Source organism: Mytilus galloprovincialis, chromosome 11, assembly GCF_965363235.1.
Source record: "Mytilus galloprovincialis chromosome 11, xbMytGall1.hap1.1, whole genome shotgun sequence".
NCBI lineage: Eukaryota > Metazoa > Mollusca > Bivalvia > Mytilida > Mytilidae > Mytilus > Mytilus galloprovincialis.
Window position 1 is genome coordinate 44,338,992 of NC_134848.1, and position 72,089 is coordinate 44,411,080.

The following is a 72,089-nucleotide window of genomic DNA, read 5'->3' on the forward strand; positions in this document are numbered from 1 at the left end:
TAGAATTTTACATCTTACATAGTTATTTCCGTGAACTGCAATGTTATAATAATCTAATACAATTGTGCTGTATATTTAACGTATTTCATTTTTAACTATACTATTAACTTTTTTCCGTCATAAATGAATGCGAGAACTATATTCCGAATGTTTTAAAGTGCACGACAAACTTTTATAGTCTTTTCTATTGTGTTCAATGACATGTTATCATAAACTTTTTATAATTAATAACCAATCTTTGTATTATTCATACTTTAAATGTTGTAATTGGACATATCATGCTTGTTTCAAATCATTATCTCTGCATTAATGTACTGTAGACCTTTTTTTATTAAACATTTGTATAATGTTCACCATGTTTACCTTTCGAATATATCCTTGCATTCACAGTTGTGCAATTTGGAATATAACTGGATGATCGAGATATTTGATAGGGACACCAATATAGGCTCCATATTGTCAACAACGGACCTCATACATAACAAAAACAATTAAGGTTATTTAACATGCAGTGGGCGTGTCATTCTTTGTACACGAGGCAACACATTTAACGATCCCATACGAACAAGGCATTGACCGGTTGGGAGAAGCTAAAAAATGAACACAATTCTATTTCCTTGCGTTTTATCAAATTATGAAAAATGCAATGTTCGTAGTGTTTAGGAAGTTTTTTTAAGGGCAAAACAAGTGTAAAGATATTGCGACAAACATAAGACATGTGTTATCCATTTGTTTGATGGGTTTGAGCTTTTGATATCGCTATTTTCCAATGGTCTTTTCGTTTAGAATTTTCCTCAGAGTACGGCATTTTTTTTATCTTTATTTTACTTTTTTCATACTTGAAAAGTACTCATGAAAAGAACTATTGTCAGTTTAAATCTAATAAGGTTACATGGATGAAAACACACAGGGGTTGTCGTTATGGAACTCTACAGTACGTCACCGCATCTACACAATGGCATATCACTTAAACATAAACGATTTTTAAAGAAAACCAGAAGACAAAGAAGACAAAACAAAGGACTTCACCAAATGGAAAAATGAGCTGAATACAGGATGTCGTAGAAACTAGCTTGGATGGAGTAAATATGATAGCTGTAAATTCTAAATTGGATAAATGTAGTAAACAATTTAAGCTTGTCCTATTTAATATCCTTATTTTTCCAGTTGCGGTCCAAATTGCATAGACTTTCATTGCAGACTATAAACATGTGTGCAATATTTGTAAATCGACAATCGATTAAAGGAAATAGGACAAGGTTTACTATCTTTTTCTTAATTTGAGATAGCTATCATTATTTAACCTATCGTACAAATATGTTTGTTTATTTACATTTTGCCTCGGTTCGCAGCCATACACCTAAAAAGACATGTAAGCAAATTGTTGGTATTCGCAAATCATTGTATAATAAATGTGTTTGATTAATCAGTATATTTTGAAGTGACTAATCACTCTTCTTTCGTTCAATTGACAAAAGAAAATTAATACGAATCTATATTTCTCGTAAAACATGTCAATTGATTCATACATATTAATCGAATCTTAAAACGTTTCTAAGACATATTTTTAAACCAATCTTCTACAAAGACCTTAAATTACACTATGGTCAACCTGACATGTCAACACGCAATTAGTTTTAGAGAAATAATCACATTGAAAATTCAATATTAATTGCTTGTATTCGAATATTAAAGATATTTCTCTTGTTTTTTAACAATTTATTCATGGTCAAGGTTCTTTCAAAGGAATATTTATATCTCATGCATGATTCTGCTTTTACATTACTTTTTTTACGCAGTTCTCACTCAAAAATTGTCGGTGCAACACCAAAACAATTAAACGAAAATAAGAAAAATGAGATTTATACAAGTGTTAGTCTTATTGTTGCTTACTGTTCCTGTGAACCCAGTGCAACGAAATTCATATTTGATAGATATCCAGTTGTCAAAGATAAGTATCTACTGTCGATAGAAGTTTGTAAAGATAGGAAGTATTGCACGATCTCCTGTACAGTGTGCAAATTAATGTCTATCTCTTTTTACTACTTATTGCAAAGCATTAATATGGAATGAAACATGTTTGATTATAGACGAAACAGTTCGAATAGAAGTTGCTGATAGTGTTTATGTTCCGGTTCAATCAGAATTGGATATTTATGCTACTTACAAAGATGGTAAGTATCATTCTGAAACATTATTTTAAAATTACCTTTCTTTTTTTTTTCTTTTTGCTGTTTTCCCATTTTTCGATTAAAGTGAGAAAAATAATATTCACCCCTAGATAGAACCTTCCGATTGTGAAGTCAGGAATAGGGCGACCATACCTGATGGCATTACATATATAGAACACAACTGTCTGCAAATGTGTAAAAAGGACAAAAAACTTAATCATCAGATATCAAACATGTGTCTTATATAAATTCATTAGAGAAACAGATTCCAACACCATATCGTGAAGTAGGATCTTTATCCACTCTCAACAGTTTCATGGTAATTTTAAAGAAAACGGAAATCCTCGAGTTGAAAATGTAACGGTCCCGTGAAGAGAAATAGTGTAAATACAGGTAACAGTGGTGTACCACTGTTAAAAACTCGTAAATCTAAGAACAAAAAACAAAATCGGGGTAACAAGCTAAAACTGATGGAAACACATTAACTATAAGAGGAGAACAACGACACAACATTAAAATGTAAAACATACCGAAACGGACTAAGTATTAGACAAAATCCGATGAGAATAACAAATATAACATCAAAAATATAACAGATTTAGTAGACAATGACAATTATTCATGTGAAACATTATGCTATTATTACAATAAGTGAAAAAAATTCAAGGTGCAACATGTAACACTCTGAGTGACGGGAACTTAGTCGCGGTAAAACCGAAGGTACATTCAAATTAATTATTCGAAAATAAATTTGACGACACGGCTAAAAAAGCAATCAAGACAGACAAACAACAGAACACAAACCAACATAAAATAACAAAGAATGAATAACTAGATACCCTTAAAAAAACTACAGGCTTTCAAGTGCCTGTGTCGCTCACCTGACTCTACATGGGTTTTTGAAATCATATAGAAAAAGATAAATATCATAACAGATACTTAAATTTTGAGCCAGGCCTAATTTGGTTTAGTATTGCATTCCATTCTGTGATTCTTTAAAAGAAGACATTTGTATGTATTTCCATTATAGTCCAATGTTAAACTAAATCCCCCACTGGCAGCCATCTTGATGATGAATCGGCTACAAAGTAGCAAGACTTGGTCAGTATCTCATAAGAGACATTCAAGCTATGTTTTGTTTCTTTCCATTCAGTGGTTCTCTAAAAGAAGACATTTGCATGTGTGTCTAGTAGGGTTCCATGTTAAACTAAATCCCCCATTGGCATTCATTTTGGGTGACAGATTGGCTACAAAGTCACAACACGTGGTCAGCACCTCACAAGGAACATGCAAGCTATGTTTGGTTTCATTCCATACATTGGTTCTCTCTAATATATACGCTATCACTGTACTAAAAATTGACCAGACCTATATTTTAGCATCGCATGCTTTCTCGGACTGTCAATGATGTCTTCATACTAATTCTGTGTGATGTGTACTGATAGGTTTTTTAGCCTAGGAAACGTGATTTTGTAATAAGTGATCTCATATTTGTATTTAGGGTCTTTTTTATTCTGCTTTGTACCGATCTGATCAGTTAAACCTTTTTCTGAGTTTGATTGTTTAGTCTTCAGTTTCATTGCTGTTACAGGTTAAGGGAGGATTGAGTGCTTTCAAATACGTTAAACCCAGCCACATGCTGTATGTGCATGTCCAAATTTAGGAGCTTGTAGTTTAGTGGTTGTCGTTGGTTCATGTCTGTGATATCGTTTTTCGTTAATCCTTTGTATTAATTTGGCTTTTATTTTTTCCGTGTCGTTATATTGTAAGAACTTTCATCGTACGTTCACACTAAATTTGAGGCGCTTCATACACAATTTGATAAGATCAACGTATTTACAGCCAAAAAAAAATAAATTTAGTATTTTATTTATATAATTAAAACTTGCTTAGCGCCTGTATGTCTGTTAAGTTCACGCATCATTGTAAATATAACGGAATTTGTTATTACATTGTGAATTCAGGTTGCACAAATAAAGACTATTACTACGACCTTCACTCAAATACATGTCTAAAAATGTTTGTGGACAGCGACGGGAAAACATGGAAGGATGCAATGAACCACTGTCAAGGGGATGTCGGAGTTTTGATTAGCATCCACTCTTGCCAACTTTGTCACGAATTTACTCGTTGTAAGTTAACCTCTGTATATATTGTATAGTTGGAATGTTAAGGTAAAACCCAACAAACAGTGTTTTACGTTGTATACACCAAAAGGGGTAGTAGGTGGGATTTTTTTTTTAATTTTGTTCCAATCGATCTCATCATGAAATTTGTAAACCATTCACTACTCGACGAAAAAAAACAACTGTCCATACCAGTAACAGTCTTTGTACGGCTGTATTAGTCTCTGAAAGACTGGTGATGACTGTCAAATCTGTCATATTTCGTTGCAACAGTTTATTTATGTCTGTCCCAACTTTTTAAGGGTTGTGAAAGTACAGAAAGGCTACCAACAGTCTTTAAAAATCTGTCACAGTGGTTTACGGTTTTATTACAGTCTGTCTAATAGTTGTGGCAGTTGCATAATGTGTTAATTAACCCCTATCCATTTATACTAGTGCCATGGAAAGCTTGTTATTTTGAAACTGAATAGCGAACTTCCTTAATGGGTAGTAATCAATTTCTCTCGCAAAACATATCTTATTTATAGATCTATTGATCAGCGTACATGGTTTCATTTTAAATTAGTTTGCGGCTGATTGAATCTTTACAAAATTTCCTCATACAGAGCATCTATAATTCAGACACTTAGTGCAAAATGACAACGTTTAATTATACGGTATATTTTATAATTGATTTTGTAAATAAAATGCAAAACGTTTATCTACGTCAATCATATCTCTTTTTAATAGCGACAACTGCAGAATTAGCAACTATAGTCTCTACGATGTTACATTATGTTTCAAATATGTATAACTTACATTGTAATTGAATCTGTTCCTAATGTGTAATACGATGCAATCAGACTAACCATGTGTTCAACAGATTAGAAACTAGTTACAGCTAAAATGAAACTTTAAGAAAAAAGATGATGATTGCAAAATTGAAAGAAAAAAACATGCTGATTAAAATTTACCTCAGATCACCAGGTAATAAAAAGTTGCTTTTGAACCTTTTAAACAGTCACAGGTTGAATGTTCGGTCATAATTTGGATGTGGTTCATAAATGTTTCTCGTTTTTTATATAGATTAGACCGTTGGTTTAACCGTTTGGATGGTTTTCGCAAGTACTTTTGGGGCCCTTTATAGCTTGCTGTTTGGTGTGAGTCATGCTCTGTGTTGAACACCGTACTTTGGTCTTTAATGGTTTAACTTTATAAATTTTAAATTGGTAGGAGAGTTGTCTCATTGACACTCATACCACATCTTCTTATATCTGTAATAAATAAACAGACAGTAGAGGTTAGCTTATATTCATATCCCGAAAGTATGAATTGAATCATATATAAGCCCTGTAGTCTTGGACAAATAAAAAGTTGGGTAAAGCACAAAAACTTAATTGGTTAAGTTTTGAAAATTTCTAGCTTGTATTAAACATACTATTCTTTTAGAAAGCTTTGACCATCCTAACTTTTTTTTATTTAATTAGTATTTGAAACAATAATTTAAGTATTTCCAATTTACAGGCGAAACAGTAACTTAATCCAGATGACAAAAATGTTCACAATATACTCTTGATATACGTACAAGAGAGGGACAAAAGATACCAGAGGGATAGTCAAACTCATAGGTTGAAAATTAACTGACAACGCCAAGGCTAACAAAGAAAAAACAACAAGCATACAAATAATACATGTAGTACACAAGACACTCCAAAGAAAATTAAAGACTAATCTGCTATTCAACAGCTAGTATTATTTAGGAATAGGTTTACTTGAAATTTGGAAAAGTTTCATGCTGAGAACTTTGAAATATTGGAAAAACGAAGAATTGATAGACATTTGGAAAACAGCACAATGAAATTGTGATTGCATCATCATATGAATAATACATATGTATTTGGTGAGTTTCCGCAACATTAAACTAAAAACATCATTACCTTCTATTTCGTTCATGAATTTTAAAATAGAAATACATTCAACTTTAAAAGGTTTTATTATATTTAAAATTAAATCGAACAATTTAATAATAATTCCGTAATCAATTGTAATTAATATTTTCACTCAGCAGTTAATTAACCAAAAGTCGAAAAATATTCTGATTGAAAATGAGTTATTATTTGAACAAATCAAAATCCGGGCAATTAAAAGCATTTATGAAACTCTTTTTAAAAAAGAAAAACAAGTTTTATGTAATGAAATTGTTCTCGTGAACACACGCAAAACTTTTCTGGAAAAAAAGACACGTTAATTCTTTCATGGTTTTCCAATTGGAACAAAATGTTTCGTTTGACCTTTTCGATAACTTTCATTTTTATGGGGACATTATGTGAAATAGTCGTTATAGAAAAACAGAAAGATCAGATTTACAGTGGACATGTGCTATTTGAGGTACCAATGCCAATGTGGTCAATATGTGCTCAGTACTGCTCTAGAGTAAAAATATGCAAATCTATAAACTTTATAGCAGCGAATAAAACTTGCCAAATAAATGATGCTGAACCCGGGGAAAGTGATTGTGCACTTGTTGAGAGTATCGGGAATAGTTTTATTGCTGCTTCAACTTTTCCAGAGGTAATTACAATATACCGTATAGCGGGTTATTTTTTCGGGTGTAAAATTTCGCGATTTTTACTGAATAAAGTATATGCAATATTTTGGTGGTTATAATTTTGGCGGATTCAAACTTTTTATCCATACCTTTGCATGAACACTTTTAATTTGTCGGAATTTTTTTTGGCGATTTTGTTCTCTCAGCGGAAATGTTCACACCGCGAAAATAACCCCCGCTATACGGTTATATGTGTAAAAATATGGTAAACATATTCACCAACCCTTGAGGACGACGATATGTATATATACTAGTCAACAAAAATAATACGATACATGGCAATGTTCTCTACATATAAATGAAATTGGATACAGTGTACCAAGGTAAATACTTGCCAAATTGGTCTGAGTTTTACAGAGACAAAATCGTGATTTGTTTTTAAATTTTGTTATTTTTTTACCATAAAAATTATAAATCTATACTAGAACTTTAAACGTAAACATGTTCTACCTAAAATTTTGAATGACTTTGCAGATATTTGAATCCCTAGTTTTCATCATCGAAATTTAGTGCCGACTTTTGTCATCATTTTTTGCAAAGTAAATTTGAATCCCTGTGGTCAATAACTCGGTATTTTCAAATTTTCAAATTTGGTCAGATCATTTTAATCATATGCATTTGCTTTGTTAACAATGTTTTTGCATTATATAATTTAACAGTTTTTTTCTATATATTATGTTTTATGATAAATTGGAGGTCACATTGTGTGTGGTTCCCTGTTTTGACTAGTATATATATACACGTATACAACTCGTCTAAACATCAAAACAACAATGTTAGATCTGTAAATTCATTTTTGAAATTTGCTTTCGCAAAATTTGTGTTCTTCCCTCGCCGGGATTCGAACCCATGCTACTGAGATATCGTGACACCACATCGCCTGCACTGTAGCCGTCCTGCTAGACCTTTCCACGTCAGTTGTAATCTAGCGTCGTACTACAGTACATGATACATAAGACGTGGAGATGTTATTTTTACAGAGCAGCAAAATTATCTATAGTAAAGGATCCTACAAATTAATGTAAGATACAATCAGGAAATATATAGGTCGTAAGACATTGAAATCATCTATTTTTTTTTAATCTGCCATAGAATCCCGAAGAAATAGATTCAATTCTGAATGTTGAACAGTGATTAGGTGCTGTGTGTTTTACGCAGATTAAATATTCTGGTTAATATTTCCGTCATGATCAAGGCCAAATTATTTTCAAATAATCACTTTAAAAATGATATGACCTATGAACGAACGATGACTATATGATCAGAAGTTGGAAATGTAGATATAAACAAGAAAAAAAAAAGTTTTTTTACAAAATTGATATTTCTATATAATTTAATTTCGAATGTAACGCGTCTTCTGAATGGCTGTCAGCATTTTGTTTATCAGCTCATATACATAGTTTTGTCGTGTGATCGTAACGCTACAATTTAAATGGAATTGATAATTAAATTATAAGGAATGACTGTAATGTTGTGTCTATCTATTCTAATTACATCAAAAATGTTGTGCACACTTTAAAATAACCCGCTATGCTGGTTATTCAGTGTGCACAACATTTTTTATGTTTTTTTCTTCATAGACAGAAAAGAATATTACAGTCATTCCTTGAATAAAACATAAGACTTATAATTGTGAATGTCAAAAGCGCGTTTCACCTACAAAATATTTATCAGTGACACTCGAATTTAACAAGTTAATGCGGCCAAATAAAGAACTTAGTTGAATAGCAATGAGAAAAAAGCAATCTAAAAGGTTTAACCAATTAGAGCTGAGATTAATTTATCCTGCGGTAGAAAATCGTAAGTATTTCTAAAAATTAGTTTTATAAACAGCTAGTTTATTAAAATTACAATGTAAATGATAAATCAACAGAGAAATGCTCACTACTGAAGGAGGGAATCTCTATTAGCAGTGGTATCGACCCAGTGTTTGTAAAAAAACTCATCAAATATACTATGTTAAAAATTATGTAAAACGCTCAAATGTCAGCCTAACAAATACACAAACGCCTACGTTATGAGGTCTTTCCACCTTTGTGGAAAGACCTATCGTATCTCTTCTGAATTTTTTTTCTACCGCCTAATTTTGTTCTTAACACATTGTTAACACAAGTAACACATGAATTTTGGTTGAAAGGGTACATTGACCGTAAAATGGAGTATTCTCCCTTTTTATATTTAGAATTACATGTATGGTTGTATAACTCATTTACCAAGTATAATACAGATCTAGGGTAATTTAATTAAAGGTCTGTGATATTTGACCTTGAAATTGACCTCAAGGTCAAAGTTAAATTATATGTTCTTGATTTTGACCTTTGATTTAACTTTATGTTTCAACATGATAAAGCCATAGGACTTTGCTCATTAGGTTGCAATTTACATGACATTAAAAAACCAACCGGAAATGACTTTTTGTAAACCGGAAATAGCCTTGTTTTGTACTTACTTGATGTTAAAGTATATAGGATCATATATTTTCGGAATCCAATAAACTATCAAATAAACCCGGAAATGACATATTTCAAACCGGAAGTAAAACACTTCTCCCTTATTTAGAAAAGTATGTAAAGAAACCATATATTTTTTAAATCAGTGCAATAAGATATCATTTGACCCTGGATATGAAATTTCAAACTGAATTTCCAGAGCTGTATATCAAAATTGATCTTTAGAGGTGGAATTTTTTTTTTTTTTTTTTTTTTGCTGCCTAATTTTGTTTCGCAATATGTCGCTTAGATATTTCTCATATTGTATCGTTTAGTTCATTAGGACTTTTAAATTTTACCCTGCTTAGGCTTACACTTTTCTTTGTAACAATTATCTAACCGAACACTGTTTTCCTTCTGACTACATCTTCTCCATAACCGTAAAAGAAAGCAACAAATTTATTTTATAAAATTGCTCTTTATATCATTGATTTGTCCTATTTTGACAGAAGCGATATGAACACTCCATATAAGAGTTATATCCCCTCATGCATGTAATCTAAGAAATATGATTATGATATTTTGTAAACCATAAGTGATAGAGACCTAGGATCTTTTGATTTGAGGTTTTTGATGCAAAACTGAGAAAATTAGGTCAAGGTCAGAGGTCGAGGTCATATTTTAAATTTTGATTTTGGCTTATTTGTAATTCTTTTCATAAACAGTATAAGACAGCATATTTTTACTAAATTGTAAGTGGCGACATGTTGTAACACATAAATTTTGGTTGAAAGGGAGTTGGAGTTTTCTCCCTTCTTATATAAAAAATTCGGCATATGGTGACAGAACTCATTAACCATATCCTTGAAATTACACTCATGGTCATAGGTAAATTTGACGTTATAGATTTTGACCTTCGCCTTTACCTCATATGTAAACATGATAAAGTTATGGAACTCCTTGCATTTCGTTGCAAAATACTTCACCATTGAAAAGCCAACTGGAAGTGACCTTGTGTTAAACGGAAGTAGCTATGTTTGTACTTGTTTAATGTAAAAGTATACTGAACAATATATTTTTGGAATCAGTATCAAGAAAACTATCAAATAAAATCGGATGTATTGATATTAAAGATATGTTGACTTGGCGTTTACATTTTTTAACTAAACTCTCAATCTTGTTGCTTGAAACAATGTTGACTTAAGTGTCTCTTACACAATTAAATAGGTACAAACTAAAAAGGTTATATCAAAGAAATGTGTCATGACCACTTGAATCTGTATTTTTTATGTTGATCTCAGATTTACCTTCAGAGGGTATTAATCTTATATAAACGTGATTCACATAGATTGATGGTAATAATGTAAACAATAGTTTTAGATGCAATGTTCAGTTTATTCTTGTCCGAACGATAAGACTGATGTGAAAGTTTTGATTGTCCAAATTAAATAAAAAAAATTAAACTGTTGTAACATTTGGAATTTCTGTTCAATCCGAATAATCTGAAAATGCCTTTCTAATGCAAACAAATTTTTATCAGCTTTGAAAGTATTGTCTCTTTAGGAGAAAGTCGCATACAGGATTAACAATTTCAATGTACAGTAACTAAATGACTGCTTCACGTTTAGGAACTAGCCGGTCAATGCAAAGGAAATGACTGTAAGCTCAATGAAGCATGCATGCCACGGGGACCGGACTTCTATTGTATTCCATTACCTATAAAGTTATCCGAAATCAGCACACGTAAGTTTTATATATCTTGGAAAATGCATTTACAGAAAGAACTCAGATGATAAAATGTGTTTTTATTTAGGACTTAAATGTATGTACTCTTTAGATTTATTGTCGGAAAGAAAAAAGTAGAATAACAAAAATACTGAACTCAGAGGAAGTACAAATCGAAAAGTCCATAATCACATGGCAAAATCAAATGACAAAACACATAAAAAAAAACGCATGGACAAGAACTGTCGTATCCCTGACTTGGTACCGGCATTTTCAAATTTAGAAACTGGTGGATTAAACCTGGTTTTATAGTGCTAAACCTCTCAGTTTGTTAACAGTTTCATCATATTCCGTTACATAAAAACTGCATGTTTTTTTCTGTGTCTTTAGAGCAGCTTATCGGCAGCTTTTAAAGAATGTAGTTTCATGTCTACCGGTTACTTTCAAACACCATTGGCATACTCAAAGCTTTATAAAATATTTGTTCTCGCACCATTGATGTTCCATATGATTGTAAATTACAATAGAAATATCATAACGGAAGTACATTATGCTGCAAAAATTAATGTAAACCAACTTGTTTTCGAGAACGATTTATTTTCGCGAGCGATTGAATCATAAGGAACATATATCACTTGGATTTCTTTGAATGATACATAGAGATTAATATATGGCCTTTTTCATATCGGCCTGGGTATCATCCCGAGACGGAGAGAGGGAAGATACCCAGGCCGATATGGAAAAGGCCATGTATTACTCGCTTTATCATATACTTCCGACAATGCAATAACTAAAACAATTAAAAAATTTATAAAGAAGTTAAATTATGAATCGAATAAATACACTTTAATTGTCCAACGACAATAACATCACTACCTCCATACATATAATTATTTATGTTACTATTTCATATAGAAGCATTTTTAAACATTTAAAATGAGTTTTATGATCATTATTAAAATGTACTCAATGTGTGTTGTACTATAAAATGACTCATAATTGTCAAAGGCATTTGTTAGCTAGTACTAAACTATCTCCACAAAAGTTCCCGTAAATGTTGACGTCGTCATAGAAATATCTGACGTCACAATGGAAAAGTAAACAACCAATACCGGAAATACCGGAAGTAACTTGCACGAGAGGCACTATTATTGGTTTTGTGCACGAGATGCCCATGATATGGGTTATCAGCCCGGGTGGGAAATTATGACTTGTGTACCTCCGCTCATTACACATATGTAAAAGCTATCATATCATTGCTAAGTATATGATAAATAAGGAAAATAAGAAAGACCCGCGAAAATAAGTTTGTTTCCACAATGAGAAGAACAGTTTTGCCAAATTTAATTAATAACGTCATGCCAACAACTGAACAAAAATGAAGCGAATAAAAGAAGAAATATACTTTACATCAAAGATGAGCATATAAACATGACAAAAGTGGGCACACAGTAAAAATCATATGCTCCTAAAGCAATTTAAAATATTTTCATCATGAAGTGTCGTCATTTATTTATTCGTCGTTCACTGTATGCATATACAGGCGGAAACCCGGTTGAAATAGAACAAAAGAATCGAAGCTCTTTGTTAGAGAAGGCGATAAATGCTAACTGACTGTTTACTATAGTAACAAAAAAAAAATAAAGTTAATAGAAACAAATAAAATGACAATTTTCTTCTTAATTACGAAGTGTTCTATCTTCAAAACGCCATTTGCATATGGTTTCAATTTATCTTTTACATAGTTAAGCAGAGCAATTAGATATCAAGTCGACAACATGGATATCTATCAAGTTGGATGTAGAAAATGCATAACCTCCGATTTTTTTTTTAAAATACCACGGACGGAGAACATATAAGTTCAGTAATTTTCGTATCTGCCCTTCCATTATATGACTCATGAAAATGGGTAACAATTGTATCGAAAAAGAGAAAATCGAGTGCATCTTTTTATGTTATGGCGTGTTTTGAGTTGAACATTTTGTCTTGAAAACGTACAAAGCAAGAATATTTGATACATCATCTCTCTTCAGATTTTATCATTTTTATGTATCGAAAGGTTGACTTTATAACCTAAAAATCACGGTACTAAAAGTTGAAATATATGGGTCAAGTGAAATACCTATCTAATGAATCATAAAAACAGAGTAGGTGTGTTAACGTAGCTATTTTTTTTACTAAAAGTACTTGACGACAGTCTTTCAAGTTGGATGATGAAAATGCATATCTTCGAAAATTGATATTTGTTTGTGTGTGATAACTAAGGTTTACAGACTTCAACCACTTAAAAAATCTAGTCTGCCCTTCCACGAAATATTTAATTAGATTTTTTTTAAATATTCATGAATTTTCAAAAATTCAACCTGGCCACCGATTAGACAATAATTCTAAGTTGAATCAATGCAGGCAAGATCATTAACTGATGCTCATTAGCTAGTAGAAACTTTTGTATTTTAAAATACAACTGACATATGGGGATCGTAATGGTGCTTTGGGGATACATTAATCGGTTTTCAAGAGCAAAATTGGCAGCGCGTCAGCCCTACAATGGCTTCCATTTCTACGATTGTGAAAATTAACTGGCGTAATGGGGAGATAATTTTGACAAAGTAGAATCCTGACTGTATATATATTATCTGATATATGAGTCATCCACTAATAAGAGTATTATGTATTTTTTTAGAACTTCGCCCACGTGACTGCAGTGATCTTCCACAAGGAAGTTGTTCGGGGGTATATACAATCTACCCGTCAAATCAAACGTTTGATGTTTACTGTGACATGGATACAGCAGGATTTGGATGGACTGTGAGTGTAGTGAAGATCTAGATTAAATGTTACTATTGTTATTATGTAATGGTATTTATAGAATAACTAATCGAAGAATTCAAATCGAGAAAATATTAAACGAGTGACCGTACAACACATTAATTCACGAATGCGCGTAACGCATTCGTTAATTATCAGTGTAATTATCAGTGTTGTTTGGTCACGAGTTGAATATTTTTCGATATTTGAATTCTTTAATTAGTTATTCTTTTTATAACATTGGCTAATGGCTTTTTTCAAACAAATTAATGTAAGGAACTATATGTTTTTTCTACGCACCAACATTTTTTTCTGATCCGCCGTTAACGACGTCTTGACATCGCCTATTGTTGTAGGACGTCAGAGAGTGAAATAACCACGTTTATTTCACAAAGTCATGTAAAATTATCGGTTTTTATTGAACTGGCAAATCAGTGTAATTTATTGCAACTAATGTAATATTTTTTTCCCTCAATACATTTTTAAATATGTAGTATATTCATTTGAAAACTTAAAATCAATCTGCAAAATAAGTGAAAATTAATCTTGACAATCGGTTATAGTTTTCAGACACGTAATGTAGTGTAACCTAAGGATATAGTTTGAAGTATTGGCGATAATGAAAAACGCCAACTGATGTTAATACTGTACATGCTACGTTGTGTCAGGTGAGCTAAAATTGATATAAAAAGAAAAACGTGAAGACAAAATTATATCTACATATAATTTCACTACAATTGAAAACGAAATTATCTCTGTAAAAAAAGAGAAATTGTTTAAATTTATTTCATTATTATTTTTCAAAAGGTTTTCCAAAGCAGAATGGACGGAACTGTTGATTTTTACAAAACATGGAAAGATTATGAGATTGGATTTGGAGAGTTAAAATCCGAGTTTTGGTTAGGTAATTTTATCTTTTAAAATCATTGAAAGCAAATACATCTAGTAACGCTATCTTTGATCAGTTTTTTCGTATCCTGTGTGAGTACACGTTGTCCTAGACTAATTGAAAACAGTTTAAAATTAATTTCGTTGTATACAACAATGATAACAATATTCGCGGAAACAAAAAAAATAAGCGAAAAATAGCAAAGGGAAGTCGAAAAAAAAACTGACAACGGAATGGCTAAGAAAAGAGAAAAAGACCAATAAACAACCCCTCCATTATAAACTCAAGACCGAGTAGAACAGCTCACTAAAAAAAGTGGAATGAGCTCAGGTGCCCGAAAGAGTACAAAAATCTTGCTCCACCTATGACATCCGTCATGTAGCTTATTTTAGTACAAATCATGAAGTAAGTCTAATTCGGTAGCTCAGCGCTTTTGAGAATTGTACGATTACAAATAAATAATAACATCGTCACGTGTTCGATTTTGCTTAAAGTTCTATCTTATACTTAGACGTCATTTTTTATATAATGGAAACGCCATCAATTTAATGACAAGCCGAATCATAGATTGTCAATTAAAGTTTGTTTTCCTTTGTTTTACAGGAACTAAATTCATTAATATTCTTACATCTTCTGACACCTACAATATGTACATCCATCTTGAAGATTTTGAAGGGAATTCGAGGTACGCAGAATATAGTGAGTTCCATATTGGTGATGCCACAACAAAGTATACTTTGACTGTTACTGGGTACAGCGGAACAGCAGGTATAGCTTATGGTTTTAAATTGTTGATGTAACGCGTCTTCTGATTGAATGACAGTGTTTTTTCTGTCAGCTCGAACACTTTATTTTGTCATATGACCGTGACGTCATCAATGCTTTTTTCATGATTAACTCCGTTTTTAAAATGGAATTTAAAATTTAATTATAAGGAATTACTATACTATATTTTCTGTCTGTTCGAAATAATAAATTTATACTTTAAAATAACACATAAATGAGGACTGTGTATAATAGTTCAATAACACACCAATTAAACAACACCAACAACTGTAAAATGGCATAGGAATATACCAGTTGTTACACATTTGTTTGATGTGTTTGAAATTTGAAATGCTTTTTTGGAGAATGATTAGGGATTTGCCTTTTTTAATTTTCCTCGCAGTTCAGCTTTTTTTGTGATTTTACTTTTTATTAAGTGCGGATTTGCACATAGTATAAAATGTAGTCTCCATTATAATTATTTAAACGATTCATTCCCAGTGAATTTGAACAACAATACAAATATATTTACATGTCTGCTATGTTAGGTTCAAAGTTCCTCTTTACGAATTTAATAAATATTTTTAATGATTGTTACTACATTTGCTATTGATTCAATACACGCAAATCTAGACTCAATTAATGTGTCACCTAATAGCATGACGGTACATCCGGTTTGTTTGTAAATTATGATGTCTGTTCCGATATTGTTCTATCTTAGACCGCGTCAAATTTTTCCTCATGTGAAAAGACCAAGTTATAGCAAAGGTCAACGAGTGAATAATAATAGAAATAAAGCTTGTGTTTTTATATCTATTGAAATGCAGCAGTGTATTCAATAAGAGCACGTTAAAGTTGCATTCTGTAGGATCCTTACGGTATACGATTTCATAAACTTGCTGGTTCTAAGTCTGTTATACTTATATCCCCTAAACATACAATTGTCCATTTTATGCATACTATTTTCAGCTTTATACAAAGAACAGACAAGGAACAATATTTGTTATCCATTCATTTCATGTGTTTGATTTTTCGATTTTGCAAGGGAGTTTTTACTTTCAATTTTCCTCGGAGGTCGGTATGTTTGCCATTTTACTTTTAAATCGTTTATCTAAATATGTTTAAATACGATGAACTTGTCCTCAACATAAACGTTTAAAATTCAAATGTTTCAAGGTTGGTTGGATGTGTTCAAACATCTTAAATGGAACATAATATAATCGGACCAAAATATCTGTATTAATTATAAAAAAGAAGATGTGGTATGATTGTCAATGAGACATAACTCCATAAGTCCCCAAATGACACAAACATTTACACTTATAGGTCAACATGCGGTCTTCAACAATGACCAAAGCTCACACCTCATAGTCAGTTATTAATAATCTATGTATTAAGGTCTGCATCCTCAAAATATAAACGAATGAGTCAACAAACCAAAGAGCACAGTTGATTCCCAAATGATTGTCTGTTAAAACTCACGATCTCATAGTTGACATAGATGTTATCAATTCTAAAAATGTAGGTGAATTTTTTTTCTGTTGTCTGAGGGTGTATGTGTTCTTTCATTAAGTATGGCTTTTTTTATCTTAGGTGCTCCGGAAGGGTAAAAAAATATGTTTTCCTTTGACTTTCTGTTTTATAAGAAAGGGTAGAATTATTTTTCATTTTTCTTTTTTGTGTATCTTCTAGAATGCTAGTAGTATGTTAGGGTGGACAAATCCTAGATCGGATATAGTATGACACACTGTAAATGCATTAAGGACTTAGACATAAGTGTGTTATGACAAGCATTGTATTTAAAGTAAATTTGTCAGAAACATTTTCAAATACATTAATAATAATACTTGATTTACTTGCACAGGAGATAGGCTAATGTATTCTGATAACAACCTCTATAATAAAAACGGCATGATGTTTTCCACTAAAGACAAGGATAATGACAGAAGTTCTCGCAACTGTGCAATGTGTTCTCCCATTATGAATGGCTTCTGATCCTTGAAGAAACTGTTTGATTTGTTTTCGTTTGACTTTCTGTTTTATAAGAAAGGGTATAATTATTCTTCAAATAATTTTTTGTTGTTGTGTATTTTCCAGAATGCTAGTCTTAAGAGGACAAATCGTAGATCGGCCATATTATGCCATACTGTGAATGCATTAAGAACTTAGACATTATTGTGTTGTGACACGTCTTTTTCTTTAAAGTAAAATTGTCTTCAACATATTCAAATATATTAATAATCATACTTTCTTTATATGAACAGGAGATAGCCTAACGCACAACCTCTATAATAAAAACGGTATGATGTTTTCTACTAAAGACCAAGATAATGACAGAAGTTCTCGCCACTGCGCAATAACATTTAAAGGGGCATGGTGGTACAATGATTGTCATTATTCTAACTTGAATGGGAAATATCTTGGTGGACAGCACTCGTCTAATGCCGATGGTATCAATTGGGGTACATGGAAAGGATTTCGATATTCACTAAAATCTACTAAAATGATGATTAAACGACAATAGGAACCCTTTTCAGAATGACTCACACTTCATTTAGGAAAGCACAAATCAAATTACATTATAAGAACATTGTTGAATGACGCAAGATAGAAAAAAAAACAGTTTGAAGATAGATAAACACAGAGTGTAAATTATATGCTTAATAGATAAATTTACTTTATTGTCTTATCATTTTCTCTTTGTTTACTTCCTATGAACGTTCTGTTTGGTGAAAGGTAAACTGTTCAAACCATGATGTTGCTTTCGGAACCGAGTAGTTGACAAATTGAAAAATAATTGACCAGTACTCGTGTTACTCCTTAACGTCCAAGAGCAGTAAATACACTGAAAGAAATAAAAAAAATCAATTGTTCAGATAACAATTGAAGGTCTTTCCATAAATTATTGATGTGAAGCTTCTTTTGGTTAAATAAAAATGACTATTTGAGTCCAATCATACTGATTCAAAAACATATTTTTTTTATAAATTGTTGCCTGAAAAAAGGGACCTAATTCTCAACTTCCGTAGATCAGTTATATGCAACCCATGTCTCAGATATCCAAAAACCTCAATAGAACAAATGTTATTCCAAACTAAATTGAGTGATTTCCTGTTTTATTTGATAGCAAATTTGACACTGGTTTAAAAAAAACATTGATCTATAGGAGTTTACATGAAGTATACACAACAATCACATCCGGTTTACATTAGGTCACTTCTAAAGCAAAAGACCCTAGGTCTGACATATTCATGGTTAATGGTTTCACTTTACGTACAATTCTTAATACAAGAGAGGCAAAAACTCCCGTTTAATGTCTAGGCACTGTTTCAACCAACATTTAATGAGTTATGACATGTCCCAAATGACAATTGCATATAAATGTTGTCGGTATCTTGTACAGTTTATAAAAAGAAATGAGAAAAAAACAAACTCAAAATAAATTTAGAAAAAAACTTGACCATTTTTTTTATATCAAGGACCTAAAATTAAGATACCACATGTCTTTATCAGTAACGCATTTAAAGATTCATTCATATACTACGTATGTCAAATACAAAAGAGGAGATAACTTGCATACGTAGACTCTGTATCGCTTCGCTTAAAATTGATTAATATAAACAAGAAGATGTGGTATGATTGCCAATGAGACAACTGTCCACAAGAGACCAAAATGATGCATACATTAACAACTATAGGTCCCCGTACGGCCTTCAACAATGAGCAAAGTCCATACCGCATAGTCAGCTATAAAAGGCCCCGATATGAGAATGTAAAACTATTCAAACGAGAGAACTAACGGTCGTAACGTTTAAAGTTTAAAGGGAAATAACTTTACAAAGAAAATTTAACAGGGTCAACATTAAAAGCATATAGAAGAAGGACGAAAGATACCAGAGGGACAATCAAATTTATAAATTGAAAATAAACTGACAACGCCATGACTAAAAATGAAAAGAACAAACAGACAAACAATAGTACGCATGACACAACAAAGAAAACTAAAGAATAAACAACACGAACCCCAGCAAAACCTAGGGTGATCTCAGGTGCTCCGTAAGGGTAAGCAGATCCTGCTCCACATGTTGTACCCATCGTATATAAACTGTACGATAAGACAATAACAATCAAAACCCAGGAGTAAACAAAGACTCACAAAACCAAAAGACATTTATATAAACAGTTATAAATAATTATCAAGAAACAACACGAACTCCACTATAAACCGGAGGTGACAGCAGGTGCTCCGTAAGGGTAAACATTTTCTACACCGTATACGGAAATATACCAAATATTTAAGTGACATGTTGCAAAATCAAGGTTACAAGCAAGAACAAACATTGGCAGCAAAAAAAAAATTGTCAGAACAGATGCAATACTTGTAGGTCTTTCCACAGAAAAATGGAAAGACTTTATAATCGGAACAAATACAGTTGTTAGGAATATACGTTGGTCATAACAGAGAAAAATGTGAAAAATAAAACAGGGAGAATAAAATTGAGAACATGAATAAACTATTTTATTTATGGGGGAATCGTAATTTAACTTTAATCGGAACAATTCTCATTATAAAAACATAAGTTTTACCACTTTTTTGGCAAGTGCCTGTACAGTTCCGGAGAAATTCAGACAAGAAATAGAAAGTAAACGTTATCAATGCATCTTCGATGGTAAACCAGATAAGGTTAAAAGAAATACCATGATAAAGTCAAACGAAGAAGGGGGGTTACAAATGATCGACATACAAAGTGATTGTATGTCTCTGAAAGCGTCTTAGGTAAGTAAACTCATAAGTAATGATATTTCAAACTGGAAGTTGATTCCATTAAAACATCTCAGCGTGGTTGGTATTAATTGATTAATTTTTAAGATGAATTTTGAAAAGAAGAAAATTCTACAAAATATCAAAAATATCCTTGAATTTTAAAGAGAAGTATTTAAATTTTTGGTAATATCAGACGGTGGACAAACAAAAAAAAAACTACTAACTTCACAGAAGTAAAAAAAACACAACAGGTAATTTGGGGAAACAAACAGACTCATTTTGAAATTAAAACTATTATATTTGAAAATTGGGTTAAGAGTATCTTGATTTTTGTCAATCAATTCAATAATATTATAGACAACACTGGTAATAAATCTCAACATTTTATTCTGGAAAAATTAGAATGCAAGAATAATTGGATTGCAAAAAATAAATATTTAAAAAAAGCAATTCCAAAAGACTGGCTTCAAATGTTACAGTCTGATAGTTCTATAAATAGTATTGTTAATATTCGTAGACAAAATCTAATTTGTAAGAGTAATTACATTGAAGCTTCAAGCTTCTCAACAAATATATTATATTAGTCAATTTGTAAAGATAAAACTGAACCATCAATTGGTGTTAGCAAATGGATGCGTATTTTACAAATTAATGAGAACCTTAGTATTAACCAACTATTTGTTTTCATGTTTCATTATTTAGAAGAAAATAAGTTAAAATATATAGATGAAACTTTTACAATTCATATTACCAACAAAACAGTCATTGTTTAAACGGAAACAGAAAAATGAGTCTATTTAATGTATGTAACGAAGAAGAAGATTATAACCACTTTTTTATTTCTTGTCGATTTCTAGAAAAATGTTGGAAAAGTATTTATGAATAATTGATAATCAAATTTAAATTTTAGAGCATCATTAAACCAATAAGTCTTGGATATAAAATGTTTGACTTAAAATTATTTTGGTCTGAATTATTTTCTAACAATCTTAGGTTTTTCCATATACAAATCATATTATGTGTATAATCAGAAATTGACAAGGGTAAATGTTTATCAAATATGTGTTCGAGCATACATAAAAGATACAACAAAAACAGTAAAAATGAAACTTAATCCATTCCTAAAGTCACTAAAAAGAAGTTTAGACGATTGATAGAATAACACATAATATATTAAAGTGTTGTACAATTGTATTTCAAGAAATTTATACATATTACTATAATATATACATATATATTAGTAGCATAATTTTCTAAATAACATTTTGCAGTTCATTTTTTTAATACAAAGCGACAGTTGTTTAAAGCTGTACAATCTTCACAATCTTATAGGGATATACAAGAATAAAATTTAAAAAAAAACTGAGCGAACCACCCAAAAAAAAACAGACCAGTTGCAACGACAGAGTAAGCTCCTGTTATCCATTTTTTAAGGCATGTATACATGAACAACGCAGGAAGTGGTAGACCAGGGTAACGGGATGTAACAAGTCAAGTGTCATCAATGTATTTAGGCATTTACCTGACAACAAACTTGAAATAAAGTATTTAACCAAAAATAGAATATACTTATGAAAATGTTTGACATAAAAGATTTGGTGATTTTAAAAAGAATTAACAATAATCTAGGTCTTCCTATCTAATATAGATGAAAGGTACTTAAACTTCTATTTATTTGGAGATCACGTTTTTCTTTTCCCGAAATAAATCACGAAATAATTTGCCCAAAAACCTGTTCCCATGTTCTCTATCTGAACAAGACCCTTCAACAACACATCGGTTTGTTTTTCTCTCAATTAAACCTGTATTTCACAAACATATGTCTTCTTTGGTCGAATATTGCAACCCTCGTCTTGCAAAACAGCAACTGGATTTGGATATTTAAATGCTACACACACAGGTTCAGGATCATTATTATAACGGGAGTCAAAATTATTAAACTGTACTGTAGCATTGAATATGTTTTGGAATACGTCATTTGTTACCCATCTTTTGTCTTTAAGGCCTATCCACACGTCCGAGACACCTGAAATATATAACGGTAATTAGGTTTTATTAAAGGTATTTGTATTTCAACATTGTAACGCCCATTCAGTTATAAATATCGCGTTGTACTAAAAAATAGTAAACACTTTTAGACATGTTTCTTATGTTTAAAACGTTCTACAGACATTCACACTATCATAAATCATGACTTGGTTATAGAAAAAATGTCATCCCTTGGTCTTCATCAGACTAAGAAAAACTTTTAAAAAACTGTGATATCTTTTTATGCAGTGTGCAAAGACGTTCGCCTGATATGCTGCTAGTCTATAACTAATCGGCAATAGTCTATAAATCGAAATGCTCTTTTGGAAAACAAAATCGTAATAATAAAATGACTAGGGATTTGTTTAAGCACCATTGCGCTATGTGAACAACAGTTTTGAAACCTTTATTGATAATAAACAAATGAACACTTATAACTACACGAACTAGTGTGATCGCAGTTTGATTGCAGTATGTACATGTATGAGGAACTCACCTTTAAATTTGATTGACAAACATTTACAGCTGGTTAACTTCGAAACAATGTCTATTAAATATTGTGATAATATCGATAGGACAATAATAAAAAACAAAAATCCTACCTATGTACACTTTTAGGTGTATGCAACATTAAACACTTCGTTGGGTTTTACCCTCAAATTCTTACTATACGATATATACAGAAGTAAACTTACAACTTGTAAAAATTGTGACAAAATTCCATTTGGCAAGAGTGGTTAAGCTGATTAAATCGCCGCCATTCCCTTGACAGTGGTTCCTTGCTGCCTTCCAGGTTTTTCCGTCGCTGTCCACAAACATTTTTAGACATGTGTTTGAGTTAAAGTCGTAGTAATATCCTTTATTTGTGCAACCTGAATTCAGAATGTATGGCGTTACACAAGGTTTGAATATAGAAATTAAGAACTGAATCTTGTTTTGGGGCTATACATACGTCGAGCTTATCAAATTGAGTATGAAACGCCTTAAGTAACTATTTACGTTCGATGAATATAGATTATAATATTGAATTTTTATATCAGACACCCTTATCAGCCCGAGAGCTTATAGCTCTCAAGTGATGATTAGGGCCATGGGCTGATGATGGGTTTGATATAAAAATGACATGTCATATTATTTTTATTGTATACGTCAGCAAAGGACATATAGACAAAAAACTATTTTGAAAAAAATGCATGTGTTGTATCATTTGTCCCCACTTTGTTATGGTTTACCCACAAAAAACGTACCGTTGCGGTATATTTTCTTAAATTTGCCAAATGCTTAATGCGATAACAACACGGAAAAGCATGCGATTATAACTGAAATTAGTTGATAAAAAACGGAAGCAGTTGATAAAAACACGAACCAGTTAATAATAAACGGAACCAGCTGATAATAAAAGTCATGTCATACGGCTTAAGCAATTCTTAAAATTCTTAAATTTAATGAATAAATATATGTACAACTTAGTTTTATCATGGGATACAATTATACCATTATTTTCTATAAGTTTATGAAAAATGGAGATTATATCAAATCGTTTTTCATATCAGACCCCTTATCAGCCAAAAACCTATCATAAATGACTTTGATTAATTTTAACATAAACATCGCTGTCACTATCTATTCCACGACAGCAGAATTTTTTCAAAACATCCATTTTGTATAGATAGTACAGCTACTAAACCACTCAACGTTCCCTCTTACACGGAACAATCACGGAACGAACACGCGAATGGAATGAAATGAGAACGAACGAGTTAAATCAGTCAGAATCGTGTATCTCCACTCATTTCGTTTATTAAAGTCAACTCGTGTTTTTCCACTCAAAGTCGTGTGTGAACGAAACGAACGAAACGATCAATATATTCCGTGTAAACAAACATTGTTTCGTTCAGAAACGATACTATTTCACCTGATTGGTTGTTTGGTGATTATGCTAGTTTTCAAATTTCCAAATGAAACGAATAAATATACCAAAGTTAATCGGTATATTGTACTACTCATTGTTTATTTATGAATAGAATTCATTACATTACTTCGACATTCACTGGGGTAAAGCTGATGACCGTAACTGCATTCACGGTCATCCCAAGATGTCGGATGAAAAATTAGGTCAGTATCTGTATTGTCTGTTAAAGTGTTTCTATATCATTTTCTTTACAAATCATACATTTCAACGATGTAAATTTATAAAAGATTCACTCGGAAATCACTAATTACTACCGAGAAATGTGCATGAAACAGGAATTTTGATTTGAAAAAATCGCTCAGATGACCGTAAATCATAATCGAGATGACCGTAACAGAATCAGCGATTCATAACAAGGCTGACCGTAATTGGTTTGAAGATGACCGCAATTTGTAAATGATGACCGTAACTTTTAAAGGATGACCGTCATTTCTAAGAAATATCCGTATTTATATAACTACCTTTTTGTATCAAATGAAGTTAATCGTGTTGGTATAAACGTATTAAGGTAGGTTGAGTGTCTAAATTATAACCCATAGAATTTTTTAATAATTTGCCAAAATGAAGTTTATAAGATGCTTTTTAAAAAAAAGCAATAAAAAGAATGGGTCACCGGGCTTATTTTCACGCTACACGGTGTTCAAAATTGACAAATTTTGTATAGATTATGCAGGGAAACCCCAATTTTTTGCAATAAAGCGTAATCTACACAATAGAATTTTGAGATAACATATGAGAAGATGGCTTTCATAGTACCTTAATCAGATAGGTATTTCACTTGACCCATATATTTCATCTTTTCGTACTGTCATCTTTTACGTTATAAAGTCAACCTGTAGCTTTGATATAGACTATAAAATCTGAAGCGAGATGCTATATCAAATACTCTTGCTTTGTACGTTTTAAAGACAAAATATATAATACCTCAAACACGCCCTAACATAAAAAGGTGCACTCGATTTTATTTTCGATACAATCGGTTACCTATTTTGGGGAATTTTTTCTTGATTCACATAATGGAAGGGCAGACACGAAAATTTCTGAACTAATAGATTGATATGTTCTCCGTCCATGTTAAAAAAATTCGGAGGTTCTGCATTTTCTACATCCAACTTATAGTACCCATGTCGTCGACTTGATATCTTATTGTTCTGCATTACTATGAAATAGATAAATTGAAAACTTATGCAAATGGTGTTTTTAAAATTAAACACTTCGTTATTGAGAAGAAAATTGTCGTTTTATATATTTGTTTCTAATAACTTTTAAAAATTTTGTTACTATAGTATACATTACAGTAAACATTTATCGCCTTCTCATACAAAGAACTACGATTCTTTTGTTCTATTTCAACTGGGTTTCCGCCTGCATATATCAAGACAAATTAAGATTTTTATCTGCTTCCTCTGGAACCATACACATGGGCTCGATTACCGAATATTCATATGTATTCTTAATGTTTTTTATGCTCCATTTATGAACATTATGCTTTTCTGGTCTGTGCCTGCGTTCGTCCGTTCGTCTGTTCGTTTGTCCGTTTGTACAGCTTCAGGTTAAATCAACTTGAAACTTAGTACACATTTTCCCTATGGTATGATCTTTTTAATTCTAATGCCAAATTACAGTTTTATCCCATTTTCACGGCCCACTAAACATAGAAAATGAGTGTAGATGAGGCATCCGTGTACTAGGGACACATTCATGTTTCTTCAAATTTTCGTCGTATCGCTGTCAATTTGTCTGAAAATTTGAACGTTATCAATAAATATTTCATTGTTTACGAGAAATATGCAATTTACTATCATTATCATGAACCCAAAATACGGCCAATAGTTTAAAAAAAGAAACTTATGAAATATATTTATATCCGCTAACCGAGCCCCTATTGAGATCGACAAACTCAACAAAAAGCTTTGAATACAAGTACGTATATTTCTTAGAATTGACGGTCGTCCTTTATAAATAACAGTCAGCCTTTACAAATTACGGTCATCCTTTACAAGTTACGGTCATCTTTTTACCAATCACGGTCATCCTTGTTATATGTTACGGTCATCTTGAAAATATTTTGATTTTGATTTACGGTCATCTTAACGATTTTTTCAAATCGAATTTCCCATTTCATGCACATTTCTCGGTAGTAATTTGTGATTCTTTTATAAATTTACGTCGTTTCAATGTATGATTTGTAAAGAAAATGATATAGAAACACTTTAACAGACAATACAGAAACTGACCTAATTTTTCATCCGACATCTTGGGATGACCGTGAATGCAGTTACGGTCATCAGCTTTACCCCAGTGGACATTGCATTTAAAATAAAAATGATAGCTCGGAAATGAATAGATAAATAGTAAAATAAAAAAAAATATTTAAATTATGAAAGGCAAACAAGATCAATTTAAATATCAAAATACCTTCTCTTCTTAAAAAAATAGGATGGAAACATTCTTTATTTTATTATTCATATTTATTATTAAAGTTGTCATTTTTTTCTACTTATTTTCATATAAGTTAGTGAGATGTACATCGTAAAAGACGTGAAAAATTTAAGGAGTATCTCAGAAACATAATTTAGTGGCAGTCGCTATCCCTGGTTAAAATAAATAAAATATATTATAGTATGCTTTCAAAACATGTGTGTGTGTCAATCTTTTTCGTTATCCACGTCAAACGATTTGCATAGTTTTCTTTATTAAAGAAATGAACGACCCTATTCGTGTTTGTAAATTATTTTAAAACTAACGCCCATTAAGTTTTTCCAAAAAAACAGATAAAAAATATTCTTATTTCGTTTCACGGAGGGAAAACATTTTTTTCGATGACTTTAGTGTAATCATTTCCCGTCTTTTACATTAGCGTATGATCCGTATATTTAACCTTTTTCAAAATAACCTAGTACTTCCAAAGTCAGTCAATTTATCTGTAAGTGCACGCATAGTCCGCTATCATATGCATGTACAGTGTATTTGTTTTTATTTTTTATTCAAGTGCAAACACTAGCTAGTAATGATTGGTTGTTCGTTTCTTGAAGTCCAGTGGCACATATATCATGAATGTTCAGGACGAATTACGCTCACAAATATACTTACATAATGTAGCAAGAATATTAAGTGAAGAAAATAATCGTTTATTATATTGTGTTTTCTGTTTACCTAAATGACTCAACACAATTAAACGGTTGATTTAATTAGAAAATATATCTAACGCACATAAAAAAGACGTTTATAAAATACAGAAAATTAACTAGAAATAAGAGAAGGGAATCATTCTAAAAGTTATTGAAAAAGAAATAAAACTGCCTTGAATATCTAAAATGAAATATATATAATTATATATGCAAATATTGGAAATGTCTTGAAAAATAGAATAAAGACCAAATATTAAAAACAATATATTCTTAAGAAATATTTAAAACATATTTGTTTTTATGTTAAATGTGAGTAAGTGACCATTGGCTTGGAAATAGAAATATGTTAAAATAAACTTTTTGAACTTTTACATTTATAATATCACTCTTTATTTTTGCCTTTTTTTTTGCGTTCTTCGAAGATTGCAAATACAAAGCTTTGATCGGAATCTCGCTAATTGATAACAGTTTCCAGAATAACTTCATACATGTTACACCTTTTTATTACTCGTCCATATAATTTACATGTTGATTTTTAGCATCGGTCTATCACACCTTCACTCTTTGAAGTTTCAAATCTGGGTTGAAAAATAACAAGTCGTTATCTATTTCACAATTGGGAACTTTTCTGTTGTTTGAACAGTCAAAACAAAATCGTGATAATGTAACAGTTTAATCACGTTTATCATCATTATGATTTACGATTTAGTTTAGTAATAAATCAGAAAATTGCTAATTGTTGTATACTTGTTTCAGATAGATTTATCGTTGGCAAAATTGGTATAGCAAACTTATTAATTGCCTAAATTTTTATATGTTTATTTATAATTTTCGGATTAAGCTTGATGTCCAAGGTCACTGAACTAGTACATATTTTTGTTTAGAGGCAAACTTAAGCACGTCTCCGGGTGAGGGATTTTCTCTATGTGTTGAAGACCCATTGGAGGCTTTCGGCTGTTTTCGACTCTTTAGTCGGGTTGTTGTCTCTTTGACACATTCCTCATTTCCATTCTCAATTTTACATCATGTTAAGTTGGAAATCCAGGACAATTCAAGGATAGTCTTATTAAATACAAGTATCTATGATGAAATTAGGAAATATCCATGGGCGGATCCAGCATTTTTTTTAAAAGTGGGTTCCAACTCAGGATAAATTGAAGTTCCAATCATATTACCACATTCAAAGGCATTGATCGTGAAAAAAAGTAGGTCCTAACCCCGTAACCCCTACTGAATAAAAATTGAATGACACCGATATACTTACGACACACAGGTACTTATTCAAAATTGATATTAAAACATATAACTTCGAAAAAATACTTATAATAGCAAAAAATTAGCATATATTCTTTTTATTTTATAATGTATGATAGCTTTGTGAAATGACTTTTAGCTTATTTTGTTACGTTTTCTTAACGTACAGTGGCAAGTATTTCACTTATATTTCGGACGAAAAAGTAGTTATAGCGAAAAAATACAATACTAAAATATGTTCATCAAAATAGAATAAGAATTTTGACAGCTACTGAACAATAAAGAAATATTTTAAGGGCATACATTAAAGTAAACCATTATAGGTCAAAGTACGGCCTTCAACACGGAGCCTTGGTTCACACCGAACAACAAGCGATAAAGGGCCTCAAAATTACAAGTGTCAAACTTACATACATGTATCTATAAGTATGCTATGCTTATTCAAATTAATTTTAAACGTCAAAGTACGTGACTGTTTTTATTAACGGTTTCACTAACTGAAAAAGCAACTGTCAATGAATAAATCGACAACTTGTAATGGTTTTGTGTGTTTTTTTTTTTTTTTTGTTTTTTTTTTGCACAACACATATATAAAAAAGATGTGGTATGATTGCAATGCGATAACTCTCCACAAGAGATCAAATGACACAGAAATTTTAACAAATTTATATATAAAGGTCACCGTACGGCCTTCGACTGTGAGAAAAGCCCATACCGCATTGTCAGCTCCCTGTGACTATTTTCTTGTGATTTTTATTCTTGTGGCTTTTTTTCCGGTGACTTTATTTTCTAGGGACTTTGTGACCTTTTTCCCGTGACTTTTTTTTTCGTTTATCATTCTCTTAATAGGTAATTCTGAACAAATTTTAAACACCAAAAAAAATTAGATCAATGTAAATATATAAATATCTTTATTAGCCTCATTTGCTAAAAATAACAAAAATAAAAGTTCCATTTAATGATTGGCAGTAGAATAATTATCTGTTAAACAACTAAGCTAAGTGTGAAATGTCTGGCAAGTTTTCAAAAGATGTCCTGCAGAGTACGCCCGCTGGTTTTTGGATTGATTGTATGAAATCCTCGAAAACGTTGTCACCACTTTAATTAATACACATCTGTTGCAATAAAATGTCTTTTTAGCTTTACAGAAATATGTTATTGTCAATAGTCCACTAAACTAAAACACAAGGCTGCATATACATGTTTCATATGCATGATATTTCATTTCATTTATGATATGCAAATAAAAAAAATATTTTCCTATAATACTAAGATTACAGTAGCTGTATTTAAAAAAAATATAAATCTGGCTTGTTAACTCAAATTAAATGAAACACAGACTTACTGAAATATTGTCCCTATGTTTTAAGCAATTGTAGATACATTTTATTCAGCATTTACTTTTAATCATTTAAAATAGAAAGAAGACTATTTACAAACTACCGTACTACAATTTTCTACATTCGTTTTATTGTAAATTAGTTACATGTAGATATTTGCAACTCGGTATATCCAGTAAGCCATGTGTAGAGTACACTTTAATATAGGGATATTCTTAATAAAATCAAGAATGGAAATGGGGAATGTGCCAAAGAGACAACAACCCGACGATAAAAAAAAACAACAGCAGAAGGTCACCAACAGGTCTTCAATGTAAACATCCTTTTTACAAAAAATAAATAATGAACCTGTGAATACATTTAATCTCAGCATGAAAGTAAAATATAATATTTCCATGTCTCAACAAGTTTTTAATGACTATACTGCGAACAAAAAAGTTTTAACAAAATTTCACATCATTTAATTACAAAAGACGGTCTATTCAGACCTGAACCAGTGACCATCATGTGGTGATTGTCGTTTTTTTTTTTAATAAAGAAAAATACATGTGATGATGTGATTATAAAATACGAAATTTATCTGTGAAACGAACCCAATTACCTTTCGTTTTAGAATGATATAATCGTTCACACATGCTGTAAACGTTCTAAAACGAAATGATTAGCATCACAATTTACCGAACAACACGCTTGTTATCATGCTATGTCGTGTAAAAACGGAATGGAACACGGAATGGAACACGGAATGGAATGAACGAAATGAATAAAATGAATGACACGTAAACGGAATGTACGAAACACGCAAACGGAACGAATGAAAAACGGAGCGAAAACGGAAAAACGGGAAACTTGAGTGGTTCAGTAGCTGTACAACCAGCTTATTCATGACAATTATTTATTTGCAAAAAAGTATGAATTAAAGAAAATCAATATGAAAAAGATCTTTTTATAAAAGATCTAATATAAAGCAATAAATCACTCAAAAATTGCAAAACCCACAAAGCTTATACACGATCTTATAAAAAAAGGCAAATGAATGACTAAATGGAAAAAATAACATAATTATTTTTTTTATTACAGAATTTATTTAACAAAAAAATATGAAAACATTCTTATTGACAAATATATACAAAATTCCTACCGAAACCTTACTTGAAATAGAAAACAATCAAGCAGTAAACGCTGCTTAGGCAGACCTATAGTATCTTTATGTTGTTCATCATTCCACAGTCTATCACATGTCATCGTTCGTATTTTATTATCATTTGTGCAAAGTCAGATTACAAATATGAAAGATACCAAACTCTTTAATCAGAAACTTAGGAATTTAAACCTAAACAACAATAGTGTATTAGCTACGTCTTATGCAAGCATTCTGTATACAAACTTAGAATATTCTAAGATAACTGAAGCTGTCAAAAGAGTAACAAAAATGTAACACATTATAATTATCCGTTCTAATGAAGATATAACACAATATCTAGAAATCGTATTAAAGAGTATTGAATTTGCGTTTAACATTAAAAAATACAGATAGAGAACAGGAATAGCTGTTAAATGTTCAAGACAATCGAACTCGAATTTGAACGTTTCTTATTCGTCATGGCACCTTTTTAATCAAATACAACGAAACTACAATTTCATTGCTAGTTCTCCATGTGACGTCAAGGAAGTCAATCAGTCCAATCCGTCCGATCAGTCAAATATGTTTACAATAAGTCTGACGAATAAGTGAAGTGAGTTAGACACGAAATTGACTTATAAAGGGATGACCGCTGATAAAATAGTACCGCCTAAGGTTGGAAGTACTGTATATGTGATGTCATCAGACATGATCGCCCTATTCCTTGGACCACAATAGGAAATTGGCAGAAAGTTCTCTTTAGAAATGTAAAATAATTTTCTCATACTAATCGAGAAAAGTGAAAAACGCAAAAAAATACATGAAGCTGAATTTAAAGAATGATACTAACCATCTTTGAAAGCAGCGTAAATATCCAATTCTGATTGGACCGGAACATAAACACCAACAGCAACTTCTATTTTAGTTATTTTGTCTATAAGTGAACATTTTTTGTATATTTTATTCCATATGAATGCTTTGCAATATGGAGTAAAAAAAGATAAGCAGTAACTTGCACACTGTACAGAAGATCGTGCACTACTTCCTATCTTCACAAAACTTTGTCGACAGTATATGCCTATCCTCGAAAACTGGTTATCTATTAAATTTGTATTTCGTTGTATTAAGCAAACAGGAACAGTAAGCAACAGTAACACTAACACCCGTATGAATCTCATTTTTCTTAATTTCGCGTAGGTGTTTCGGTGTTGCTCTGATAAATGTCAAATGTAGACTGAGTAAAATTATGTAAATTAAATGCAGAATCTATCAATGATGCAGTTATAATCCTTTTGAAGAACCTTGATTATTTAGGGAATTGTGAAAAATAACAGATAACTCTATTTGATATACTATTTGAATACTGAATACAGGCAATTAAAATCCCAAATACAAGTAATAAATATTAAATTATCAATGCACTTATTTTCCAAACACAAATTACGTTTCGTCATGCAAGGAATGTCATGGTGTACTTAATTTCTCTGTCAAAGATTGTTTTTAAAATTTTGTAGAAACATTTTAAAATCTTGCTAATATTGTGAAACTACTTCTATTCGTGGTGAACCAATTTTAGTGATTTTCGGGGATGACTTTATCAACAAATTTAAGTTTCCAACAAAATAAAACAATCATTGTCCAAATCAAGGCTTAGAAAACCCCTATGTATTGAAAAAGTAAAATCACAAAAATACTGAACTCATAGGAAAATCAAATCGGGAAGTCCTTAATCACATGGCAAAATCAAATGACAAACACATCAAAAACGAATTGACAACAACTGTCATGTTCCTGACTTGGTTCAGGCATTTTCAAATGTAGAAAATGGTGGATAAAACCTGGTTTGATAGCGCTAAACTTCTTACTTTGTACGACAGTCTCATTTAATTTGTTATATTTACAATGATGCTTGACTATCACCAAATCTGAGAATAATATAATAGTTGTAACAGGACAAACGCACTATAAACTACAACTGCATGCAGAATTATACCTCAATAATATAAACTGTAGAACTTTGGTCTTTTTATTCTCATTAAAAATTCTTTTGATCAATGAAAGTCAGATTTCTAGTATTGATATGCTTTTATGATAGTAACTTTTAATCGGATATCTATTATGTGCCTAACATAAAATCATTGGAGAAACATATTCCAATACTATATCATGTAGTAAGATCTTTCTGTACGCTCAACAACTTAATGTTTAATATTAAAAAAAAAACGGAAAGCCTCGAGTTGAAAATGTAACGGTCTCGTGAAAAGAAATGTTGTAACAGACTTTCTGCAATGATGCGATCTATATATAAAATTGGACAATGATGAAAATTAATAAGAAAGCGTTACGCTATTATTATGATTAGTGTATCAAGGGGCAACATGTGACCCTCTGAATCATGGGGACATTTAAATTCAAAATTCGAATATAAACGTCACAACGACATCGCATAAAAAGGACAAAAAAATGACAAACAAACAACAGTACACAAAATAACAAAAAATACCAAAGAATGAATAACATAAACCTTAAAAAAAAGCTTTTATTAGGAGTATCTTTACGAGTAATCTCTTAAATCTTTCCAATGAAAATCAATCAATCGTTTCCAGCAAGCGTTTAACATCTTCCTTATTCAGCAAAATTACAAATTTTATAAATGTTAATCGACAATTTCTTCCTGTGTGGTCATATTTGTTGACACCCCATGATACACTAATTGGTATATATATATTAATCATTCACTTCAAAAAAATGGTATAATTGTAACCATGATAACACTTATTTGTACATATATTTATTCATTACAATTCAAGAATTGCTGTTAGCCGTGTGATATGACTTTTATTATCAACTGATTCCGGTTTATATTAACTGCTTCCGTTTTATATGTTTTATTTAAAAGTCAACACAATCCAATCAAGCAGAAAGTATTGATTTATTTTCGATATTTATATGCTTTTATGCAGTGGTAATTTTAAAAGTAATTGTTTTGCTTTCCATGCTCGTATGCATTGATAATGTTTTTTTGAAATAATCATAGATTATATATTGTTTACATTGTTTTCTATATTGATGTTTTATATGAATACGTGGTATTTCCTGGTGTTTAATCTTTTGTTTTGTACGTGGCGCGGATCTTCAGCGGCCTCCACGTTTCAAAGATTGTAATAGATAATAGACGATACATCGGAAATTTAGTGTGTTGCCAAATAGTATTCAGCTACAACAAATGATCTTATAATAAGTATATTTATTTTTATTTGATTAATGTTTATAACTTCCAGCTCGATTGCCTTGAACATTTACATCTGGTCCAAGAAAATTTACACCGTTAATTTTATTACTACCACTGGGTCGATGTCTCTGCTGGTGGACTATTAGTCCCCGAGGGTATCACCAGCCTAGTAGCCAGTACTTCGGTACTGGCATGAAAATACGGATTTTTTGTCTTATTAAAATTTGCTGTTACAAAATGATAGAAATTATTATCAATTAAGGAATGTATCTCCCTCATGCATAGCTCTGATTCCTTTCACGGATTTGGCTATACTTTTTGGACCTTTTGGATTATAACTCTTCATCTTTTATATAAGCTTTGGATTTCAAATATTTTGGCCACGAGCATCACTGAAGAGACATGTATTGTCGAAATGCGCATCTGGTGCAAGAAAATTGGAACCGTTAATTGTATAACTACCACTGGGTCGATGCCTCTACTGGTGGACTATTAGTCCCCGAGGGTATCACCAGCCCAGTAGCCAGTACTCCGGTACTGGCATGAAAATACGGATGTTTTGTGTTATTAAAATTTGCTGTTACAAAATGATAGAAATTATTATAAATCAAGGAATGTATCTCCCTCATGCAAAGCTCTGATTCCTTTCACGGATGTGGCTATACTTTTTGGAACTTTTGGATTATAGCTCTTCATCTTTTATATAAACTTTGGATTTCAAATATTTTTGCCACGAGCATCATTGAAGGGATATGTATTGTCGAAACGCGCACCTGGTGAACGAAAATTGGTACCGTTAATTGTATTATTACCACTGGGTCGATGCCTCTGCTGGTGGACTATTAGTCCCCGAGGGTAATACCAGTCCAGTAGCCAGTACTTCGGTACTGGCATGAAAATACGGATTTTTTGTGTTATTAAAATTTGCTGTTACAAAATGATAGAAATAATTATAAATTATGGAATGTATCTCCCTCATGCAAAGCTCTGATTCCTTTCACGGATTTGGCTATCCTTTTTGGACCTTCTTGATTATTGGTACCGTTAATTTAATTCCTACCACTTACTATTCTAATCACTAAACACGCTTTTTTTTCTTTCTAATCAATGGTGAACACTTTGCCCCGTTTCATGCTTCATCGAATTCATTATTTCCATTATGTATGTATACAAGTTTGTGTACCTCTTATTGTTTTGAATGTTCTTATTACTAGTATTTATTATATAAAGTTTTAGATGCATGTTGAAGATGTATCACGCTTTGTTAACTTTTCAAGTTTGTGTGTTATTTATACGCTATGACTGGCTTCCTTTTTAACATGATTGAGAGTTTCTATCAAATTGCAATGTTTTATAATTGATATCTTAACAGTTTGCTGCTGGGTTATCTATAATGATAAAGATGATGGTTTTAACATCTGTTTTTTTTTCAGTTTTAGTCAATAAATCATTTTATTCTAAGTTTGTGGTAGATGTAATCACTCTATCGATTTCTGTTTGCTTATAATCTGTTTGTAATAATTTTTCTCTCAATGAATGATCTTAGTACGTTTATGTATATCGTTTGTGTGTGTTTCTTATATTACGGATAATCTCTCTTTTAATAAATGTGAATACGTTTGTTTTAGGATGACATCTGTCTCTACCTAAATATTGAACACGTTCTATTGGTTTTCTGAAAGTCTAAAGATGTAAGATCCCAGAGTCCAAAAGATATTTCGTAGGTGAATTTATGATATTTTCGGGCCTTGTTTTGCGTTATGAAAAGTTTTTGGAGTTTGTTTTTTGTTAGCATTATATAAGACTAATTCATTATATGTATATCAATTGCAGAAAGCAACCTTGTCTTTAGTTGAATACTTAGTTAATATATGCTCTGAAATTTCCAGCATTCTTATGTTAACAAAATCGGCTAATGCAGCGTCTCCCATTGGGGCACCAGTTGTCTCTCTGTATGCTTTACTGTTAAATGTTAAATCATTATTTTTCAATATGATTTCTAAAGAGTTTAGTATATCTTCAATGGGAGGGATTTTTAAACGGACAATTATAACATGTAACATATAAAATGTTAAACTCTTTGTTTTCGGCTTCAATTATCTCAGAAAATTCTAAGTTTGTATTCATGTTACTTGCATCTGTAATATCTGCGATTATTCCGGGAACGTCAAGCACAAACCTTCGGGACATTTACTTATTACGTAACGTCGCTACGGCGATACCAATTGTATATTTTGTAGCCATTATTAAATTACTATCTGAACCATCAAGTCTTGCTCCGATCTTTCAATGGCGACGAGGATTAAAAACAAAGAAAAAAAGCAGTGTTTAGCAGCGTAAATAAAGAGAAAATTTACCGGAACACAGAATTGAAAGAAGATAGTGCTAAAACAAGGAATTAAAAGAAGATACTGATAAAATAGAGATTATGGACCGAGGAGAGCCCCAACAGATAACGGTAATAACGGAAACTAGAAATTTACGATCACAACCGTTTATACATTCAGACGATCAGATATCCACAAGAAAACATTGGGAAGAATGGATGGAAAGTATAGAGAGGGAATTTAGACATTTCAGGATAACTGAACCTGCAGATAAAAAGGATTCATTAATCATTTATGGAGGAAAAGATATATCAAGATTAGAAAGAAGCCTAAGAGATGAAGAAGGAGAAGATGAGTATAAAGTATAAAAGAACAAATTACCTGCCAAAGAAGAACAAACATCATGCCAGGTATTTATTTTTAAAAATGAAGCCATTTAGAAATGAATATACAGTAACATATGTAATGAGACTGAGAGAAAAGGCACATGAGTGTGAGTTTGAAGCTACATGCGACGAAAGAATATTGGATCATTGTATTCAAACCATAACCAATCAGGATTTGATAAAGAGGGCTATAAGCAAAGGATGGAATTTAGATAAATTTTTGGAAGAAGCAGGACAGATGGAAGACACATGTTTACAGATGAAGGATATGAAAGGAGATCCCAGAGACATCGGTATGTTTTCAGCAAATAAAATTCAAAGCAACAGGTCAAGCTATAATAGGTCACAGGATTATATAACCAAGTCTAATTGTGGTTATTGTGGATTTGAACATTGTGAGGGAAACAAATGTCCTGCATATGGTAAACAATGTAGAAACTGTGAGAAATATAATCATTTTGCATCAGTATGCAGAGCGGAAAAGAAAAAACAACAGTACACAGCTGGCAATTTTAGACGAGAAGGAAGAAGTGTAAAGAAAACAATGGAGGACACAATTGATACATATTCGAATACAGATATATCAGATGAAGATGAAGATTATTTTGGAGGAACGACTAAACATATATTGAAAATACGAAAGGTAAAGACCATACAAGGCAGTAGAGATATGGACAAAACAGTGACAATAAGAATAGACGACGTAGATGTGAAGGTGGAACCTGATAGTGTAGCTGATGTAAATGTAATGGATGAAAATCAATTTGTAAAATTTCAGAGCAAAACATACGGCAATCCAGTATTAGAAAAGAGTAAAATCAAGTTGAGCACCTGCAAAATTCATTACCAATCAAGGGAGAATTTAAAACTATCATAAGAAACAAAACATGTGGCACAGAGACAAAATTCATTGTTGTAAAAGGAAAAATCAATTCTCCACCCTTACTAAGCAAATCCACTCTGATTGAGCTAGGGATAATACAGATTAGAACTGATGGTTCTTTTGTTCTTTTGTAAAGACAAACCAGTTGAGAATACCAGACAGTGGAACGCCTTTCAACTCTGAGAAACTTGCTATTGATAAGGAATTTAAACACCACCAAGTCACACCAGGACGCCAAATAGCAAATAAAGAAGTTAACTTATTTAGGAAACCCATCAACAAAACAGAGCAAATAACAAAGTTAAAAAAGAAAAACACTAAAACAGCTAAACAGAAGATTCATAGAAAATATCACTTAAAACTCATCTGAAAGAGACAGGCAATGCAAGGAGAAAATCAAAGGGTATGCTGAAAACAGAAACAAGAAGATGAAGAAAATGGCCCCCCGCAAGACATGCGCGGGAGGGGGCAGTGGACATACAAAATTATGGGCCCCCGCATGACAGGCGCGGGAGGGGCGGATAAAGAGAACTTTGGAAAACAGAGACAAAAGTCAGGAAACCAGGACTGAAACATAAAGCAGAAGAACCAGGAGACCGATACAATTTAGTGAACATTAAAGAGACTATTATAATCTATACAAATTGAGAAAGTGAACATCAATATTTTATTTATTACAAAAACATTAGTGAACAATACAGAGACTATGATAATTTAATTAATGTAAACAAACTTTATTTTATACATTTTAATTTACATTTTATAAAGTCATTTTCTAATTCAAAGTTAAGGAGGAATGTAATATCTGCGATTATTCCGGGAACGTCAAGCACAAACCTTCGGGACATTTACTTATTACGTAACGTCGCTACGGCGATACCAATTGTATATTTTGTAGCCATTATTAAATTACTATCTGAACCATCAAGTCTTGCTCCGATCTTTCAGCATCAAATGTAGCTTATACAATATTGTTGTATAGGTATAGATTCTCAAGTTTCTGATTTTTTTTAGGTAGCACATGAATACGCTGGTTTGTATCCACTATTTGTATAAAGTTGATGTTTTAAATTATTTTTGCTGTCGTTAAAAAGGTAGTGACAGCGAGCGAAGTTTACGTTCAAACTCCTCAAAGTCATTCATTGTAGGCTCCTTTTATAGCTGACTATGCGGTATGGGCTTTGCTCATTGTTGAAGGCCGTACGGTGACCTATAGTTGTTAATATCTGTGTCATTTTTGTCTTGTGTGGATAGTTGTCTCATTGGCAATCATACCACATCTTCTTTTTATATAATTTCGGGCTGATAAAGGGGTCTGATATGGAAAATGATTTGTTATAGTCTATATTTATCATATACCTATTAAAAAAATGGTATAATTGTACCCATGATGAATAAGTTGTACATGTATTTATTATTTTTTTATTCGTTAAATTTTATAATTGATTAAGCCATGTGATATTACTTTTATTATCAACTGTTCCCGTTTAATGTCAGACCCCTCATCAGTCCAAGGTCAAAACCATCACTTCAGATAATCCACTCTCGGAATAACCAGGGGTCTGATATGAAAAAAATGTAATGCTATAATCTGTATTCATCGAGCACACACATTTAACTTAAGATGTATCATACAGACTTTGAGAAGCTCGACATGTGTATAGCTGTACATGTATACGTGTCGTAATATACAGGGATAACAAGAGTGTTTAAAGAAAGAACCGCAAAATGTAATTTAAAAAATATTCATCAACCGTGATTGCAGTCAGAAATTTTGTTGGCTTGTAAATAAAGGTCGTTAATAAATCTACACATAATAAAAATGTGTTTATTGCTCACGAGCTAGCAGCTTTCATATGTTCACAATGCATGTGACCTAGAATCTAATGTTAAAATACATTTCAAAATTAATTACTTGCCAAATTAAAATAGGGGGTATTTTCTGTTATTTAAAGGTTACAAGTCTATCTGCAATCTATCTATCTATGGATTATAAAATCACTTGGCGACAGAAGTAATCAAATTATCCTAAGAATATTCTATGAGAAATACATTACGAACAAATTTGATCGTGCTTTTGAAAAACACCAGGTTCATTATACTTTTGAAACCATTCAATAAAAGTTTGGATTGCAATTGTGTTTGTCCACATCGACAGATAACATATTCTATCTTCATATGAAAAAAAAAATAAAACGCTTTTAATCATCACATGCCAAATAAATGTTCTCAATATCTCTTTGGTACTGACTTTGGTATTAATTTACTGAGGAATCTATCGGATCATTTAGATAAAATCAGATATATGAGTTTGTTCCAATTCCCTCGGGCAAATTTGTTATTAATTTATGCCCCTTTTGTCATATAGCTTATTACGAAAAATCATCCATAGTCTTTATATGATATGTTAAGTGCGTTCCTGATGTAACTATTGAGAATGGAACGCCACAGCTGTCTTATGTGGAACTCTGATATTACTTTATGTTGTTTTATTATTACTTAGTCTTAATGATATTTTGTCTTTATTTAATATGGTTTTGACATTACGTAATGATGTTTTAATATAACTCAATATGGAATAGTCATTACCTAATGATATTTCGATATTACACGATTATCTTTATCTGAACACTAAAATAAAAGTGCTGTTAACAAGTTATCACATTTATATCATTAATCATGGTCTATTCTTGATGAACATTTTTCTGGGTCTCACAAATAGTTCTTAAACTGATCATATTTTATTCATGTTGCCTAGTTTGCAAAATTCAGAGATGTTCATTCATCTTATCATGTAGTGAAATGTACATCACATGTTACATGTACTTTAACAAACCGGTTTCTGTGACTGACATTTAAATATAACGGTAACCAGTTTCAATGCGTTTACAACCACATAGAATTAAATGTATCTTAAAATTACTTCTCGCAAGTACATGAAAGTTTACAATTAAACTTAATAAATATTACAACATTCAAATGGAATACCGACATATAAATTCTACCACTGATTTGCTAAAAACCCGCAAATCACCAATGGAAATAATCCATGACTAACTATCATTTTTATAGTATAAAATAATACAAAAACTACAAATTATCCACTTACCACTTGTGGAGTGAGTTCTCCAGTAAATAAGGAACTTGACATTAAGTAAAAAATCTACATCAGAGTCCTGAAAAAAAAATATACAATAATAAGAACGGACTCTTCGTAATTATATAAAATACTAATCACATGACAATTGTATTCATTTCGTTTATATAAAAATAGCATTATACAATATGTAACTCGAATATTTTTACAATCTTCTGTAACTTATCATAAATGCCGCCATTTGTCTACATGCAGTATTTGTAAAATACTGTTATTACGATACCTCTAAACATTATATAATTATGCTATGATCAGCGGCAAATATTACATTACTTTATAAAAATATGACCTAGCTTCTTTACCACTAAACATACATGTATTACATTCATGAATAGGTCTAACATTGTGGGTCCGCCATCGTCAGGGATTCACCTATTCTATTATCTTAATGTTGTTGATGTTAATAAATTGCTATTGTTGTATGCTTTTCCTAAGGAAATATTGGTTTAACCAACACATTTCTTTGCAAACATTATCCTGTTTCAGTAGATCTATATGTATAATGATGCATTCTTTTAACTTGTGGATGCAAGGATTAATTTTGTTTTCCAATACTTAAAATTTCCTTTGTGTGTATTTTTGGCCCTTTTCTGATAAAATCAGATCTATCACTTGATACTGCCTTTTGTTTTAGTTACATTAAAGTGTGAATTTTAGGAACGGGTGATGTTTATTTGCTAACTCTAATAATTCTTTAATGACGCCGTTAAATATGAGGGTCTGGATGGGAGTCCTTCCTTTCTTTATTCTTTAATCTTGTAAACTATATTTCTCTATTCTATACCATTTTGTCTATTGTTTCTTTTCTTTAAATTTCTGTACTCTTATTATTCTCTAATCTTTATTTGTTTGGGCTATTTTTCTCTATTCTGTATCTTTTTTGCCCTTTTTCTGCATATTTTGCCCATTACTTTCTATTCTGTAAACCTAATGCGTTAATATAATATCATATCGATACCTTCCATAGAAAAAGATGTTATATAGTTCACATTTTATTACTGAAGTTAGTTTCTTTCATAATTTTATACATTGACTAAATTACATACGCTCGACTAAATATGAATACCCCTAATTATAATGATACACCGTTCGTTTTAAACTGAATTAACAATTAACAAGTAAAAACAGCATTTCATGATTGTCGTCAGATTTACTTATTTAACACGGCTTGTTAGTTTAACACAAACGATTAAAATGTAAAAAAAAAGTAAAAAAGTATGTTGAAATGATTCGCTTTATACATGTCTATGAAGTGATGAAATTCGAGTAATCTATGTATCTCGTAAAACATCTATGCTTTATAGATCTATTGATCAGCGTGAATGGTTTCATTGTAAAATAGTTGCGGCTGATTTGTCCCAAATGAAATGGCAAAATCAAAAGCTCAAACACATCAAACGAATTGATTTCAACTGTCATATTCCTGACTTGGTACAGGGATTTTCAAATGTAGAAAATGGTGGATCAGACTTGGTTTTAAAACTACCTAAACCTCTCACTTGTATGACAATCGCATCAAATTCCATTATATTGACAACGATGCGAACAAAATAAACAAACATGTAGGTAAAAATTTCACAAAAAGGGGTACAACAGCAACAGGAACCCAACAAAAACTGGGGATGTTCTCATGTGCTCCGGAAGGGTTGGCAGATTCTGCTCCACATGTGACATCCGTCGTGTTGCTCGTGTCATTATAAAGACGGTTAATAGTCTTAATTCGGTAGGTCACATTCGTGAAAAGGGAACGGGATTATAGTTACGACATAAGGAACATATCCGATATCATCTGTGGAACGGATAATTCATAACGGTCAACCAACTCGTGATGGCGTCCGTAAAATGAGTTCAACTCTACCATTTGGAACTCATGGTTTTAATTCGAAAAGGTCACAATTTGGACATCGAACTTTTCTCTTTTGTCGTAAAGTTTTGTTTTCAATCGACCCTCATTGTCAATTACTAGATGCAAGTCATAATCAAATGGCAAAATCAAAAGCTAAAACGATTGAAAAAACAACTGTCATATTCCTGACTTGGTGCAGGCTATTTCTTATGTAGAAAATGATGGATTGAACCTGGTTTTAAAGCTAGCTAAACCTCTCACTTTTATTATATTTAATAATCTTTTTAAGTACTAAAATAAATGGAAAATATGTCCATACGACACGGAAGCCCCCGCTCGCATATAAGATAAAAATGGGCATAACTCTTCGACCTTAATAGTGACGCCACGGCAATTCGAATTTGGTCTGTGTTTTGTTTTGTTTGATAATAAACAGGGTTTATAAATTTCACAATTGGTTTAAATTCAAGTTAGAGAACGTAAAACAATTTTAATTTATAAAAGGAACATAACTCTTGAAGAGTAAAAGTCATCCCAATAAAATGAAAACTTGATCTCTAATTTGCAGTAACAGGCATTGTGTTTAAGTTTTGGTTGAGGCAAACTATAGTAACAGAAAGGAAACATCTAAAATCTATATTTTTTGGGGATTTATTTTTAAAAAGGGGCATAACTCAAGGACAATAAAAGTGATGCCAGCAAAATTTAAACTTAATCAGTTTGTTGTGGTAATAACATGAATAAGCATAATGTATGTTCCATGACATTTGGTTGAGGTAAACTGAAGTTAAAGAACAGAAACCTATGTTGGTACATATATAGATATAGACCAACATGAGTGTAACTAGTTTAACATTTACAAAATAGTACCAAAAACAAAAACTGTTTAACTGAAGATACCTTTACTACTTTGTTGCAATTGCGTCTTCTTCCTACCGGCAGTAAAGTAGTTTCCAAAGAAGTGGAATCCATTTAACTTGCGGGATGCACGAGTACGCAGCCACGCTCGGTCAGAATTGTATTTATTGTAAATTTGTTCGTGTCCAGAACATGCATGATATATTTGTAACACTCCCCAACGTGTCCTTCCCCCCAAACGTGTCTATTCTCCCCAAACGTGTCCGTAATATTCCCATAACGTGTCCGATTTCATAACCCCAAAAAGTGTCCGATAATTGTTATTCGCCAAAACGAGTCCAGTATTACACGCCAGAACGTCTCACGTCTTTTAGCGATAATACATGCATGTCCAAAAGCAATAACGTTTACGGCAATTCTGAGATAGGGGACACAGTTGATGAAGTGGTCCTTTATTATCATTAGTTTGTTCAATGCCAAGTGTTAATGATTACACTAAAAAATATTGCAAATTTAATCTGTAACATGAATTGACTTTTCATTGAAATTGATTATTGTCCAGTTGCAAGTGTTTCATATTCGTTTAGATCGAACATACATAGAACTCTTGTTCTGTTGAATTAATCATTTAATATGTAAACTGTTTTGTACTAGTAAACGTCGGTGATGCCCTTTATATTAATCCAAATATTGCATTTTTTTCCCAGCAGAATTTACTTCCTTTCTTTCAACAGATCTGCTATTTTATTTTTAATAATTTTTAGGTTTCGTACATCACTAAAGACACAAGAACAAGAGACATAACGTCCAGGGACAAATATTTAATGCATTATTTGAAAGATATCATGTTAACAATAAATACAGTTATATAGAGAATAATACATGGCAAAATCCGTATCATATGTCGTATCATCCCGAGACACCAATATCAGCCCAAATGGCTTATCATATATTTCAACAGGAGAGTATTGTATTATATGAACTGTTTTCTGATCCATAGCACTGGGTTACCTTCAGTTCTACTTTTGTCTTGCTTCAAAAGCCTAAAAAAGAACTTCTCAATTTCTTATCCGAAGCACCTGGGTTCTAAACATCAACCCAACAATGTTAGATCTGTAAATTTGCTTTCGCAAATTTTTGGTTCTTCCCTCGCCGGGATTCGAACCCATGCTACTGTGATATCGTGACACCAAATCGCCTGCACTGCAGCCGTCCTGCTAGACCACACGACCACCTGGGCTCTCAAAAAAAGAGTTTTCACTGGCCGTGTGTTACCTTTCAGCTAAATTATCTATAGTAAAGGATCCTACAAATTAATGTAATATACAGTCACAGAAAATAATTATATTTATAAGTACGTCTGAGTCAGTGACAACTATATTTCTGTAATTCTTCGTGAATTTATCCCTTTCTACACCCATTGTATAAAAAATTAACCAACGTGTGGTTTGTTTGATCTCAGTTCTTCATTGGTTAAAATCCGATTATGACGTCGAATTTTCTTGCTTTCCTCTGAAATTCCTATTGTAACGGTATGAAAAAAGGCGACCATGCCTGATGACGTCACATAAAAAGAACACATCTTTTTGCAGATCATCCGAAAAGAAGGAATAAATTTGCCTGCATATTGTTTGAAAATTATTACAGAAACAGATTCCCCCACTAAATCTCGTGTAATAAATTATTTATCCACTCTCGACAGTTAAATTTTAAATATTTAAAACGCTCGGCGAGCCTCACATTTTAAACTTGAAAATTGAACTGTCTCGAGTGGATAAATATCGTATCACACTCGATCCAGTGGTAGAATCTATATATATAAGAGTCTATCTGAAATTGATGGTAAATTATATGGCCTTCCAAATACCGTTTCGATCCCTAAATTCACTGAAGAGACATATATTGTCGAAATCTAGATCTGGAGTACAAAAACAAATGTTGACACCTTGTGTTTGTGGCATTATTACATCTTGGCCACAAGTTTATCGTTTTCTGTTTAGTATTAAATTTATATTAAAATCCATTTGTAACATCTCGTGATCAATTTTATTTGGCAATCGCCAATGGTAGTCAGCAGGGTTTAAGAACATCAGTTGTTAAACCTGTTAGTCAAATGCGTTTTGTTTAAATATACTTTTTTCACTTTTTTGGTCTTTTGGAAAATGTTGTTTGCGCTGTATTTCGACCCTTCTACAACGAAATTTGTTTTACATGCACACGTATAAAAATTGCGGTTTTTATCCAACGATATCATGGGTTTGAAGGTAGTTTTCAATTTAGACTTTTTTTTCGTTTGGGCTTGTATCATATTTTCCCTCCGGTTTATATGATCTGTTCATCCTATATTGACTCTTAAAATTCAAGAGTCTATCTGAAATTGAGGGTAAATTATATGGCCTTCCGAATACCGTTTCGATATCTAACATCACTGAAGAGACATATATTGTCGAAATCTAGATCTGGTGTACAAAAAAAATATTGACACCTTGTGTTTGTGGCATAACATCTTGACCACAAGTTTATCGTTTTCTGTTTAGTATTAAATTTATATTAAGATCCATTTGTTACATCTCGTGATCAATTTTATTTGGCAATCGCCAATGGCAGTCAGCAGGGTTTAAGAACATCAGTTGTTCGACCTGTTAGTCAAATGCGTTTTGTTTAAATATACTTTTTAACTTTTTTGGTATTTTGGAAAATGTTGTTTGCGCTGTATTTAGACCCTTCTACAACGAATATAAAAAAAGAAGTTTTGGTATGATTGCCAATGAGACAACTATCCACAAAAGACCAAAATGACACAGACATTAACAACTATAGGTCACCGTACGGCCTTCAACAATGAGCAAAGCCCATACCGCATAGTCAGCTATACTAGGCCCCGATAAGACGATGTAAAACAATTCAAATGTGAAAACTAACGGCCTTATTTATGTAAAAAAAAAATGAATGAAAAACAAATGTGTAACACATAAACAAACGACAACCACTGAATTACAGGCTCCTGACTTGGGAAAAGCACATACATAAATAATGTGGCGGAGTTAAACATGTTAGCGGGATTCCAACCTTCCCACTAACCTGGGACAGTGGTATAACAGTACAACATAAGAACGAACTATAAAAATCAGTTGAAAAAGGCTTAACTCATGAGATGGACAACAATACAAGTGGACGTGGCTGGGTACTTATACATCTTGACAAAAAAGACACAATGAACAGATCAGATAGTTCTAGCAGTTATCTGACAGCTAGTTTAAAGCCACTAACAACTAATAAAAATCATGCATCTTAGACTAAACTATCAATCCGTACACATCCAACATGCAATGGATTTAGTGTAAAGACGTCATAAACAGCCAGAGAAAAACATGACCTTGTGCAATGCCAAGTTACAGGTATCGACAGATTGTAGATCCATGAATATGTATATGAATTTAACATACTAGTAATATTTAGTTAGTTTTTAATTTACTGATAACAAAATCAATATTTATACCAATAGAAACAATATTCAATGATCTTATTACAGTGTTGAATAGGTAACCTTTTAGAATAAGTTTATTTAAAGGAGCGACAAGTTTATATGGATCATTTCTAAATTTCCGGGCACGGTTAACAACATTTCCGTAAAAATGAGGTTGTGCTATCCCGTTTGAAATAAGTTTTCTACAGGTAAAACCAAATTTTTATATCTACTAGAACACACCCGTGATATCACGGGTCCGTGATTGAATTAAAGTATATAACTATGCGCAAGCCTTATTTTAGTATTAGTATTGTCATCTGTTAAAGTCATGCCGATTATAAGATACACAGTTTTTCCCTGCTTTCAAGTCTTTCTGTTTGAACCCGTCGAACTGGAACTTATTAATTATTTGGAAAACAAAAGGTCCTGGAATGGAGTATTTTTTAATCAAGAGCATTGTCCTGTATAAGTTATAAGTAAAGTTGAATTCTTTGCCTCGCTGTTTTACGTCATGCCCACTAACAAATTGAAAACTGTACCTATACGCCTTATTTTTAGTCCAGATTTTAAGTATTCGTATTGTTATCTTAGAAAGTCTAACTGATTAAAATACTACAATAGGTAACAATTTGACAATTTAGTAGTGTCAACCCTGTGGTTATGACCCGTGTATATAGCATATTAATCCTGAATACAACGTTTTGGTGGTGCGCCTGTCAGATGAGGAACGTACAGATAAGGTAATAGGTAACAGGTGAATATACTATTGGTATCGGTAGCGGACTCGACCCGGAACTTCTTCATTATTAGCAATATTAATTACGTGGAAAACAAAAGGGCCTGGAGTGGTGTAATTTTTAATCTACACCTTTGTACTATATTAGTTATATATAAAGTTGAATTCTGTGATTCGTCGTTTTTACGAGATGACGGCTGACAAATTGGACCTCGTAATTTTAGTATTATAGATGGAAAAATTAAGTAACGGTTTTAAGTAATTTATGGTAACGATATCCCTGGTTTAATAATTTACCAGTAATACATAGGTTGCGTTCGTTAAAATCAAAAACGTCACAACAGACACGGGCATAGAGAACAAGTTGTGAAATATAAACACCGTAAGATGGTGCCAAAGGAACATCACCATCTAAAAATGGAAAATTAACAATAGGGAACGAAAAATCGTCTCTTTTGTGGTAAATTTTAGTGTGGAGTTTCCCGTTTAAAACCGAAATATCTTAATCCAGGAAAGGACAGTTATTACCGAATAAATTTGATTTATTTAAAGTAAGTTCCTTGGTGTAAATTTCAGCAGTATATTGAGAAAATTCTTGATTATTTAACGAAAAAAAATATCATCATGATAACGGTAAGTGTTGTTGAATTTATCAATTAAATGCAATTTCGACGGGTCTTTACTGAGTTTAGTCATAAACTGTGATTCGTAACAGTACAAAAACAAGTCTGCTATTAAAGGGGCACAATTAGTGCGATTTGTTTTACATGCACACGTATAAAAATTGCGTTTTTTTTTATCTAACACAATCATAGGTTTGAACGTAGTTTTCATTTTAGACTCGTGTAATGTTGTTTGTGCTGTATTTAGACCCTTCTAAAACGAAATTTGTTTTACATGCACACGTATAAAAATTGCGGTTTTTATCCAACGCATTCATAGGTTTGAACGAAGTTTTCAATTTAGACTCGTTTATATTTTTTCGTTTGGGATTGTATCATATTTTCCCTCCAGTTTATATGATCCGTTTATCCTATATTGACTCTTAAAATTCAAGAGTCTATCTAAAAATGAGGGTACATTTTATATGGCCTTCCAAATACCGTTTCGATCCCTAACATCACTGAAGAGACATTTATTGTCGAAATCCGGATCTGGTGTACAAAAAATATTAACACCTTATGTTTGTGTCATAACATCGTGGCCACAAATTACTTTGTTTTCTGTTTAGTATTAAATTTATATTAGGATTCATTTTGTTACATCTTGTGATCAATTTTATTAGGCAATCGCCAATGACAGTCAGCAGGGTTAAAAAACATCAGTTGTTCGACCTGTTACTCAAATGCGTTTTGTTTAAATATACTTCTTCACTTTTTTGGTCTTTTTGGAAAATGTTGTTTGTGCTGTATTTAGACCCTTCTAAAACGAAATTTGTTTTACATGCACGCGTATAAAAATTGCGGTTTTTATCCAACGCAATCAAAGGTTTGAACGTAATTTTCAATTTAGACACGTATATATATATATACTCGTCTAAACATCAACCCAACAATGTTAGATCTGTAAATTTGCTTTCGCAAATTTTTGGTTCTTCCCTCGCCGGGATTCGAACCCATGCTACTGTGATATCGTGACACCAAATCGCCTGCACTGCAATCGTCCCGCTAGACCACACGACCACCTGGTCTCTCTAAAAAAGAGCTTTCGCTGGCCGTGTGTTACCTTTCCTCGTCAGTTTTAATCTAGCAACGTACTACAGTACATGATATATAAGGCATGAAGATGTTATTGTTACAGATCAGCTAAATTATCTATAGTAAAGGATCCTACAAATTAATGTAATATACAGTCACAGAAAATAATTTTTGGTTCTTCCCTCGCCGGGATTCGAACGAGGAAAGGTAACACACGGCCAGCGAAAGCTCTTTTTTAGAGAGCCCAGGTGGTCGTGTGGTCTAGCGGGACGGCTGCAGTGCAGGCCATTTGGTGTCACGATATCAAAGTAGCATGGGTTCGAATCCCGGCGAGCGAAGCACCAAAAATTTGCGAAAGCAAATTTACAGATCTAACATTGTTGGGTTGATGTTTGGACGAGTTGTATATACATTATGTACACAGCCATGTATCACAACGAGAAAACTAAAAGGCCTAATTTATGTAAAATAAATGACGAAAAACAAATATGTAACACATTAACAAACGACAACCACTGAATTACAGGCTCCTGACTTGGGATATGCCCATACATAGAGAATGTTGCGGGGTTAAACATGTTAGTGGGATCCCAACTCTCCCCCTAACCTGGGACAGTGGTGTAACAGTACAACATAAGAACAAACTATAAAAATCAGTTGCAAAAGGCTTAACTCAACTTAACTTAACTGGACGTGGCCGGGTACTTGTACATCCTAACAACAAAAAAAGACAATAAGTACAGATCTCAGAGTACTTGCAGTTACTTACAGCTAGTTCAATGCCACTAACCACTAATTAAGAAAACCATGCATCTAAGACTTAATTATCAATCAGTACAACCAGTGCAAGTATACTAGTAAATTTATATATTGACTTTAAATAAGTTTTACAACTAGAGGTATCCCACTTTACTATTATATAGTCAGTTGTGAAAACAGCTTTACGGCACCATGTATCAAAAACATGTTAGCAAACGATCGTCAACTATGGGATGTGTCTGTTCATATTAATAACGCTAGATCGACCTCGGTCTAGAAAATCTGCCACAAAATTTAACAAAGACCTGCTATCAACACATATCGTCGTTTAAAAAGGCTAAACAAAACAAAACAACATATTAGCATTAAGTGATACAAACGCTATGCAATATTGATCAGTACGATAGAGAGACACGTATAGAAGAATGTACACTAACGATTGTGCACCTCCTCCAACAAATGACACGTCAGTTATTGTATACAATTGCAATTTTGAAACACCTTCTCTGGGTCGCAATACTTTAAACCATAGCCCTTGTTCATCAAATTGAGATTCTAAACAAAAAATTGAGAATGAAAATTTCTATCTCATTATCTGAACAATATTTGTTCACAGACGTTTTATTTAATATTTCAATGACCCAACTTGATAGATCGGGTGGGATCTTTCGATTGCCAACAGATACTCAAGATTAAAACAATGAAATGCTACAAGGTGTCTCGACGGGTTTCTAAGCCTTTTCATGGGTACCTTTTCTTTGAGATTGCCACATTGGGTTTGGGTCGTTTTAGGGAATTTGCTGTAATGGTCATATAAATCTAGACACATTTTTTTTAACTTTCAAAATGTGATACCTACCGATTTTTTTTTTGTACACTATGACCAATAATTACTAGTATATGATATGATGTGTCACTGCAGGACATATTTTTTGTTTTACCTCTTGTTTGTTTCGATCCAATATGACAGTTGTTATACATTCGTTTGATGTGTTTGAGCTTTTGATTTTGTCATTTGATTAGGACTTATATCTAGAAATTGTCTATGAGGGTCGGTTGAAAACAAAACTTTATGACAAAAGAGACGATTTCAGCTCCCCGATTGTTACCTTTTCATTTTAAACAAAGAATCCAAATGGTGAAGTTGTAATCATCACTTCGTAAATATTACAGACGCCATCACGAGTTGATTGAACGTTATTGAATATTCGTTATAAAGATGATATCGGATATGTTCCTTATGTCGTAACTACAATCCCCTTCCCTTTTCACGAATGTGACCAACAGATTAGACTATTTACCGGCTTTGTAACAACATGAGCAACACGACGGGTGCCACATTTGGAGCAGAATATGCTTCCCCTTCCGTAGCACCTGAAATCATCTCTAGTTGTTGGTGGGGTCCGTGTTGTTTTTGTACCCCTATTTGTGACATTTTGTTCAAGCATCCTTTTTGTGGCTGTGCATTACCTAAATGGGAATGTATACCTTTCATAAGGTTTCCAATTTAGTTTTAACATTGAGAATGGGAAACCAGAATAAGTAAAAGAGGCAATAAACCGACCAAAGAGAAGATTACAGTAGAAGACCACCTATAGATCTTCAACACAGCCAGAAAATACCACACTTCAGCGGATTCAGCTGGCACATAAATAACTAGAAGCTCCAAGGAGCCGGTGTCGCTCACCTGTTATCTTTTTTTTACAATTGATGCATGAAATGCAAGTTATACTTTTGCTTTAGTTTCAGAGATTTAAAAAAAAAATCTGCATTTTCCCCCTCTGTTCTAGTTTAATACTTGTCTACCATGTTGATTGTAAGACAGGGTCATCTGACCAATTTTCTTAAACTTCCTTTTATGATGATTGTGGCCCCGTTTGGTTAAATTTGTCTCAGTTGTTTCAGGAGAATACTTTTGACAAAGATAACAAACATTTACGAAACGGTGTTTAATTGACTTTAAAGGACAATATCTCCTGATGGGGTAAAATAATGAATGTGATAATTTTTTAAAAATTATATCTAGATAAACTTTTTAATAACTCATGATTTAAAAAATTCATTCAAAAACCTACAATCCATACATTGTTATTAAGAAACCAGGCTTATAATTTGATACGCCAGACTTTAATTTCGTCTACATAATAATTTTCAGTGCCACTCAGATCACACAATTTATATAGCCAAACAATTATATAGTTGGAGAGCATTTTGCACCCCAAAAAATATGTGGTCCCAAATACGCCTAACGTACATTTTGTAATATGTGGTTGTAAAATTTGATAACATTTTTTTTGTAATAAATAACACAAATGCATATGCGAAAATGAACATTTTTGTAATGAATGCAGAAGAACCCTGCCACATCGATTATGTGTGTTGGTACTTGTATTTTTATTCATCTGATGGATTAAGCCTTTTTCAACTGATTTTTATAGTTTATTTTTATGTTGTACTGTTTAAACATCTTTTTAGTTAATGGGAGCATTGGGCGCCATCTGCCATGTTTAACTCTGTAAAATTGTGCGTGTGCATGTAACGAAGATATAGTGTCCTATCTAACATAAAACGACACTCTAAGAAAACAATTACTTGTTGTACACTACGATGTCAACAACTACAGGTCGACGTTCGGTTTCTAACCATGACCTTAAGGTAACCCTGAAAAGGCTTTGTATGACAAATGTTCATAATTAGTATCAGATATATCAACACTTGCTTGAACATAGTTTTGATTGGATATTGATTGCATATTCTGAAATTTTGAAAATCTAATTATTTTTCAATTAGTTTTATCAGTTCCAATATGCGTGGTTTTTTTTAATGAATATAATAAATGTATGATTTTGCTTTTAAAGTCAATTCTTGAACTCTGTCTTCACTTGAAAATTTTGAAAGCAAACCGAAATCCTATGAAGGTAAAGGAACAATGAAGTTTATACCAGTACTAGCTTTTATTATTTTTACTGTGCAGGTTTACACAATAAAACAACATTTGATACAGCACCAGTTTATAAAGATAAACATCTACTGTCTACCGAATTTCGTGATAAAAGGAGTCAGTGAACGCTCTCATATACAATGTGCTAGCAATTGCTTATCTCTTTCTACTCCAAATTGCAAAGCATTTACATGGAATGAAATATATAAAACATGCACGACCATGGTAAAAAAAGTAAACAATGATGAGGTTGTTGTTCCAATGCAAGCAGAATTTGAGATTTACAATGCTTTCAAAAATGGTAAGTATTTGTGTTTATCAATAGTACCAGGATTATAATTTACTACGCCAGACACGCGTTTCGTCTACATAAGACTCATCAGTGACGCTCATACCAAAATATTTATAAAGCCAAACTAGTACAAAGTTGAAGAGCATTGAGGATCCAAAATTCCATAAAGTTGTGACAAAACATTTGAAGAACAGTCTCATTTGTACAATTGGCGCCATACAAAAATGTCTAAAGCATCATGGGTAATTTCATTGTTCGTACCCCAAAGTGAAAATAACGTTATGTCATTGGTTGAATTTCCATTGTTTATAACGTTTTAAACCAATCAAAACGCTTCGGTGTACGCTTTTGAAAATATAACCCACAAAAAAAGGAAAGTTTAAAGCAAAGAGAGCAGTGAAAAATATAGCAGACGCCGATATAGTGCTCTATTGGGGTTATTTTACGTAAATATTTCAACATATATTATATGTTTTTGATAAGTCACGTATAAGTCCAATAATATTTAAGTTGATAACAAACTCAAGGCATACCAAAATTTATATAGTTTAATTAAATAATACAATGTAACAGATATGTCTGCACGTGCAGTCTATGATGCTGTCACGATGATTGGATTTAATTTACCCAAAAAATATTGAGGTATCGTAATTCATAATTATCTTCAAATCAATATTCTGAATTTAGGTTACTCAGACAAAGGCTATTACTACGACCTTGCCTCAGATACGTGTTTAAAAATGTTTGTGGACAGCCACGGGAAAACCTGGGAGCATGCAAGGAACCACTGTCAAAGGGATGGCGGAGATTTAATTAGCATGACCACAATGGCAAAATGGAATTTTGTCACACATTTTACGAGTTGTAAGTATACCATTACATAAGTTTTATCTCTTTTGATAGTATTAAAAAGTTTTGAACTTAATTTAAACATAGGATGTCCGATCTCAAAGAACAGTCAATTATGAAAAGCATAAGGTGTAATCTATTATTGGACCTTGAGGGCACTAGCAACGGTATTTGAATATCAATATATTACACCTGTGTTTCAAACGACACATTGCAACCCCTGAAGAGTAAATATGGATAAGAAATACGGTCATTTTGTCTTTCTTTGAAAAAGCATTTAAACCTTTGTCAAAGTGGATCAACGCCTGGTCATGATGAATAAGTTAATTAAGTATTCCTCGTGTAAAAAGATATACACACTGCCTGCGTGTTAAGATTCATTGTTTTTCAAAGGCAGTATAATTGTCCCGACCTTTGTCAAGGACGATTGCTTGTCTGGTTTTAGGTTGCTGACCAGCCAGTGGCAGGCATTGTAATCATGTTAAGAACGATAACAAATTAGGTATATGTATACACTAGGAAGTTCTTGTAAGAAATGGCGTCTGTGCTTAAGGTTTTGCAACAAATCAGGTACACATTCATCAACAGTTACAACAAGAGTTTTTAATGTGCATAGAGCCTCGCATAATAAATATACTAAATTTAACGTCCCGTACCCACTCAGAGCAGAAATGGATGCATAATTGTACATGTCTCGTAGTCATTTGGACGCCATACTTTTGTAATGGATTTACTGCAAGTCGATTAAAGACAGGTCTTCACCATATTTCCATTCCTTAGTCACATTTGAAACAACCATTGAGGTTACTTAATATTTGCATTTATTTATTTTTATACTGCACTCGTTCTATTTGAGCAGTCAAAATGCGTTGACTGTATATTGCTATGCCATATACAGTCACTGACCTGATATCACTTTTCCTCTTGAATATTTGAATAGAAATTGTCGAAATTATACTTAATTATTTATACGACCTTTTCAACCTGTTCTTGTTTCCAATGTAAACAACGATGCGTTTAACATGTTTAACGACTCAAACTTGTTTCTTTTGCAATTTTTGGGAAAACATATTTCACTTATTAATATTTTTTTGCAACCTATACATCATTATGTTTTATGTTTATTGTTGATATTTTAGTCGGCAACGAATTCGTTCACCATTGATTGCGGTAATGGTGTACATTTCATCGTGTTTTATATTTCTCCGTCTGTGTGATATGAGGCCTTTTTAAAAGGGGATCTTCCCCAATATTTAAATCAAATAAAGAACATTAACACAATAAATAACAATTGAAAATGTTTTTTTTTAAGATTGCAGTATGAAGACAATAATAGTGCATTGACTTGACATATCAACGATATAAGGATTCGGCCCGAAACGGCCTCGCATTTCCCCGTTTTTAAGCCTCATCCTTATATCGTTGATATGTCAAGTCTATGCACTATTATTGTCTATGTATTTGTTCTTGTTCATAACATGCACGACATATTATTAATTTGGCATAAAAGCAATCACAATCAATGTATTGATCAAACGAGTAACTGAACTGCTGGTATTCGGACTATAGAAAACAACACTCTAATGATTTATATTATAAAGAAGTGTTTCGTCACTATGTCAAAACTATTTTACTCCTTTGTCAGATATAAATTATGTTTCTTTCTCATGCCTAGGTCAATTGTGATATATGTTCAAAGAAATAAAGCATTTTTTATTTTTGGTTTGCTCAAATAATTTGCTATAAAACTATGGGGAACCCACTCTTTTTTTTAATATAACGGATGTATCGTTCGTTGATATACTCTAAAGTTTGGTTCTTCAGGTTCCATGGACTTTCCCCCTTTCTAATTTGAATTTGAGATTGGTAGTTATGAAGAGTTTTCTATGTTGCCCTTTCTCCGGACTGCACACAAAGTCAAATAATTGATAGTCAACGCTACAAAAGCACCGAAACAGTTGAAGAGCTTATAATAAAAAGTAATCCAAAACGTCTACGGACAGCTGGTTCTGACGGAACACTTTCTTCATTATTACTAAACTTATTACTGACAATTTATGAAACGTTAGTTATAAATTTGTTTTTACCAAAATTGGAATTATTGACGTGATGATACCCTCTGTTACTGATAGTCCATCAGCAATGTTATATATTTACAGGTATGTCGAATCTCTGGATTGGCCTTAAAGAGGAAAGATGGGTAACAAATGACCTATTCGAGTATCTATTTAATGTTACAGTAGAGTTGAATAGGTATGACCATGATTTCCAGAATGATCCTGACCAATCTTGTGGAACATTTATACCAAATGTTGGTGTGTATGACGAAAGTTGTAATATTCGCGAAAAGCATAGATATGTGTGTGAAATACTTGTCTAATTTAAATGTCTTTGCTTGACTAAGGACATTTTTTAAATATTTAAATATTTTATTTCAATTTTGAAGATGCAGACGGTTCTGGGCAGGGTTATATGAAGTTATTTGAATAACATCTTTAATATCACAGAAATGTACAAGTCAACTGTCGTTTATCAACCAGCAGTCAGTGAATCATAATCTACTGAAGAATATAAGTGAAAAACAATACTCTGCGCGATTAGCATATACAAAAGCAGGAAAATATACGGGATTGTGTGTATTAAATGTAATGGGTGGAAGAAATTTACAAGCTATTGTCATGCGGACTACTTTTATTTAGATGTAAACGTGATTCATGTAATAAATAATGATGTGTAATACACCATCAATGTACTGATATAAATCCAAATATGTGATAGAAGCAACACGAACCCCACAAATGGTGGTTTTGACATAATGGTTTACTTTTATAAAAAGTAAAATCACAAAAATACTGAACTCGGAGGAAAATCAATTCGGAAAGTCCATAATCACATGGCAAAATCAAATAACAAAACGCATCAAAAACGAATGGACAAGAACTGTCATATTCCTGACTTGGTACAGGCATTTTCAAATGTAGAAAATGGTGGATTGAACCTGGTTTTATAGCTAGCTAAACCTCTCACTTGTATGACAGTCGCATCAAATTCCATTATATAGTCACCGATGCGTGAATTGTTATTTGGATGGAGAGTTGTCTCATTGGCACTCATACCACATCTTCTTATATATATATATGTCATTTTTTAATGGCGGTTAATTCTCGAATAGCAGGAGATGTTTACCTTGTCGACAACCTCGTTTCGCTTCTTTGTGGAATTTATACCATCCTTTAAGACTGTGTTTGTATTCTTGTAGCGTCTTTTTCTAATTGAACGAGGTACTAACAGCGGGTATCTACTGTTGCCATTTTTCAGATTTTTTAATCAAAAGAGTACAATTAGAGAATTCATCATCATAAAGCGTCAATTTTATTTATAGTTCGACCTACAGAAATTAAAAATTAACCTGTATCAAAAAAATCCGACAAAATTTATAAATTGTAAAACAAACAAATAATAAGCTGTCTCTTTTCACGATTATAATCGAAGTTTTCAATGAACACTTAAACCTAGAATTCCCAAGCGAGGATTTTGACAATTCATACTTTTTCAATGAGTTCCTTCTATTTTGTTTTATTATTGATCAAAACAATGAGGTTATAAGACCTCCTAATCAAACAGAAATTCACGAATTACGTATCTGAATATATATTTTTTTTAATCAGCGATCCACGGATGTACGTATACCACGAAACGTCTTTTTTTCTCTATCCACGAAAATTTTTACCCACGAAAATAAATGAATCCACAGTAACTTGCTATCTAGGATATAACTTTGACCATGTGAGCTGTGCCAAAGTGATTGGTCCCTTCCGTCATTGCAAAAGACTCCATTGGCCTAGGACCTTTGGTTTTACAGTTTTGCCTATAAATGCCTTTTAGTAGGGAGTATGCCCCTTTCATACTGGGAAAATCAATAAGTCTTTAAGTATCAAAGGTGCCCATTGTAGACTCAAATATTTTGCACTATTTAAATGTTCGCTTTTTATAATAGTTTGATAAATTTAGCGAAAAAAAGAGATGTAAAAATCCAACATGTGACATTGACCTTTGCCCTATATTAAAAGTTTTGGTCCATGGATCTCATACCAAAAGACCCTATCCCTTTACAACTTGCGGTTTATGTGATTCGTCTGCATACCGGTAAATAAAATATTCAAGGGTAGATAATTTCTTTAATAATTCAATTGATTGGTTTAGTTAAAGTTGCGACATATGGTAAGGAACATTTAAAAAACAAAATTGCCGCTTACTCTTATATGTTAAGGGGTAATTACTCCTATAAGGTTAATAGAATTCTTTTATGACCCTATCACAAGAAAGATTAAAGAACCCCGATACCTGGTACCAAAAAATTGAAATGTCATGACCTTTTATTTTACTTTTTACTTAGAAATTTATCAGAGGAAAAGGGATAATAATAATTAATAGACGAAATATAGTAAGGACTTTTTTTTATTACGCAAAGGAAGACTATAACGATCCAATGACAATTATTGTTTTTTTTTTCTAATCCGCGACTAATAACAAGTGATATCTTCATACAGAAACATACAAAATACATCATTTCTTTAAAGCTACTTTATTTAGTCTGTCAATATATTGGTGCAACTAAATATCAAATCAAGTTTCGAAAAAAAACTAATCGGATCATCTTAAGAATTAATCGGATCATCTATAATGAATTATTTTGTTAAAAATTGACTTTGAATAGTTTAGTTATACTTGTATGGCCCTTTAATTATAATAGTCACTACGGGTGTACATCTTTTGTGTATAATTTTATAAATTTACTGTTTGCAAAAGTATAAATTATTCTAAATAACAGGGATGTTCTGGTAACTAACAGAAAACCCTGGCCGTTTTTGGCACAACTTTTTTGATCTTTTGGTCCTCGATGCTGTTCGACTTTGTGCTTGTTTCGGCTTTCAAACTTTTGTATCTGGGCGTCACTAGTAGATCTTGTGTGGACAAAATGCACTTCTGGCGTATTAAAATTTTGAACTTGTTGCCTTTTGTTGGCTGTTGTTCGTGTGTTTCTTTGTCGATTGTGTTCTCCAATTTATTTATATTGTAGTCCTGTGGTGTTTAGTTGTCATTTTAATGTTATATTTCACATGGCTATAAAAGAGGGAGGTTTGGCATGCCTCAAAACCAGGTTCTACCCACCATTTTTTTCCTTTTAAAAATGTCCTGTACCAAGTTAGGAATATGGCCATTGTTATATTATAGTTCGTTTCTGTGTGTTACATTTAAACGTTGCGTCGTTTGTTTTCTCTTATTTTTGAGTGTAAATTCACATTGCTATAAGACGTGTCACGGTACTGGTCTATCCCCAATTCATGTATTTGGTTTTGATATTGTATTTGTTATTCTCGTGGGATTTTTTCTGATGCTTGGTCCGTTTCTGTGTGTGTTACATTGTAGTGTTGTGTCGTTGTTCTCCTCTTATATTTAATACGTTTTCCTCAGTTTTAGTTTGTTACCCCGATTTTGTTTTTTGTCCATGGATTTATGAGTTTGAACAGCGGTATACTACTGTTGCCTTTATTTTATTTACATTTAATAAAAGAATGAAATATAATTTTGGTATTGTTTGAAAATATTTTTTTCGTGTTTCTTTTTCTGATTATGATCAGTATTGTCAGCCTAGATGAAGGTAGCCTCCAGACAGTAACTCATAAGTAATGATATTTCAAACTGGAAGTTGATTCCATTTAAATATCTTAGCGTGGTTGGTATTAATTAATAAATTTTTAAGATGAATTTTGAAAAGAAGAAAATTCTACAAAATATCAAGCATATCCCTGAATGTTGTAGAGAAGTATTTAAATTTTGGGTAATATCAGGCGGTGAACAAACAAAAAAACCCTACTAACTTCACCATGTTCACAGAAGTAAAAAAAAAAGATGTAATTTGGGGAAACAAACAGATTAATTTTGAAAATAAAACTATTATTTTAGAAAATTGGATTAAGAATAACTTGATATTTGTCAATAATATTATAGACAACACTGGTAATAAATCTCAACATTTTATTCTGGAAAAATTAGAATGCAAGAATAATTTGATTGCAGAAATACATATTTAAAAAAAAAGCATTTCCGAAAGACTGGCTTCAGATGTTACAGTCCGACAGTTCTATAAATAGTATTGTTAATATTCCTAGACAAAAACTAATTTGTAAACTTAAGGTAATTACATTGAGGCTTCAAGCTTTTCAACACATATATTATATAAGTCAATTTGTAAAGCTAAAACTGAACCATCAATTGGTGTTAGCAAATGAATGCGTATTTTACAAATTAATGAGGACCTTAGTATTAACCAACTATTTGTTTTCATGTTTCATTATTTAGAAGAAAATAAGTTAAAAATGCATAGATGAAAATTTTTACAATTCATATTACCAACAAAACAATTATTGTTTAAATGGAAACAGATAAGTGACAGTCTATTTAATGTATAAAACGAAGAAGAAGAATATAACTACTTTTTTATTTCTTGTCGATTTCTAGAAAAATGTTTGAAAAGTATTTATGAGTAAATGATAATCAAATTTAAATTTTAGAGTATCATTAAACCAATAAGTCTTTGGATATAAAATTTTTAACAAAAATTATTTTGGTCTGATTCATTTCCTAACAATCTTAGGGTTTTCCATACACAAATCATATTATGTATCTAATCATAAATTGACAAGGGTAAATGTTTATCAAATTTTTGTTCGAGAAAACATAAAAAAGATACAACGAAAACAGTACAATGAAACTTAATCCATTACCAAAGTCACTAAATAGAAGTTTAGAGGATTGGTAGAATAAAACATAATATATTAAAGTGTTGCACAATTGTATTTTAAGAAATTTATACATATTATTATAATATATACATAGATACCAGTAGCATAATTTTCTAAATATTATTTTGCGGTTCATTCTTTTAATACAAGGCGACAGTAGTTTAAAGCTGTACAATCTTCGTAATCTAATAGGAATATACAAGAATAAAATTTAAAAAAAAAAAATAACTGAGCGAACCCCCAAAAAAGAGAGACCAGTTGCAACGACAGAGTTAGCTCCTGTTATCCATTTGTATTACGACATATATACATGAACAGCTTAATTAATGTGATCAACATAACTAATCTGATTTTTTTAATTATCCATCATTGCAGGAAGGGGTAGCTCAGGGTAAAGGGAGGTAACAAGTCAAGTGTCATCAATGTATTTAGGCATTTACCTTGAAACATACTGGAAATAAATTATTTAACCAAAAATAGAATATATTTATGAAAATGTTTGACACAAAAGTACTGGTGATTTTAAAAAGAATTAACAATAATCTAGGTCTTCCTTTCTAATACTAATGAAAGGTGCTTAAACTTCTATTTATTTGGAGATCACGTTTTTCTTTTCCCGAAACAAATCACAAAGTCATTTGTCCTTCAGTAATGAGTCGCAGTACATGGTAAAATTGTGTTGTCGGTAGCAGAGGACAATTTTCCGTTTGCCTTGCCCCAAAACCTGTTTCCATGTTCTCTATCTAAATAAGACCTGATCAAACAACCACATCGTTTTTTGTTCTCTCAATTAAACCTGTATTTCGCAAACATATGTCTGCTTAAGTCGAATATTACAACTCTCGTCTTGCAAATCAGCAACTGGACTTCCATATTTAAATGCTACACAAACTGGCTCAGGATCATTTGTATAAGCAGAGTCAAAATTATTAAACTGTACTTTAGCATTGAATATGTTTTGGAATACGTCATTTGTTACCCATCTTTTGTCTTTAAGGCCTATCCACACGTCCGAGACACCTGAAAATATATAACGGTATTTAGGTTTTATTAAAGGTATTTATATTGCAACCTTGTCACGCCCAAACCGTTATTAATACCGCGTTGTACAAAAAAATATTAAACATTTTCAGACATGTTTCTTATGTTTAAAACGTACTATAGACATTCACACTATCAAAAATCATGACTTGGTTATAGAAAAATTGTCATCCCTTGGTCTTCATCAGACTAAGAAAAACTTGTGATATATTTTTAAGTAGTGTGCACAGATGTTCGCCTGATATGCTGCTAGGCTATAACTAATCGACAATAGTCTATAACTCGAAATGCTCTTTTGGAAAACAAAATCGTAATAATAGAATAACTAGGGATTTTTTTTTGAAACCATTAATGAAACAAATGACACCCTATAACTACACGAACTAGTGTGATCGCAGTTAGATTGCAGTATGTACGTGTACGTGTATGAGTAAATCACCTTTAAACTTGATGGACAAAAGTTTACAGCTGGTTAACTTCGAAACAATGTCTATTAAATATTATGATAATATCGATGGGACAGTAATTAAAAAAACAAAAATGCTACCTACGTACACTTTTACGTATGCAACATGAAACACTTTGTTGGGTTTTACCCTCAAATTCTTACTATAAGATATATACAGAGGTAAACTTACAACTTGTAAACATTGTGACAAAATTCCATTTGGCAAGAGTGGTTAAGCTGATTAAATCGCCGCCATTCCCTTGACAGTGGTTCCTTGCTCCTTTCCAAGTTTTTCCGTCGCTGTCCACAAACATTTTTAGACATGTATTTGAGTTAAAGTCGTAGTAATATCCTTTATTTGTGCAACCTGAATTCAGAATGTATGGCGTTACACAAGGTTTGAATATATAAAAAAAGAACTAAATATTGTTTTGGGGCTATACATACGTCGAACTTATCAAATTGTATCAGACCCAGTTATCAGCCCGAGAGCTTATAGCGCTCAAGTGATGATTTGGACCATGGGCTGATGATGGGTTTGATATGAAAAATGACATGTCATATTATTTTTATCGTATACTTTAGCAAAGGACATACAGACAAAAAACTATTTTCAAAACTTTGAAAAAAAATGCATGTGTTGTAATATTTGTCCCCACTTTGTTATGTTTTACCCCAAACAAACGTACCGTTGCGGTGTATTTTCTTGAATTTGCCAAATGACGTCGAAATGATTAATGCGATAACGACACGGAAAAGAATCACATATTTTGTGTCCAAACCCTTTAATCAGAAACTTAGGAATTTAAACCTAAACAACAATATTGTATTAGCTACATCTTATGCAAGCATTCTGTATACAAACTTAGAATATTCTAAGATAACTGAAGCTGTCAAAAGAGTAACAAAGGATGTAACACATTTTAATTATCCGTTCAAATTAAGATATAATACAATATCTAGAAATCATATTAAAGAGTATTGAATTTACGTTTAACATTAAAACATACAGATATAGAACAGGTGTCCCAATGGAAGGCGCTGCATCAGCAAAATCTGCTAATATCGGAATGTTCAACATTTTAGAGCATATATTACATAGAAACTCCAAGAACTTTTTATAACGGCAAACAAGCAGTTCACCATTATTTAGAAAAAGAAAAAAAAGGCGTATTACCAAATTCTATCAAAAAGTAAAGCATTTGAAACGATCGATATCGGACTATTGAAAACAGCCATTGTGAATCATGCAACATAGAAAATAAAAGAATAGCTGTTAAATGTTCAAGACAATCGAACTTAAACGCTTCGTATTCGTCATGGCACCTTTTTAATCAAATACAACGAAACTACAATTTTATTGCTACTTCTTCATGTGACGTCAGGGAAGTCAATCAGTCCAATCCGTCCGATCAGTCAAATATTTTTACAATAAGTCTGACGAATAAGTGACGTGAGTTTGACACGAAATTGACTTATAAAGGGGATCAATGACCGCTGATTGATCGATAAAATAGTAACGCCTAAGATTGGAAATACTGTATATGTGATGCCATCAGACATGATCGCCCTATTCCTTGGAACACAATAGGAAATTGGCAGAAAGTTCTCTTTAGAAATGTCAAATATTTTTCTCACACTAATCGAGAAAAGTGAAAAACGCAAAAAAAATACATGAAGCTCAAGTTTAAGAATGATACTAACCATCTTTGAAAGCAGCGTAAATATCCAATTCTGATTGGACCGGAACATAAACACCAACAGCAACTTCTATTTTAGTTATTTTGTCTATAAGTGAACATATTTTGTATATTTCATTCCATGTGAATGCTTTGCAATATGGGGTAAAAAGAGATAAACAGTAACTTGCACACTGTACAGAAGATCGTGCACTACTTCCTAACTTCACAAAACTTTGTCGACAGTAGATGCTTAACTTTGAAAACTGGTTATCTATCAAATTTGTGTTTCGTTGTATTGAGCGCACAGGAACAGTAAGCAGCAGTAACACTAACACCCGTATAAATCTCATTTTTCTTAATTTCGCGTAGATGTTACGGTGTTGCTCTGATAAGTGTCAAATGTAGACTGAGTAAAACGACAGAAATTAAAAGCAGAATCTATCACAGAATCTATATGCGTTTATATTCCTTTTGAAGAACCTTGATCATTTAGGGAATTGTGAAAAACAACAGATAACTCTATTTAATATACTATTTGAATACCGAATATAGGCAATTAAAATCCCAAATACAAATAATAAATATTTAATTATGAATGTACTTATTTCTCAAACACTAATTACTTTTCGCCATGCAAGGAATGTCATGGTGTACTTTAATTTCTCTGTCAAAGATAAAATATGTTGTAGAAACGTTTTAAAATATTGCTAATATTGTGAAACTACTTCTATTCGTGGTGAACCAATTTTAGTGGTTTTCGGGGATGACTTTATCCACAAATTTAAGTTTCCAACAAAAAAAAAACAATCATTGTCCAAATCAAGGCTTGGAAGGATCCATATGTAAGTTTGACAACTGTTACAATTTAGAAAACATATTGAAAAAGCAAAATCACAAAACTATTTTTGAAAAGTACTTTCACGGTATGTGTGAATCAATTACAATGCTTTACGAGAACAATAGATTTTTATTAATTTTCGTTTTTGAATTGAATAAAAAGAGTGTTTAGTCATTTCAAACTATACTGTTGATGAAACCATAAAGGTAGTTTTATTTTAAGCAGGTTGTTTATCATTACTTACATGTAAGCAAGATACAAAATACAAAAAGGAAATTTAATTTGATTAGAGGAAAATTAATTGAGAACCCTATGACTAAAATAGAAAAACGGACCAAAAGATAAACACAAGAACTCAGAACACAACATAGAAACTATAGTCGGAGCAACACGAACCCAAACACAAGTGAAATATTATTTTGGTAGCTTCGAATGGATGAACAAATCCTGTTCCATATTAAGCAAACGTTTAATCCGCTGTCTCGTTTACAAAGAGTGCACGTTTGGAACCTTTGTAACTACTCTTTTAGGGGTCCGTATTCTGACTCTATCTAATATACCCGCATTTTCCCGTGGCAGTCTTAATTTCCTTGTCTATCATTTTGAACGGCTCAATTACAGGTCATATATATTGTTTTGATTGCTACTTAGTTCTAGTTCTATGAAATAGAATATATCTTACAATCGTTTGATCATTTCTACAAGCGATGTAAAAAATAGAAGTGGAAAAGCGGTTTTAAAAGCTCTTCACAGATCAGAATGTTTACATCATTGTTAAAAGCAGATGTACCTCATTGTTATTCGTGTATTCTTTTTATCCATTACCGTGAATTAATCTTCAAAGGAGCCATCGGCATTACTACAAAAAATAATCTCATCATAGAGACGCCGGACAAGAGGTTCGTTTACAACAGACTCATCAGTGACGCTCGAATTGAAAAAGAGATCAACATAAAAAGGCTTGAAAGGCAATTTTTGGTATTCAAAAATCATGCATAATATAAGATATTTTTTATTTAAACAGTACATTATGAAATGACTAAGCACTCTTTGTCCATTCTATTAACAAAAAAATGACCTTAAATTAACCTTTGGACAGCCAGGGATTACAAAACGTAATTAGTTTTGATAAATATATTGATAACTATATATATTTTTTCTTGTAAACCATGTTAATTTTTTCATGCATAATAACTACTCTTTAAAAGGTCTCTATGAACATGCTTGTTTTTTTAAAAACAATGTTCGACAAAGACCTTAAATTAACCTATGGACAGCCTGGCATGACTTAATTAGTTTCAGAGAAATAAATGCATTGTTAGGTAAATATATTTTGCTTTAAATGTGATAATAATTGTTTGTATTCTAATATTAAAATATTTATCTCTTATCTTTAACAATTTTCTAAAGGATCAAGGTTCTTTAAAAGAAATGATTATATCTACTACTGGATTACGCTTTTAGATTACTTTATTTTACGCATCCACACTTGACAATTGTCAATGAAACACCAAACGTCTGAACAAAAAGAAGAAAAATGAGATTCGTACAAGTGTTAGTCTTATTGTTGCTTACTGTTCCTTTGTACTCAATGCAACGAAATCCAAATTTGATAGATAACCAGTTTTCAAAGATAAGCATCTACTGTCACAGAATTTTGTGAAGATAGGAAGTAGTGCACAAAACAGTGCGCAAGTTACTGTTTATCTCTTTTTACTCCACATTGCAAAGCAGTCATGTGGAATAATATAGACAAAATATGTTCACCTATAGACGAAATAGTAAAAGTAGAAGTTGCTCATGGAGTAAATGATCCAGTTCAAACCTAATTGGATATTTTTATTGCTTTCAAAGATGATTTTCATTATTCATAGCGTTCTCTATTTCATTTTTTTTTTACTGTGTTAACATTTTTGGTCAGCGTGAGAAAAAATATTTTTTCCACTGTAGAGAAAAACTTTCTGCAAATGTGTAAAAAGGAAAACTTTTAATCAGATATCTAATATGTGTCTAACATAAAATCATATGAGAAACATATTCCAACACTATATCGTGTAGTAAGATCTTTCTGTACGCTCAAAAATTTAATGTTTGATATTAAAAAAAAACGGAAAGCCTCGAGTTGAAAATGTAACGGTCTCGTGAAAAGAAATGTTGTAACAAACTTTCTGCAATAATGAAATTTATATATTAAATTGGACAATGACGAAAACTAATTAGAAAACGTTACGCCATTACTACGATTAGTGTATCAAGTGCAACATGTGACCCTCTGAATCATGGGAACTTAAAGTTAGCTATGGGGTAGATTTAAATTCAAAATTCGAAAATAAACGTCACAACAACATGCCAAAAAAAGGATGGAAAAAAGACAAACAAACAACAGTACAGAAAATAAAAAAAAAACATACCAAAGAATGAATAACATTAACATTTAAAAGGTTTTATTAGGGGTATCTTAACGAGTAAACTCTTAAATCTTTCCAATGAGAATCGTTTCCAGCTAGCGTTTAACATCTTCATAATTTATCAAAATTACAAATGTTAGAAATGTCAATCGACAATTTCTTCCTGTGTGGTTATATTTGTTGACAACCCATGATAACACTAATTGGTATATATATATTAATCATTCACTTAAAAGAAAAAAATGCTATAATTGTAACCATAATAACACTTATTTATTCATTACATTTCAAGAATTGCTTTTAGCCGTGTGATATGACTTTTTTTATTAACTGATTCCGGTTGATATTAACTGCTTCCGTTTTATATGTTTTATATAAAAGTCATCACATCCCAATCAAGCAGAAAGTATTGATTTATTTTCGATATTTATATCCTCTTATGCAGTGGTAATTTTAAAAAGTATATGTTTTGCTTTCCATACTCGTATGTATTGATACTGTTGTTTTTTTTTTAAATCATAGATTATATATTGTTAACATTGTTTTTCTATATTGATGTTTTATATTAATACGGGGTATTTTCTGGTGTTTCATCTTTTATTTTGTACGTGGCGCGGATCTTCAGCGGCCTCCACGTTTCAAAGATTGTAATAGATTAAAGACGATACATAGGAAATTTAGTATTTTTATTACTACCACTGCGATGCCTCTGCTGGTGGACTATTAGTCCCCGAGGGTATCACCAGCCCAGTAGCCAGGACTTCGGTACTGGCATGAAAATACGGATTTTGTCCTGTTATTAAAATTTGCTGTTACAAAATGATATAAATTATTATAAATTAAGGAATGTATCTCCCTGATTTGGCTACACTTTTTGGACCTTTTGGATTATAGCTCTTCATCTTTTATATAAGCTTTGGATTTCAAATATTTTCGCCACGAGCATCACTGAAGAGACATGTATTGTCAAAATGCGCATCTGGTGCAAGAAAATTGGTACCGTTAATTTTATTAAAGCCTTCTTCTCTAATGAAAAAAGGTAGATATGCTAGATACACTTAGATGATTTCAGCTTTCCAATTGTGAACTTTCCATTTCTAAGTAGCAACACTCTAGCAGCACCTGCATACGGGGTATACATCGCCCAATTGATACGATATTCCCGTGCTTGCATTTCCTATCATGATTTTCTTGATAGAGGTTTGCTGCTCACAAGGAAGCTATTAAACCAAGAGTTCCAAATGGTGAAGTTGAAATCTTTACTTCGTAAATTTTACGGACGCCATCACGAGTCGGTTGATCGTTATGGAATAACCGTTTCACAAATGATATCGGATGAGTTCCTTACGTCGTAACTACAATCCCCTTCCCGTTCATGAATGTGACCTACCGAATTAGACTATTTACCGGATCTGTAATCACATTAGCTACACGACGGGTGCCACATGTGGAGCAGGATCTGTTTACCTTTCCGGAGCACCTGAGATCGCACCTAGTTTTTTGGTGGGGTTCGTGTTGTTTATTCTTTAGTTTTCTATGTTGTGTCATGTGTGCTGTTGTTTGTTTGTCTTGTTCATTTATAGCCATGGCGTTGTCAGTTTGTTTAAGATTTATTTGACTGTCCCTTTGGTATCTTTCGTCCCTCTTTTACTGGAGGAGTGATGAGATTATGAAGCTGTTAATTTTCGCCTTGATAATATTTATAAACGTTTCGGCACCAAAGTTTATCGACAGGTTGTACTAATTGCGCCCATTTAATAGCAGACTTGTTTTTGTACCGTTACTTGTACGAATCACAGTTTATGACCAACACAGTAAAGACCCGTCTTAATTGCATTTAGTTGATAACCGTTATATGGATGATATTTTTTTTCGTTGAATAATCAAGAATTTTCCTGATATACTACCGAAATTTACCCAAAGGAACTTACTTTGCATAAATCAAATTTAAATGGAAACAACTGTCCTTTCCTGGATTTAGATATGTCGGTTCTACACTGGAAACTACACATTTAAACGATTTTTCTTTCCCTATTGTTAATTTTCCCTTTTTGGAATGGGATTTTCCTTTGGCACCATCTTACAGTGTTTATATTTAACAACTCGCTCGCTATGCCCGTGTCTGTTGTGACGTTTTTTATTTTAACGAACGTAATTTATGTATTGCTTGAAAATTATTGAGCCAGGTATTTCCTTACCAGTAATTACTTAAAACCTTTACTAAATTCTTCCATAGATATAAATATTTGGTTTGAGGTTTGGTTGTACTTGCAGAAAACTTCTTTCAAACTAGATAGCACATTCTCATTTTTACGGAAATTTTTTTTTATCCTGCCCGAATATTTGAAAACGATCCTCAAATCCGTGAACTTTTCGCTCCTTTGAATAAACTTATTCTAAAAGGTAAATATAATGTAAGTTTATGCGACTGTCATAACAGTGCGAGGCTGAGCTAGCTATACCTGTTGTAAAACAGGTTTAATCCACCATTTGCTACATAAGAATATGCTTGTACAAATGCAGGAATATGACAGTTGTTATCCTTTCGTTTAATGTGTCTGTTTGCACCTGTTCTAAGTCTAGAACCTGGTGTTAGTAGTTTTCGTTTGTTGTTGTGGTTCATAAGTGTTTCTCGTTTATTATATAAATTATACAGTTGGTTTTCCCGTTTGAATGGTTTTACACAAGTCATTTGTGGGCGCTTTATAGCTCGCTGTTCAGTTAGAGCCAAACCTCCGTCTTGACCCTTCTTTGACCTACAAGTGATTACTCAAACACAATGTGACTTGTATGGAGAGTTGTCTATTTGGCGCTCATACAATATCTTTTGATATCTTTTGAGTTTTATATTACGGACTTTCTCTTTTGAATTTTCCTCAGAATTCGGTATTTTTGTTGATTTACTTTTCATCAAAACTACAGCCGATTCTGGTTTAAACTTAATTTATTTGGAACGAATTGAAGCAGAATTGTCCATGGCTTATTTATTTATCTGGTTATAATGTTATTGTTTGAATAGGTCATGAAAGCAACAAATACGTCTTAGTCCTTCATTTTCCCTTCATTTGCCCATTTAAAAACGAATCTGACCTCATGCCTTTCTTTTATTCAATTCATATTGTATTGAAATTATCCTTTTAGGCCTCTTTGAAGATTAATTTATGGAAATGGATTAAAAAATTAAATGCATAACTATAGGGTGTATCTGCTCTTAGCAATACTTTAAATAAAAACAACAGAAGTATACTGCTGTTTCGAAAGTCATAAAGAAAAAAAGAATTTTGTAAAATATTGAATGACTGGAGAATTTCAGCAAAAGTATCATAAGTCATAGGTTATTTGGGACAGGAAAATGTTTTTTTTTTTATCTCTCCTCCTTCATTTCCAAAATTCCCAATTTTTGGTTTTCTATCAATTTCAATATGAGCATACATTTAGTATGTTATGAAAATTTAAGTAAGGAGCCTGTAATTAAGTGGTTGTCGTTTGTTTATGTGTTATATGTTTGTTGTTCGTTCATTTTTTGTACATAAATAAAGCCGCTAGTTTTCTCGTTTGAATTGTTTTACATCGTCATTTTGGGGGCTTTAAAAGCTGAGTATGCGGTATGGGCTTTGCTTGTTGTTGAAGGCCGTACAGTGACCTATAATAGTTGTTAATTTCTGTGTCATTTTGGTCTCTTGTGGAGAGTTGTCTCAACATGGCAATCATACATGTTTTTTTGTAATCAATGAATTTTATAAAAGATTTAATAACTGGAGAATTTCAGAAAAGGTATCAAAAGTTCACATGAATAATTTTAGCGCTTTTCTGTATGTTATGAACATTCATTACTATATAAATAAGTTCACTAATCGATCTATGGTGGTCAACTGATATAGTATACAGACCCTCTCCATTTAATAAACTCTGTGACCGCCGTGGATAGTAAACTTGAAAATGATAGCAGATAGAATTAAAATACACTTTATTCGTAGTATATGTATGTTCACAGCATACTGAAAAATGCAAACCGGAAGTCTAACCTGACTTAAAATTTTGTCCAATGACGGGACATTATCCGGATGCCTTTTTTCTCGTTTTTCTCCCAAAATAACTCAATCTGAATAATCATATGAATGGATGACAAATGCGACTATGCACTGTACCTAAAGAACACAGAGGCGTGTTGATTAATTTATTGTTGAAAGAAGAGAAGCGACACACAAAATGAGGTCTTCTCGTTTAATAGTATAGATAGTTGAGGTCAATAATGTAATCAAAAGAAAAAAAAAACAGTAAATTGATTATAAAAACCCTGAACTACATAAATGATCATAAA

General features: G+C 32.1%; 1 protein-coding gene across 1 annotated transcript; it reads left to right on the forward strand.

Moving 5' to 3' along the window:
• The first annotated feature begins 6,449 nt into the window (after positions 1 to 6,449).
• Positions 6,450 to 18,189, forward strand: LOC143052234 (microfibril-associated glycoprotein 4-like). Its single transcript, XM_076225224.1, has 6 exons — positions 6,450 to 6,847; positions 10,942 to 11,056; positions 13,722 to 13,846; positions 14,654 to 14,750; positions 15,339 to 15,503; positions 17,765 to 18,189. The coding sequence occupies exons 1-6, from the start codon at positions 6,554 to 6,556 to the stop codon at positions 18,022 to 18,024; spliced, it is 1,056 nt and encodes a 351-aa protein (XP_076081339.1). The 5' UTR covers positions 6,450 to 6,553; the 3' UTR covers positions 18,025 to 18,189.
• The last annotated feature ends 53,900 nt before the right edge of the window (positions 18,190 to 72,089 follow it).

What these genes read in the sequence shown, in the direction of transcription:
- LOC143052234 (XM_076225224.1), top strand. Translation starts at nt 6,554, where the DNA reads ATGTTTCGTTTGACCTTTTCGATAACTTTCATTTTTATGGGGACATTA. An exon ending in CAGCAGGATTTGGATGGACT is followed by an intron (nt 13,847 to 14,653) that starts GTGAGTGTAGTG and finishes ATTTTTCAAAAG; the next exon opens with GTTTTCCAAAGCAGAATGGA. An exon ending in AAAATCCGAGTTTTGGTTAG is followed by an intron (nt 14,751 to 15,338) that starts GTAATTTTATCT and finishes TTTGTTTTACAG; the next exon opens with GAACTAAATTCATTAATATT.